The sequence below is a fragment of the Notamacropus eugenii genome, chromosome 7, assembly GCF_028372415.1.
Source record: "Notamacropus eugenii isolate mMacEug1 chromosome 7, mMacEug1.pri_v2, whole genome shotgun sequence".
NCBI classification, from domain to species: domain Eukaryota; kingdom Metazoa; phylum Chordata; class Mammalia; order Diprotodontia; family Macropodidae; genus Notamacropus; species Notamacropus eugenii.
Genome location: NC_092878.1, coordinates 128,673,082 through 128,739,489, shown reverse-complemented (window position 1 = coordinate 128,739,489; position 66,408 = coordinate 128,673,082). Strand labels below are relative to the sequence as shown.

Genomic DNA, 66,408 nt, shown 5'->3' with positions numbered 1-66,408 from the left:
AACATTCACTTCCACAAGAATTTGAATTCAAAATCTTCTCCCCATCTCTCTACCCTCCTGCCCCAGGAGAGTATGTACCCCATCCACCCCTTCTTCCAGTCTGTCTTCCCTTCTACCACCCACCCTTCTTCCATCCCCCTTCCCCTCTATTTTCCTGTAGGGCAAAACAGATTTCTATAGTCCATTGTCCGTATATCTTAATTTCCAGTTGCATACTAAAACAATTCTTAACATTCATTACCAAAACTTTGAGTTCCATATTCTCTCCCTTCTTCCCTCCCCACCCACACTCATTGAGAAAACAAGCAATTCAATATAGGTCATACATGTGTAACAATGCAAAGAACTTCCATAACAGTCATATTATAAAAGACTAATCACATTTCCCTCTGTCCTATCCTGTCCTCAATCTATTCCATTCTTTCCCCTGACCTGTTCTACCACAATAGTGCTTGCTTATGATTATCGCCTTCCCCAATTTGCTGTCCCTTGTATTATCTTCCCTCTCCTATCCCCTTCCCCCTTTCCTTCCTGCAGGGTAAAATAGATTTCCATATCTATTTGAGTGTGTGTTATTCCTCTAAGCCAAATCCTATGGGAGCAAGGCTCATTCATTTACTTTCATGTCTCCCCTTTTCCCCTCCATTGTAAAACTCCTTTCCTCTTCCATGTGAGATGATTCACTACATTCCACCTCTCCTTTTCTCCTATTCCCAGTATATTCCATTTAGTAAGTTTTGTTTTTTTTAGGTATTCTTCCTTCACATTCAGCTCACTCTGTGCCCTCTATCTATGTAGATACATACATACATATATATACACATATATACATATATGCATATACACACATATATATACCTACATATATAATATACACATACATACATACCTATACACACCTACATATATATATATTCCCAACCATCCTAATACTGTCTTGGACTGTAAATCTGTTTCGCTCTGTCATTTTGTGGCTTCCACTGCTCTGGAATTTGCTTAGTGTCATTTTTTACAAGTATTTTATGGGCTATGGGGGGAGAGCTAAAAGAGGTCTGTCCTTCTACTCCGCCATCTTGCTTCATCCCCCTACATGTGAATTTCAGTGAGCACAACTCACTGAGGGAAAAAAAGGTCATATGAGGGATGTTAAGTGTGGGCCAAAACCCTGAAAATTTTAATTACCTTAAGATTTTCTTTTCTATATGCATATGCTTTTTCCAGCCTGAATATTTGCAAAAAGCATAGGAAAACTTGGATTAAATTATTCCTCAGATTCACTGTGTGATTCTGGGCAAGTAATAGAACTCCTCTGAGCCTCAGCTCTTCATCTATAAAACGAGGAGATTGAACTAGAGAGTCCTTTTCAACTCCAAATCTGTGAGCCTGTGATTTTTTTGGAAATATGGTTTCATTCCTAATACATAAAGGCATAACTAAGATGTAATGTGGATAAATGGGCTAATGGGGAGGGTTGTCCTTGGGGAATACATAGATTTTCTTTGCTTGGGTCCATTCTAAGCAACCACTTGGAAGCCAAGGGTGAGTCTACTTCCAGTCATGATGACTCAGAACTTTGTATACTATGTGATGACTAAGAATTCTATAACTGGCTGTGGAACTGGAGGAACTGATGATTCCAGGGTTGTTGAGCTAGAACTGAATGTACACACAAAAGTCTCTCTCTCTCTCTTTCCCCTCTGTCTCTGTCTGTCTGTCTGTCTGTCTGTCTGTCTGTCTCCTTTCAAGAGGGAGGACATTCTTTGGAGGATATTACCTCCAAAGAACCAGGTTGGGGAAGATAGCTACTTAGTGTCTTATCCAGCTGAATGGTAGTCATAAGTACATGTCCTGCCTGTACTTGCCATAGAGGTCTATGTCTGGGATGGAGTTGTGTTCTTTTTTTATCTTGGATGAATGAGTATTCAGAGATGGGAGTGCCTAGATGATTTCATAAATTTGAAAGATTCAGAGGATGAGAACCAATAGTTACCAGAGGGAAGACAGCTCCAAGGAATAGGATGCCACATTAGCTTTCAAGCTGTGGATGCAGGAATGAACCCATGGAGACCAAGTTGGGCTGCCTATCTAGTATAGAGCTATAACTAAGGAGAACTAGGTGAAGATTGCATGAGGGGGGAAAGGGACTCTCAGTGTCAGGAACAGTGAAGATTCCTTTCCATTCTGTTTTCTACATGTGCATCTCTTTGTACATTAAATTTGACCTCACTCTCCATAGGAACCTTGTTTGTATAAGAAAAAAGCACACCACAGATTTGGGGGTAATGTTTAGAATCATCTCTTGCCAGTAACCCCCTTTTCAGAAAGTTAATGAAATCAAACGGTTGATTATTAATGAGGCACACAGGTGGGGTTTGGGGAGCTGTAATACAAGAAGTACAGCAATTAGGGTTATCTGCCCCTAGAACTCTGAGTGGTTGTAGTCAATTTCCCTCTGGGGGCCCCAAACTGAGAAAGCAAGTGCATGGTTAGGGGAATGGTTACAAATTCCTCTAAATTTACAAAAATGGTTACAAATTTAGTTAATGAATCAAAACTGTGTTCCACAAAACAATTATTTTGCTTTACATTTTTAAAGATGACCTCCAAATGACTGAATAGGCTTCATTAGCTTGGAAGATCTTTTTTACCCCATAGGTACAATTAATATAGTTTTATAGAAACATGGAATTTGAAAAGATTTTTCAGAGGTAATCCTAGCCTAACATTCTCCTTCTGGGACATACTTGCACAACATATGGCCCCCCAGGCCGCTAGCAGTCTGCCAAAGCAACCCATGGGTAGTATGTCGTGCAAGCCTGTTTTATATCTTTTGCATTTTTAGCAGGCTGCCCAAAATCCTTTTGCCAGCTGGCCAAACGTTATGCAGGCCTGTTCTAGCAGCTTCACCTAGACTAGTGCTTCTTAAACTTTCCATTCTTGACTCCTTCTCACCTGAGAAATTGTTACACAACCCCGGGTATATAGGTATATAAAATAGGTATGCAAATCAAACATTTACTGATAATAAATCATAAAGAAATTTATTTTAAAACAAATATTTGGTATACATATAATTTTGCCATTCATTAAAGATGAAAGCAAATTTGCATATTAATGAGACAGAAGTACTTGTTTATTTTTACATAAAGAATTAAATCTTGGCAAAATATTTAATACTGCAGAATGCAGCTCTTCAACATTTTTCAGAATTGATTGATACTTTGATTTTGTAATCGTCAGTGTTGAGAATGCCTCTTTGCATAAAAATATGTAGTACAAAATGGCAGAAGTATGTTTAGGGCCATTTCAGAAATTGTTGGAAATTCTGTCTTAATCTCAAGCAAAAATTTATTTAGCAATTTTTTTAGGAAACTCAAGTTTTAAACCTGTGTCACTTGATAACTCGGCAAATTCTTCTTGAACTTTTCATGGCAGATGACTGAGGTTTTTGATTTCAATTGAGTATGGCTTATGAACCCAATTTAGTTTTTTAAAATCAAAATCTGAAGGGAAATATTTCCGAAACTGTGTCTCCAGGCACTTTAGATGATCAGTTATAACTCTTACAATTAAATCTTTGGGAAGGTTATTTTCAATTACAAAATCTCTTGTAGCTATACGCATTTCTAAAGAACCATTTTTCTACCCTATCCTTCCATATGTTAACTTTTTTAGTAAAACTTTCAATTTTATCTTTTAACATAAATATGTTAATTTTTTCCTTAAAGCAACATGTTTAAATAATAGAGTTTTCAAAAATATCTGACAAATACAGTTTTGAAAGCCATGTCATTACGGAAAAAAATTAACAAAATCAGATTTCTACTCAGTCAAAAATATTAACAGCATCTTTCAATTTCAATAATCCATTTACACTTTGTCCTCTTGAGAGCCACATGATTTGACATATTTTCTTCTTCTTGTCAATTTAGGTGTACTATAACCAACTAGAGAAGACTCTGCCATGTTGTCATCAATATTTTTACCTCTTCTGTCTAAATTTAGCCACTTATCCCTAATCAAAAAATATTTTTGTCCTAAAATATAAATATTGCTAGCAATTTCTCAAATAAGTACTAGCTTTAGTTTATGAAATTACATTTGTTTGCGCTTAATTTAAAAAACTGACATTCACACTTACATATACCTACAGCACTGAGGGCAGAGAAACATTATTAAAGGGCTTTTGACTTGCTGAAATTAAACACTTAGGTTTCTATAAAAGAATGAGATAACGGCAATCTTAAAAATCAAACATTCTAATACAATATAATCCAAAGGTATATTAATTTGATACATACATGTTGAGGAATGACAGTAGGAAAATATTAAATCTTTATTTTATGTAAATAAACTGTTACGTTTCTGTAAGAGCAGAAAGCTTTGTACAGTAAAAACATGGCAATTAGTGTCAGATTTGAGCCAAGGTGTTTTTGGAAGCATTTGTTGGCATTCTGTGGCATGATGGCATGCACGGTGCAAAATGCACATATTATGTATTCAGAACCAAGGTTGCAGTAAAGTCCCGTGATGCAACATGGACAAATGCTACCAGAACACTCAGATTCATTACATATTTGTTTAAATTACTTTTTGGTCATTGTGTATTCGATACAGTTCACTGTTGCCAAATTTTTCACGACCCCCACATTCATTTATTTGACCACATACGAGGTTGCCACCCACAGTTTAAGAAGCACCAACCTAGACGACTCCACGTGGGTGGATTGCTTTAATGACTGTGAATGATTAAAACTGATCTTTTAAAATTTCAGAGTCCTAGATTTAGAGACCTTAGTGATCATCTGGTGCAATACCTTCATTTTAGAAAAGGAAACAGAGACAGAGAAAAGTTAAGTGAATTGTTCAAGGTCACAGTCGGTGAATAGCAGACAAGGAGTACAAACTCAAGTCCTTTGACTCCGAACCTTTCTTTCCACGAATTTATTAATATGTTTTTCTTGTTTGCAGATCTCATTTCTAATTACCTTAAGCACTAAAACTAGTTTCTCCACATTCCTAGTTTTGTTCCTAGTGTCAATTCCCTCTTTAAAGTTATAAATAGGATGATGTTAAATGTAGATCTTTATAAAGGAAGCCATAGCATAACCAGGGTGGAGCAGCTGGAGATTTGCTTCAGAGTGCTATGGTTAGAGACTAATGGCAGCATCTGCAATCCTTTAACAGTATAGAAACAACAGAGCTTAGCACCTAGTTAGAAACTACCAGATGGTGAGCAGGGGTGAACCTCCCCTATCTACAATCTTCCCCACCTTCAGTCTCCAGGCTTCCCCCCTACCTCACCCTGGTCTTAGGTGCCAATATCCTTGGCTTTTGTCTTTTCACCATGAAACTATGTTCAGGCTTCTACCCCCTCAGCTCACATAACAGTGAGCTTTGTGCCACAGGCCTCTTTAAATGCTAATTTAATGATCTTACTAAAATTATAAATACCTCTTCCTATCAAATTTTTATATAAATTTTTAAAAGAAATTTTATTCCTTTGGGAACTTGAATCACTGCTTCATGAATTGTTTTTAAAATATTAAAAAGATTCAACAGTTTCCTCATAGTTGGTTTGTGTACAGTAAAATTCTACCAAATTTTCTTCATGCTTGATACATACTTTCTCCATGAAATTTTTTCTATAATGTTCTTTTGCTCCCCCCCCACACACACATCTTAATCCTACTCTAGCCCAAGTTCCACTTCCTATGAGTCACTTTTGATTATTGTCTAATTGGATAAACACATTTATTACTTAGCATGCTAATATACCAACTCCTTACATGTCTGGTGGTTATTTCCAATTTATCCTGTCTACAGCTTACATGTACATAGTCATTCATATGTGTCTGTCCCATTAGATTACAAACTCCTTGAGATCAGGGACTTGTACCTCTCTTTGTATTCTTGGAACTTAGTTCTGTGTTTGGCAGGTAGTAAGTACTCAATAAGTATTTGCTGTTTTACTAATTGGAAACTACAAAATAATTTCACATTCATAGCACATGATTAATCAATTTTACATTTTACAAAGAAAATACGCAAGGACAGGGTCTCAAATTTTGGTAAGATTTCTGGTAGCAATTATCAACTTCAACCCTCTCAGTATTTTCTTTAGACATTTCCAAGTAGCCAGTAATTGGTGTGGCTTGGTCCTGCTTATGGGTTAGGTATGTTTTTCAGCAACTGCAAAAAATTAGTGGGTGGTGCTAACTGGGTGGAGGGTATACTCTGAAAGGCAGAGGAGATGTGAATGAAATTCAGTTTTTTGTTGTTGTTTTTTTACCTTGAGTACAACACTGGTTGAGAAAGGTGAGTCCAGAGGTTTACACGAGTTTCTGGACTTTTTTTTAATGTGTCATCTGAGTGGGACTGTAGGTCTAGCTAGTGTGATGGGGTCTGACGCATGCACAGAGTGCATGTTTCTCCACGTGGAGTGGCTAAAGAGCTAGATTCTGGGAGAATCAAGATGTAGAATGCAAGTGCCTTGGAAGAATGTGGGGTGGCATGTGCAGACAGTCTATAACTGGGGTTGTTCAGCCTAACCATGTGCTATGAGAGGAGGCTCTCTCCCGATTCCCTCTGTAAGCCCTCAGAACAGAATCAGTCCACCCCTAGGCCTGTCTTTCTCATTTAACTTCCTCAATATCATCTGAATACGCTGAAATTCTGAAGGGATATTTGTTTCTACTCCCACATTAGAATGTCTTCATTATAAACTTTTCAATTTGTTAAAAACAAAAAACTTACTTTTCCTCCACTCTTGTGTTTGTATTTCAAAGCTCCAGCCCAGCACTAGTTTTTTCATCAGAGATCCTTGAAAGTTCTCTTTCATTAGACCTCCGATCAATGCAATGACCAATCATGATTCCAGAAGACTCGTGATAAAAAAATGCTACCTACCTCCTAACAAAGTGGTGATTTACTTCGAGCGCTCATAGAGACATTTTTTAATATGACTCATGGGAGAGTATGTTTTGCTTGTTAAAGGGGTTTTGTTTTTCTTTCTTTCTAACTTGGGGGTGGGGAAAGGAGGTGAGGAGAGAAGTTGAATTTTCACTGATTAAAAAAAATTAAAAATAACACAGTGAGACCTTTATCACAGAAACTAGCTGCAAAGATTTTACCCCACTTAACTATTTTCTTTCTAATCTTAGCTGCACTGGATTTATCTGTTCAAAAACTTTTTATGTAATAAAAATTGTCCATTTTTGTTGTAGCCTCTGTATTTCTTGCTTGGTCATAAATTGGAATGATGACTTTTATTTTGTTTCTCTAATTTATGTGACCTTTCATATGCAGGTTATGTACCTTTTTGGAGTTTATCCTGAATTTTTTTAAAATTTAAAAAAAAAAACCAGATTGCTCTGCCAGATTGATTAGTTTTTCTAACAGTTTTTGTCAAATAGTGAATCATTTGAGGAGTTGAGGTCTTTGGGTTACTGAACACTAGACTTCTAGGTCTATTTTTTACTATATGAGGTATATTTAATCTGTTCCACTGATTGAACTGTTATTGTTTTAACCAGTATTAAAATGTTTGATTACTCCTTTGAATTATTGTTTGAGATGCAGTATTGTTAGGCCCTCTTCCTTCCTACTTTTTTTCATTATTTTCCTTAAGAGTCTTGACTTTTTGTTCCTCTAATTCTTTTTCTAGTTCTATAAAGTAATTCCTAGGTAGTTTGGCATACCACTAAATAAGTAAATTAATTCAGGTAGTATTGTCATTTTGATCGTATTGGTTTGACCTGCCTCTATTTAAGTCTGTCTTGTTGTGTAAAAAGTATTGCATAGCTGTCTTCATATAATTGCTATGTGCAGCTTGGTATCTTGTTATAATTTAAATGCAATTTCTCTTTCCTTCTTCCTGCTTCATTTTATTGGTAATATACCAAAATGCTGATGACTTATGGATTTTATACTCTGTAACTTTGCTAAACTTACTGTTTCAATTTAGGACTCTCTAGGGTTCTCTAAATATTACATTATATTATCTGTAAAAAGTGATAATTTTGTTTCTTTTTTGCCTATGCTTGTCCCTCAGTTTCTTTTTTATCTTATGGCTGTAGCTAAAAATTTACAGCATCAGATCAAAACGAAGTGGTAACAAAAGATATCTTTGCTTCATTCTGCATCTTATTAGGAAGTATTCTACTTTATCCCCTTTACATAATGCTGGCTCTTGGTTTAAGACATACACTATTTACCATGTTAAGGAAAGGTCCATTTAGTCCTTTGTTTTCCAATGTTCTTAATGGAAATGAATGGTGTTTTGTCAAAAGCTTTTTCTGACTATTAACATAATCATCTGAGTTTTTTTGTTCTTACCATCAATAAAGTCAATTATATTTTTGGTTTTTCAAATATTAAACCAACTGTACATTCCTCGTACAAGTCCAATTACATGATATTGTATAACTTTTGTTCTGTATGACTATGGATTCTTTGTTAATATTTTATTTAAAATTTTTTAATAAATGTTCATTAAGGATATTGGCCAATAGTGTTCTTACTTTGTTTTGACTCTCTTATGATTTAAGTATTAAGACCATATTTGTACTATATAATTTAGTAGGATCTTTTGCTATTTTTGCAAACATTGTATGTAACATGGGAATAATTATCCTTTGAATATTTCATAAAATTCACTTGTAATTCATCTGGTTCTGTATTTTAGTTCCTTGAGAGTTCATCTGCAGCTCGTGCACTTTCTTTTTCTAAGAATAAATTGTTAAAATTCCTTTAATTAATTTAATTAATTCTGGATATTTCTATTAATCTGAATATTTTATTGTGTAAATATGTACATTTCACTTAAATTGTTTTACTGGTATATAACTGAGCAAAAGTTTTTAATAATGTTGTCTCTTCATTTTTTATAAATTCTCCTTTTTCATTTTTGATACTGGTACACAGTATCTCCTGACTGAGCATTTTTCATTGGTTATCTCCCAGTCCTGGAAAGCTTTTTCTCCCACTCTCCTCTTCCTAGTTTATTTCAAGTCAAAAGTCTCCCCTTCTGCAAGAAGCCTTTCCCAGTCCTCCTTAATCCTAGTGCCTTCTCTGAGACTACTCTCAATTTACACTGTTCGTGTAACATAGATGTTTGGATGTTGTTTCCAACGTTAGACAGTGAGCATCTTGAGAGCAGCAATTTTTTTTTTTTTGTATCCTCAGCACTAAGGATAGTGCCTGCAAATTTAATGTTAATTTAAGGTTAATGGTTGGGTGAGGGGAAGAGTTAAAGATCTCCCCCACCCATTAATAGGCCCCAACACCTTTTGTTAATTTCTATTGAGGCCCTGGGTCAGAATGTCATGCCCTCAGGCTCTGAAAAGTATATAAATACTCTGAGGTGAGGTTTTACTTTAGGGCTTACTCATTGGAAGTGTTTGTTTGCAGCTAAGGAACCCCCTTATCCCCTGAAAACCCAGACGTAGGTGCTTCTCTCTCTGGTAACCATGTATGTAGGCAATGGTCAGACAGTTGGATCTGTCTGTTGATGTGTGATGTATGTATTGCTTATGGTCAGACAGTTGGAAGTCTTGTCTGTTGGTCTTTATTTTTCTGCTTGTATTTTCTCTGTTGGTATATGTTTTATTAAAGTGATTACTGACCCCTCAAAAGTTGCTTTCCTTTTAGAAAAGTCGATCTAAGAACCTGTACAGCAGGATCTCCTGTGTATGCTGGGGTCCTTGCAGTTAGTTATAGCATATTACAGGAACTTAATAAATGCCAGCTTACTGGTCATTTGGTTTTTCTTTCTTTTTTTTTTTTTTTTAAAGCAAATTAGCTAATGGTTTATCTATTTTATTTTTTAAATCTATTTTTTGTTATTTCAATGGGTTTTTTGCTTTCAATTTTTTAAATTTCTTCTTTGATCTTCAAGATTTCTATTTTGTTTTTTAATTACAATTTTAAATTTTTTTTGGCTTTCTAGGTTTTTTTAAGTCTTCAGAGTTAAAAATTTTATGATAATTTCAGAAGAAGCTTTAAGATCTTTATTAATTGATGACAAGTGAAATGAACAGAACTAGGGGAACAACTTACATAATAATAACAATCCTACAGAGAAAAGCAACTCTGGAAGACTTTACACCTCTGCTCAGTACAGTGATAAACTCTGAGTTCAACAGGTGATGAGTAGATTTTTATTTTCACTTTGCTTTGTTCCAACATGTCTGGGTAGTTTTCTCTCATGATTTCTTGAAATATATCTAGACTTTTTATCATGCTTTTCAGGTAGTTCAGTGATTCTTTTTGTTCAAAAAAAGGTTTTATTGATGCCTTTTCTTCAATATCATTATAATTTCCCCCAGTGTCTCTCCCTCTCCCTGAGACATATTCCATATAACAAATATTTTTAGAGTACAAAAAAAGAAAAAAATAAACATAATCTATACACTGAGAAAGTATGAAAATATATGCAATGTTTCACACTTATGGAGCTCCCATCTATGGGAAAGGATAGGGTGGAGTGTCTTCTCATGCTTTCCAGTCATGATCATTCTTTTTAACTTTGCAACATTAACTTCTGATTTCTTGGTATGTGGTTGTTCTTTCCATCTCCACTGTTGGAAGTTATTGGGTTTACTGTTTTCTTGGCTCTACTTACTTCATTCTATGTCAATTCATTTAGATCTTTTAATGCTTCTCTGTATTTATCACAGTCATTATTTCTTACAGCATCCTACTTTAGTAAATAGTAATTTACTATAATTTGTTTATTCATTCCCCAATTTATGAGCATCTATTTGCTTTTAATTCTTTGCTATCATAAAACATAATGCTATAAATATTTTGGTGAATATGGGTATTTATTTTTTTATCAATGAAATCTTTGGGTCAAAGGGTATGGACATTTTAGTCACTTTATTTTCATAATTCCAAAGTGTTTGCCAAAATGGTTGTACTAATTCACAGTTTCAACAACAGTGCACCAGTGTGCCTATCCAACCCACAACAGATAATATTGGCTATTCTTATCTTTTGTCATTGTTGATTTGCATGTCTTATATTTGCATATATTATTGCATTCTTTCATATGGTTGCTAATAGTCTAAAATTTTGACAACTGTTCATTCATATTCTTTTGATGACTTATCTATTGGAGAACTCAATGATTCTTAAATTCTCTCTCCTCGGTTTATTTTCTAGATCAGTTTTTAAATACAAGATAATGTTACATTTTCTTCTATTTTTTTAATCTTCCCCCTTTGTTTTGATACTTGTCACATTGAATCATTAATTTCTGTTTGATCCATTCTTATTTTCAGGGAGTCTGCTACTTGAGCAAGGTTTTACATGTTAATTCTCTTTCTTTCATAACTCTCACTTTTTTCCCAATTTTTTCCTCTATTACTTTCATTTAATTTATAATACTCTAAGTTCTTCAAAATAAATCTCAGATCTTTTTAAAAAAAGGAATCCTAAAGATGTGATCATAAGTATTTTGGGGTTACTCTTTTCTTCTAGCTTTATGCCTTGGGCATTCCTGGCATCATACTAGCTCTGGATCTTTTTTTGTTTACTCTACTTTCTGGACTGGGAGTTTATTTAAAGGCTAGGCTCTGTGTACTTCTGGTGGCAGTTTTTTGGCTTTCCTGTCTTATCTGTTGTCTTCCTGCTGGAGTTAGAGGAACAACACCAAGACCCCAGTACTCACATAAGTGCCAAATATCAGATCTTCTCTAGGTAATCAAGATCAGACCGACAACACTGAAGCCCTGTTGTTCATCTAGGGGCTGAGTCTAATGTTCCCCTCCTCCTACATTAGAGTAAATGAACTGTGGTCTTGTGGTCAGGAAGCTGAGATAAAATGCTTCCTCCTACTGTGGTACCCTGTCTGGTATATTTTGTTTTAATGTCTTCCATATATTCGTATAGTCCTTTTGGGTCAAGCCCTCCCTCCCTCAATTTGTACTTATTGTGGAATCACTTTTTTTTCTGGGTTTATTTCTTAGGTATCTCTTTACCCATAATATTTCTCCACAATATTTGGTATCTCTTATTTACGGTTATCTTCAGGTGATGGGCTTAAATTTGAGATACTGCATCAGGGCCAGACTGTACCCTTCAGTACTCTTGGATACACGTGATCAGGCCCTATTTGGTCCTGACCTTGATTTCGTGGGCTCTTGTCATTGGCTTTTACCTTTCCTGGTATGTTCATACTCATAGCCCTGGCCAGTTCCATGCCCCTTTTGCTCATTCTGCTTCACTATGGCCTTTTGGAGAGTCTCCAGTTAAGATTTCCGTGGATTTGACTCTGGTCTCCCTGAGGGGCTCCAAGGCCCATGCCCAAAGTCAGAGCACTGTGGTTTTCTAACCTTACAGTGGATCATTCTCATCAGAGTACTCAGGGCTTCCTACATCCTAGAAACTGAGTGCTGCAGGCTTCAGGTATAGAGCATCTCTGTTCAGAGCACTGATAGGCTTCTTGTTTGCTTACCTGACCTTTCACTGTATTCTCTGGTTGCATACCTTTGTCAATGCCTGTACGGTTCTGGCTATCTATTTATCTATCTATCTATCTATGAGTGCTGGGATAGCTGAAATAGCTTGCTATTGTTTTTCTTTGGATTTTTTGATCATTATTCAATCTGGTGTCCTTCTTAGATCTTTGCTGGAACATATACAGGAGAACTAAGCTTCTCTACAACCTTCCAAGCTATCATCTTAGCTGGAAGTCCTCCATAATGATATCTAAATGAGAAACCAATTCATTGAGTCTCACATCAAAAGGGGAAGATAAAATAGGTAAATACAATATGAAGCAAAAAGGAACCTTTCCTCCTCATATGGATTTTTCTACAATAGAACATATTCTTCCATTAAAGTTCATGCTTTGTATTGGCATGAAAGTGACCCCAGGCTCTAAAAGGTTAAACTCTTTAAGGCCTTATTAAGCTGGAAAGGTTTTGAGTATGGGCCCAGCAACAGACTCCATTTTTGCCCTCTGAGGACCAGCCAAAATACACTGGAATTCCACTCTATCAAGTTTATTTCAGTAGAAATTTTTCTAAGATCACGTCAGGCCTGGGGAACTTGGGAGAGAGGGGAATATGATATAATTTTTACTTCTTTATGTTTTAGGGGTTCCCACCAATGCTGGGCCAATATAAATATCATAGACAGTTTGGAATATATGCACATTTTAAGATGAGATTAGAGGGAAGAATAAGGAATAATGGCTAAAATCCCCCAAAATAGAAAAATGCTGTCAGTGAAATTTTCTGATGCATAAGACTATAGGTATCTTAACAACCTTGAGTCAATTGCCAGGAGCAGAGTGAGAGAAATGGAGTAGTGAAGACTCAGAAGCCACGTTTTGACACTGAAATGCAAGGCAGACTTTCCTCTCTACTGTCACTTAAGTCTAAAGGATAAGGTAATTAGAATCATGGAATCTGAAAGCTGGATGGACCTCAGGAGCAATTAAATCTAATCCACACACGAAAGGAATCTTCAGTCATCCAGCCTACCATTTCTCAAAGTAGCCCATTCTTCTGTTGAGCAGCTTTGTTAGGAAAGTTTCCCTGGCATCAAACCTAAATTCACCATAGCAATTCCATCTGTTGTTCCTGGTTCTGCCATTTGAAACCAAAAAGAACAAGTCTAATCCTTTCATGTGATATCCCTTGAAAAACTACCAATGGCTATCTTGAACATTTCCTTGGTATTTAAAGGAAATGGAGGGCTATAGTACTTGGTGTAGAGAATGTTTCTAACGTTTGATATTTCCTTTTTTCTTTCATTAAATGCTTTTAGTGATTATATACTGTTTGAAGGGTTCATTTTACCCTGACAACTACCAAGTAACTAGACCTAAGATGATTTTAGAGGTTCCCTGGTTTGATGAGGCAGTAGTTTAAGCCAAGTGAGGTATACTCATTAGAAGCTACTCCTCACAAATATGAACTAAAAACCCATTAGTGGTTAGTGCTATCAACTATACAGCAAAGAAGGACAAAGATGGAATCTAAGATAACTCTACTGGTGGTACATTAATAAAAAAAGGAAAGTTGGGAGAGCTCTCCTCAAGATGAAGCAGAAGCAAAAGACCCCAGTTCTTGAGAAAAAATAACTCTAGAAAAAACCAGACCCAAACTATAGGAAATGATAGCCCAAATCCAGGGGCCAAGAGGTACCAGAAGGGGTTCAGATAGAAAATTCCGGCTTCATTCTGTACCTCTATCCCATTACCTCTGTGCCAAGAGTTGGGAACATGATTCACCATTAGTCTTCTGGAGTCATGATTGGTCATAACTATTAAGTCTTTTTACCATTGTTTCCCTTTATGTAACAAGTATCATCCTTTAAAAATGTAACAGGTAGTTATGTCATGTAGCATACATGTAACAGGGTTACTGTAGTAGGGTTAACTCCATGTCTAACAAAGAATAGGGGAGGGGAAGGAAAGGAGAAGAATCCAGGAGTGTCTTTCTTAAAGGTAACCAGAGAAGAATACTACTTTATCTCTAAAGTCTTGGCTTTTGCCTCACCAATAACAACAGGTTAGGGAAAATTTATGGTTTCTGATTGTAAATCTATCTCTCTGCTTTTATTTTATGTCTCCTGCTCATCTACAAAGGGTTGGCTAAGGAATTTTATAACAGTGACTCTTAGGATATTTAGCAAGCAGGCACAGGAGCCTGAGAGTGACAGCACCTTCCAGACTCCTGGCTCTACTTCAAGCCTGGTCCTCAGAGCCATCATCTGGGGAAATAACTCCTATGAAGCAGTGTATAACTGCTATACACAGGGCAGACAAATCGGCCTAGATGAAGCAGCATATGCCAGGCAAGGGAAATCACCACCTTGACCACATTTTGCCCCTCAGACCTTGATGGAGACAGGCTAGAACCATGAACCCAGGAGACTTGGCAATAGCAATGATTCCAATGCAGTGTTTGTACCCATCATCTTGGGAAGCAACCCCTGTGGACATGCAGCCTAGCAACTACTCCTATAGGTGCTAAAGCCACTTCCTTTGAAGATCCCCAAAAGAAAGCTCTGCTATTCAAGTCCCTAGTGCTTAATTCAATCAGAAATGACTTTACTACTTCGAAGTTCTCTAAAGACCATGGGACCTTTCCATCTGACTTGTACATTCCATATTAGAATGTGAACTCCTTGAGAGGACAGAGTAATCTTTACTATTTGCATTCTGATAGTTTATTTAGTACAGTGCTTTTCACATAGCACGCACTTAATAAACCCTTTATTCACTCATTCATTTAGTATGACACTACCAGGCATGTAATTTCCTAGGGAAGAAATTGGATACCTCTCTGCCTCCTGCCTCACATTAGGTGTTGATGGGTGTACCTTCTGCTTCTCCAGTAGGTCCAATCCTGAACTCTCCACACAAGCACAAGAACATTAACAGTTATGAGCATACTTTATATAATACCAGAATAAACAGTAATAAAGGAATGGACAAAAATTATAGGGGGAAGTAGAACCAATGTGGGAATACACTGCTTGGCCACAGCCAGGGGTTGCAAGAATAAGAGCTTTTCTACACTTACTCCTTTGATCATGGAGCGGTGAGGAAAAACATTTGAGGAGTGGAGCAATTATGGGCACATTCCTTCTTCCTGGATCATAGCCATGAGAGGAAGAATCTGTCTTTCAGGGCAGCAAGGGTCATCTCACCCAGCACGGTCCCCTTGGCCCAATGCTCACCTCATCACAGCTGCCCTTATGCTAGGAGCTTCCTTCAGATCAGAGAAGTACTGAACCCGGCAAAAATCTGCATGGCCTCAATATAGAGGCAACCCCATCTTCTACCTGAGTTGTGGCTTTATTCCACTTTGAATTCTTTGTGAACCTCCCAAATACCACCCACAAGTTCATGACCTCAATGGCCTAAGGGCTCCAAGGAAAGTGTCTCTAGGCTTATTCCAATACAGGGTCTAAGGCAGGGTTACTTTCCAATGTCTAAGTAACTGGTTTGGCTCATTTTACTCCATATCATTTATACAAGTACTCTCAGTTTTCTCTGAATCTGATCCTTCTGTCATTCTTGTGGTGTAGTACTATTCCACTACATTCACATAACATAACTGTTCGCCCCTCCCTAAGTGGTGGGCACCAACCTTGTTTCTAGTTCTTTGCTTCTATAGCACCTTGCTCTTTCCTGCTTCCCCTCCTTTCTTATTGACTCATTGTCTTCCTCTCTTCTCTAACCCCTTCTCTTACTAAGAGAATATATGTGTGTGTATATATATATGTATGCATGTACGTGTGTATGTATATTCATATCTCCTCAAACACCCTGGCCTTCCAGTTCTCAACTCCCATGGTCTACATTTTTATTCCATCTCAGTTACAAAAATGTATAACTATACCATTGAAATCACCATCACACAAGACTTTTCTATTTACAATCACAGATTACAGGATCATAGATTCAACACTGGAAGGAACCTTAGAGGTTACTGAGTCCAACCCACTTATTTTAGAGATGAGGAAATTATTACCACCAAATCATCAGGACCAGTAAGTACTGGAGGCACAGTCTGAACTTGGGGTTCCTGATTCTCTATTTACTGTACTATCTGGCTGCTTCAAGGATTGAGAACTCTCCTCTGTCATGCTGACCTTTTACTCTTCTGAAAGTCTGTTCTGCGCCCTCACCCTCACTGGGACCTCGAGTCATTCCACTCTTTGTCACTCCAATCCATCTGCTCCGAGATGCAAAGACCGGTGGACCTGGAGTCAGGAAGACCTGAGTTTAAATTGAGCCTCACATATTTAACTTTTTAGCTGTGTGATGGAGGTAGAGGAAGAACACCAAGTAATTTAACCTCTCTGGGTCTTAATCTAATCTGTAAAATGGCAACAATCATAGCAACTACCTCCCAGGGTTAAGGGTTAACCAAGGATAAGATGAGTTGTTTATAACACAAGTTGCAACCTTAAAGCCCTATACAATTGATGGCTATTATTATTATCCATCAATCTGCACTGGCCTCCCTTTTCTTCAAGATCCTGACCTCTACAGTCAACTAGTTTATAAACTTTGTTGGGCCCTTGAATCCCCTAACCATCTCCTTCCCTTCTACGCATATGCTGCACAAGGAAAAACACAAGTCACACAACCACTACACATTTGTTATCTAATCTTTGAACAAATAACTGTCAGTACCATCAGAGCTGCAGGGCAGTCCTTTTATTCCTTGATTATTACAGTTTACACAACCGCAATTTCAAATCTTTTCTTTCCTCTCAACTCTCCCATATTACCCTTTCCCATCTCTCTCAGCAGAGAATCTCATTTTATAGTGAGAAAGTAGGACATCCGTCTTGAGGTTCTTCTCCTCCTCTTTTTTAATCCTAAAACCTTAAGAGCATTCACTGTTCTCTCATTCGCTCTGGGGCAGTTAGGTGGTGCAGTGGATAGAGCACCAGTGCAGGAGTCAGGAGGACCTGAGTTCAAATGTCACCTCAGACACTTGACACTCACTAGCTGTGTGACCTAGGGCAAGTCACTTAACCCCAATTACCTCATCGTGGGTCATCTCCAGTTATCCTGATGAATATCTGGTCACTGCATTCAGACAACTCTGGAGGAGAAGTGAGGCTGGTGACCTGCACAGCCTTCCCTCACTCAAAACAAAAGTGCAAGTCATGTCATTATTTCTCTGATGGCATGGTCTTCTTCGGCAATGAAGGATGAACACACACACTCGTTATAATCTCTGAAAAAGATGTGACCCTTCTTGCCAAGGCTAAACCCTCTACTTTTGCCCTGCTTTCAACCCTTCCCATCGTCCCCTCCACCCCCTGCTCTTTTGGTCATCCTCCCTCTCTATCTTTAATCTTAGTTTTTATAGACTCCCCTCTAGCCTACAAACATGCCCTTATACTCCCTTATCCTTAAAAAACAAAAAAACAGTAACAAAGATTTTCTCTTGCAGTTGCCATTCTCTGAAACTATTTTCCTTTAGCAGCTAAATTTCTAGAAATACTATCTACATTCATTGCCTTCACTGACTTTTTAAAAAAACTCTTTGTGAACTTGGCTTAAGATCCCACTAGTCAACTGATATTCCCTGCTAAATTTTATGATCTTTTCTCCTTCAAACAAAATGTATCAGTAAACTTTTTAAAGTAAGCAATACAAGTAAGTCTTTGGTCTTAATCAGGCAGGATTCTGAGTTCTAGGGCCACATGACAAATATAATTCCTAATTGTATGGGCTTTTGCTTGCTTGACAGCACACTGGGAACTGCCCACTACTGATCTCTATTGCATTATCTCAAAATGAATCCTTGCACACAGTATGTGCTTTTGATAGCAAACATAGCTTTTCCCACTACTCTTACCATAAACTCTCCCAATGCCTCCAGTGTCTATTTTTGGTGCCAGTTGTCCCAGTACAGGTTAGATTTTACTCCGTGTTTTTATCTTTATTACTATTATGAAGATGTAAGCATAAATATGCTTGTGTGCGAATTGTCACATGTCTCAGGGAAAAGAAAAAAATCACATTTCTAAATACTAGAAGAAGGCTTATGCTGTCTTAAGTATTAGTAAATGGATCGAATCAGATCAAATCATATTCTTTCATCCAGGATGACCATCGTTGAGCATATATCTATGCAGTACACTAGAATACTCATTAGTAGCATGGAGGGGGGTAGCAAAATTGGAAGCAAAGTCGGTCCCCATCAATTGAGCTTCCTGATACAAAGGGAACAGATTACACATGTGGAATGCTACATATGTTGTCAGTTTGCTTTGTTTAACTGTTTTTGTCTGGGAAGAAATGGAACAGGGATATTTAAAAATCACAGTGATTTTTTTAAAAAAAGAAAAAACCTCCAAAATCATCAAACTTTTTTTTTTTTATAAAAAGTATTGGATTGGTGGGTTGATGGGCTGATTTAAGATCTTTAAAGTTTACATTTAAAAATTTTTTTCAATTAACAAGCATTTATTCTGCCCCCATCCAAAAATGAAAAAAGGAAAAGAACACTCCTTTAATAAATATGTATAGTCAAGCAAAGCAAGTTCCCTCATTGGCCATGTCCAAAAGTATTTGTCTCTTTCAGTATTTTGTCTTATCACCTGTTAGAACATGAGAAATATACTTCATCTTCATTGCACTGGAATCATGTTTGATCACTGCAGTGGTCAGAGTTCTAAGTCTTTCAAAGTTGTTTTTATTTATAACATTATTGTATAACCTATTCTTCTGGTTCTGCTTTATTTGGATCAGGTCATATGTCTTCCCAGGTTTCTCTCCAACTATTCATCTTGTCATTTCTAATGGCACAATAATATCCCATTATATTCATAAACCATAATTTATTCAGCCATACCCTGATGAATACTCCCTCCATTTCCAGTTTTTTTCTACTACAAAATTAGTTGCTGTAAATATTTTTGTATACATAGGTCTTTTTCATCGTCCTTTGGTCTTTTTGGGGTATACAGCTAGTAGTGGTATTTCTGGGTCAAAAGGAACAGTTTGGTGACTTTTAGGGCATAGTTCCAATCTGCTTTCCAGAATGGCTGTACCAATTCACTGCTATATCGTCGGTGCATTTAACGAACATTTAAGTGCTCATATGCTAGGCACTGTGCTGAGTGTTCTGGTTACAAAATGTGCCTATTTTTCCATAGCAGCAGCTTCAGAATGTTCCTTTCTTTGTGTCAATCTAATGGGTATGAGGTAGAACCTCAAATTAATTTTTATATCCTTATTAGTGATTTGGAACAGCTCAAAATTCAAATCTAGGTACCACTGCCCAGGGACTGCCACTAAGAAAGTCATGATTTGGTGGCTTGAGGTACTGAATTTGCTCAGGAATCTCTTCCCTCCCCAGAAGCCCCTCCTATACCTTTCCAACAAGCCACTGTCTCCAGTCTTTTAAGACTGTAATGACAAACTACCTCCACAAAATATTTTTAGGTTAGCCCTAATTAGACTTCAACAACTCTAATGCACTTGGCAAGTCCTATATCCATAACACCTCAATCACTTAAGCATGACCATCAAAATAATTTATTAAACACCTTATGCAATGCACTCAGCTTATAGTTCAAGGAGTCATGATTTCATCAGCTGTAAACATTCCCTCCACTAATGCTGACTGCAGCTCCTCAATACCTTAGCTCTTTTCTTGGGTATGAGTTCATATTACTGTATCTGAAAAAATCACTACATCATGGACTTCCTTCAGGTCCCTCGACATTGCATGAATACTAATACAGCACATACGGTATCCATTTATTATCCCTAACTCTGGCATCTGGAGTCACCCATTCTGAATTCTCCTTTATGCTGCTTTTTGTATGGAATTAATTGCAATGGTAATAAGCTACAGTCTACTTATGCTGAACATTTGTTTCTTGATTGCCCTTTGGGTATTTCACAATTTTGCATACTTGAAGAATGCGGTAATGTTGTTTCAAGGAAAAATTTGGAGTCACTGAAAACGTGCAGTTTGTCAAATGCCATACAGCCTGTCCTCTTTCCTGCTCAATTCTGGGTCCTGTTCCGTTTTATCTACAATCCATCTGAGACATAAATATTGTGACAGCCTAATGGGCTTTCCATCAGAGAATGCTTTTCATTTCTCCTTGTATCCCCACTCCTCAATGTCTTACACATTAATTAATAAATGCTTGTTGTCAATGGACAAAAGACATACTTTATCTGCTTAGTTTTTCCTATGTGGATGGTCCAACTGAACTCTTCTGGGAGAGTAATTTATACCTCTGATGATATAAGAGACTTTGAAATGAGGAATTTGGAGAAACTTGGGAAGACTTACAGAAACTGATGGAGATTGGACAAAGCAGAAATAAGAGAATATACACTAATGATCACAGTGATATAATGCTTGAGGAATTGTAAAAGCAAGCAATCAACAGACACATCCAGGTTCTTAGATCTGCTTTTCTAAAAGGAAAGCAACTTCTGAGGGGTCAAAATCACTTTAATCAAGCACATATAACTCAGTTCAGGGGAAAAAGTCAGCACCCTGAACTTCAGAGAAAATACAAAAAATAATAATCAACAGGGCTTCCAGCTGCCTGACCATAAGCAATACATACACCACAGATCAGCAGACAGATCCAGCCGTCTGACCATACATACATAGTTACCTGAGAGAGAAGCACCAACATTTGGGTTTTCAAAGGTGGGGGAAGAACTTCTTAGAGGCAGCCCAGAGTCTCATCTGGCCAAACAAACACTTCCAATGAGTAAATTTTGAAGTAAAACCTCACCTCAGAGTTTTTATACATTTTTCAGACCCAAAGAGCATCACAACGCTTGAGAACCAGTGCCTCATTAGAAAATTAAGAAAATGTGTGGGCCTCCCCAATCAAGCTTCCCTTAATGGGCAGGCCCCTCAATGGATAGAGCAAGATCTTTAAGTCATTAGCATTACAGGAATTTCTGAACTATATGATCTGCAAACATCAGAATCTGGGAAACTCTACCATCTATGGGCCTCTATTTGGACTTTATGTTAGTTACATGACAGTAGCAAAGATCTATGACCAACATACACTTTACTATTTTGTATTTCTTGATATTAATAATAAACTACATTAATATTAATAATCAGAAAATAATTGAATAAACTTACTCTACTGAACAAACAGCTATTCTGTATAATTTCAACACATACACAGAAGACTTCTTGGTGAAGCCCACCCTATGAAAGCACAATTTTGCTCTACCAAATAAGATGATTTAAAAATAAAAGCAACTGTAAACCCTGCTTGACCTTTTATTCTCTGCATTTTTAACACAACTGTGGAACTATGAGGTGGTTTCCTGAAAAATATGGTTTGGGAAAGCCTGCTTATTACTTTCTCATTTCCTCAACTACATTTTTTAAGCTAGCTTCCTTCTCAACTAAAGTCCCACCTTCCCATCCTCAGAGGTTATCTCCAGTTTGTCCTCTATTTGTGTATTTGTACACAGAATTGTTTGCAGTCTTCCACTATTCGACTACGCACTCCTTGAGGACAGGGAGACTTTTGTCATGTCCAAATGAAGAGTGCTAGGCCCAAAGTCGCTAAGACCCAAGTTCAAATCCCACACTAGCTGAGGGGCTCCAGGCAAATCACTTAACCTCTCCTGGCCTCGGTTTCTCCATCTGTAAAATAGGGAGGATACCAGTGCCCACCTCGAGGTGAGTTTTGAGCATCAATCTTGAAATTCTAAATATGTAAAGTCCTTTGCAAAACGTTACAGCCCTTTAACGTCTGTACAACATCATTAGTTACATCTGTGCATGTAACTGATTACATGGTTACAATGTAACTTTGCACAATGCCTGGCACACACAGCATGCGCTTCAGCGCTTGTTAGCTGGACTTGGAGGAACTTTGGTGACGGGAAGCACTTTCTCAGCCAATGAGATGGAAACAAGAACTGTTAGCTCCCTCGTACCGCACCTGGGTGCGTGGGGGCAGGCAGAGGGGGTCGTGGGCGCGTAACCTTTGACGTCCCATGCGGGCAAGGGGGCAGCTCTGGACGCCTATCCACTCCTGTCCCTTGGAGAATGATGCCAAGCCGACCCCGGTCCGTCCACCTCTTTGCACACACGTGCCTACGTGCGCGCGTTTCCTCCAGCTTCCCTCTTGCCAGCCCTCCCCGGACGCCAGGGCCCCCGCTCTTCTTCCTCTACGTCATCCTCCGCACCGCCAATCAGCGCCCGGCAGGTCACCGCTCCCTCGCCGCGGGCCTAGCAGGGACCCGCCCCCTGAGATCCCCGAGCCGAGTTCAGCCGGGAGACGGAAAGCCAGCCGGCTCGCGGCGCGGGCGCAGGCGCAGTAGCGGTCAGGGGCCCGCTCCGAGAGCAGAAGGCAGACGGCCTGGAAACCGAGAATGGTGCTGGAAAGCGTGGCCCGCATCGTGAAGGTGCAGCTCCCTGCTTACCTCAAGCGGCTCCCGGTCCCGGAGAGCATTACCGGGTTCGCTCGGCTCACAGGTAAACAAACGGGGCGTGTGTGTGTGTGTGCATGCATATAGATGAGGGGGAGGGCAGAGATGGAGAAGCACCGGATTAACCCTTAACCTTAGACTTTTCACCCGACCTGCCCTCTACCGGTGGTGGGAGGGGCAAGAGGTAACGGAGCACGCTCGGGGGCGGGACTTCTCCGCGCTTGGTGCGTGTGACGTCGTCATCCGGTGTAGCGCGCTCTAGGAGGCGGAAGTGGGCGGGCGGAGTGGGGAAAGAGTCCCTTGTGCGCCTGCGTGCGTATGCCTGGTGCGTCCTCAGGCCGTATGCCTCTCTAGACTCTTGGTACCGCGAGCAGGCCTCCCTTTCGCCGAGGCACGGACGAAGCATTCACCGAGCGACCTGGGTGTGTGCCGGGCGCTGCCTGCTTGTCTGAAAAGGGGCGCGAGCCCAGCTCTCCCAGTGCTGGAGCTCGGGGCGCCCGCACTTCCCCGCACGTGGGCGGACCTGGCCGGCTTCCCGGGCCCGGCCTGCCCCTCCCCCAGCTCCCGCCCCGTCCCAAACTAGTTCAGCTAGGGTGACCCGCGCCCCACGTGGTGTGGGAGTGACCCCGAACCCGAGGGCAAGGTTGGAAGGGAAGATTCACGTGCTGGCAGGCTAGTGGAGGGGGTCGTGGACCTGCTTGGGTGGGGTGGTCTTAAGTACCTTAAAGATACTCTGGATTACCAAGGAAACCAATCCCGTTGAAACACAGTGAACACATTTTCCTTCCTGAAGCACAGACCCTGCCGTGTGAACCTCTGCCTGGTAGGCATGGTCTCCGCTTTGGTGAAAGTCCAGAAGACTGTCCGATTCCGTGGGTGGGAGGTTCTTTTAATATAAAGACTCCTAATACGTTTAATTCATCTCTGCCGTTCTGGTGAATCCTAGAGACATCAGAATAGTCTTTTTGAATGCATAAAATACTTGGGTTGAAAAGGAAACCAGTTGTGCTGGTTCAATTAGGTTCAAGTACGGTTATCGGAACATTATAAAACACATTCACAGACAAGCTTAGAAACCTTTTGCCATGAAACTCAAGGTCGCTTTGGTTGTTGATGAACAAATGCTATTTTTCTCTTAAATTAGATTCAGTTACTTCCTCTTTATAGTATACCATAGTGTGGAGGAGTGTCTTCTTTCACTGATAGTCTTAGTTTTTAAAAGCTGAAATTAAGGACTTGACTCGTGGTACGTTTACTTCAAAATCTTTGATTAAGTGGCAAAGTATTTCTTTGAGTGGGTCTACGTAGATTAATTTTCCTCATACCTAGATATTTTTTAAAATTGTGTTAAAACTTTTTCTGTCTTACATTGCCTTCATTTCTAAACATATCTGTCCTTAGCTACCCAGCAAGCCATCCTTTTAAACTCAAACATTTAAAAAGAAAACAAGAAAAAGCAGTTCAGATGAGCCCACACATCAACATGGTTTGACTGATGTGCAATGTTCCTGACAAATAGTGGCCAGCATTTCTGTGGTTAAGGTTTGCAAAGTACTTTCCATATCTTATCTCATATGATCCTCATAACAGTCTTTCCAGTTGGTGCTCACACCTATGCTGAGAGGAAAGTACACCGATGACTGTATTGATCAGGATATTCCATTGCTTGAAAATTTTCAATGACTGCCACCTACAAAATTCAGTCCAAACTGCCTGCGGTTCTAGGACCTCCACAAGCAGGTTCTAACTATTCTTGCATGCCTTAGTCCATGCTTCTCTCCTTCACATACTCTAAAAGGCCATATACTGTTCCCTTAAACATTCTATACTTTGCCTAGAATGCCCTTCTTTTATTTCTGCCTGTTCAAATCTTAATTTCCACAGAAACCTGACATCCCTCCTTCCTTAAAGCTCTCATAACTAACACTTTATATTTCTCATACATTTAATCATATTCTGTCTTTTAACACTTAAGTGTTTGAATTGTTCATTGGTTTAGTTCCCTGCGTTAGCTAGCCTTTGTTCTATGGACACTTTGATTTTGAAAAAATTTGAACTTTCTAACTGGACGAATTAAAATAATTTTGGTGAAAAGATTTTATGTATACATTAAATATACATTTTATACAATATCATCAAAGACTTAAAATCTGTATAGCTTCTGTGACGTCTTCATTTTGGACTTTACTTTGAAATATTTTTAATATTGAACTGTGGTATAAGTTTTGTGAATAAAGTGGATTGTTAGTCCAGCAACTTTTTTTCAGCATTGAATTCATTTTAAAATGTTCCAGAGACATAAATCCTGCTACATTTTCCGTATGTCCTTTCTTCTCATGTTAATTTTATACGGTATTTTTCCAGCCACATGTTCTTTCACCATGACGCTGCATTCCTAGTAAATATACTGGGATTCTTGATTACAGTGTGGTATTTAAGCACTTAGACAATGTTATCTGTATCCAGGAACAGCGAGAATGAGGCACTTTTGAAGTATGATAAGGTAGATTGAGAGTAGTCTTTGAAAGTTTGTTGCTTAGTAATATCTGCACTTAAACATTTTTTTTTTGCTGATGTCTAAATAGGTCTTTTAATACCACTTTTAAAAGTAAGTAATTTTAACTGAAACTAGAAAACCGTATAGTGCCAGATTTAAATTACAGTGGTTAAATTGAATATAGCTTCTTTGCAAAGATTAACTACTTTGTTGCCTTGAATTGCATAGTTTGGGAGATACTGTTTATGTTACTTTTACCTAGAGATAGAATAACAGACCCTAAAACCTTAATATTGTATGCCAGTTCCCTACACATTTTTCAGAAATGGTTATAGAGCTGACGCTGAGGCTATGAACTTTCATATTTTGATACTTTACTTATTTAGTATTGTACTAAATAAGAGTTTTATCCAGTAAAATTATGTAGTGCCAAATTATCTGACTGGCAGTAGTTAGATAGTTAGGTGCTTAAATGGATACTATTTCATCTATCGAGGTTCTTTCTTTGTTAGTGCATATTGTAACCCTTCTATAGGTTCTATGCAAGTCTATTCCATGTTTTTTTTTTCCTGGAAATCAAAGGATCACAGGATCATGGTATCATTAGAGCTAGAAGGTCATCAAGCCCAACCCCCTCATTTTACAGATGAAGAAACTGAGAGCCAAAGAGGTTAAATAACTTGTAGAACAACTAGTGTCAGGCAAAATACGAACCCAGATGTTCCTAACTTTTAAGTCTAGTGAGGCATTTTTCTGGTTCTTTAAATATATTGATACCATTGCAGTACTTGGGCAGCTGATCTGTTTTCTCAGTCAAGCATGTCCTTAATCTCTTTTGTGTTTCCTTTTTAACTTATTTATGGTGAAGAAAAGAGGCCCTTTTTCCTGTTAACTTGTAGTGAAACTGTCTCTAAATTAAGAAAATAACACCTGAAACCCACTCCCTTCACCCCCTTCTCTGTATTTTTGTGTTATTAAATTAAGTCAAGCATTTATGAAGTGTTTACTATGTGTTAGGCACTGTATTAAGTGTTGAGAATACAAATAGAAGCAGAAAGAAAAATATTCCTTACCCCTCCCCCCAGGCTTATATTCTGACTTACTTGTGTTAGGCACTGTATTAAGTATTAAGTGTTGAGAATACAAATAGAAGCAGAAACAACAGTCTTTACTCTCCAGGGGCTTGTATTCTAACTTGCTATTAGAATAGACAGATTGGAGCCATGACTGTAGAAAGCTGATGGTGAATCATGCTTCCCAACTCATGGCACAGAGATCATGGGGTAGAGGTGCAGAATGAAGCTGAGATTTTCTATCTGAACCCCTTCTGGTGCCTCTTGGCCTTGCACTTGAGCTGTCATTTCCTGTAGTTTGGGGTTTATTTTATTTCTTTAAGATTTCTTGAGCATTACTCAGTCTAGAGTTATTTTTTCCCCCTCATCCTTGCTGTAGTAGTTGTGAAAGAACGGGTATTCTGCTACTACTCCATCTTGAGGAGAGCTCCCCCAACTTTCCTTTTTTTTATTAATGGTACTACCAGTAGAGTTATCATAGATTCCATCTTTGCCCTTCTTCGTTGTATAGTTGATAGCACTAACCACTAATGAGTTTTGGTTCATATTTGTGAGGAGTACCTTCCAATGAGCACACCTCACGTGGCTTGGGCGCCTACCTGGCTCCAGTCTGTCTTTCCTGCTGTACTCCTCTGTCCAGCCAAAATGACCTTCCTGCTATTCCTCATGCAGGACTTTACATTTTCTGTCTGTGCTCAGCTTGTCCTCCATCACTCCCTCCTCACTTCCACCTGTTCTGCAAAGCCTTTGCTGAGGATCCCTGTAGCTTGTATCCTCCCACCCCCCACCAAAGATTGCATTTATTTATAGGTATATCTAGGTGTGCACATTCTTTCTTCCCTACAGAATATTTGCTTTTCAAGGGCAAGGACCGTTTTATTTATGTTTTGGTTGCCCCAGTGCTTAGCACAGTGCCTGGCGTTTAGTAGTCTGATAAATTCTTCTTTTCTTCTTCCCTCCCACGCATATATACACACAGTATAGAAGCTATTGCAGAATAGAATAAACATCGACATAAGAATTGCCACAAAATAGAGTGTAGGAGAAAGAATAGATATGCCATTTATCATTCTAGGAACCATATAAAGATGCTAATGTCTGTCCTTGGCCTGAGACTGGGACTTAGTACCCCACCCCCGTTCTTTGACAGTCTCCAAATTTTAAGACTGTCATACCTATTTTGATTTTTTTCTTCATCCTGTTTTCTGTATTTCATATTTCTTTTTGAACTGTCATCCCTAGGAGAAATATTTTAAATTAATTTTACTGCAACCTACAAATCTATAGGAATCATATGACATAAATTTTGAACTGAAAGGGACTCTGGGGCTATCCACTCCAACCTCTTTCCTCATTTTGCTGATGAGGTAATTGAATATAAGAGAGATTATGCCCAAGGATATTGTTTCTCATTACAGTAGTTATGTTATTAAATTGAAATTAAACTCTCTGAGTCTGCTGTTTTTTAATGTATCAGTCAACAAGCATTTATCAAATACCTTTTACTTATGTGCCAGGCACTACTACATGATAGAAGAGATAATGGTGTATCTCCCTATTGTATAATAGAAAGATTAATATTCAGTATTTTTGATGAAAATTAATTTTAAGCTTATCAGAAATTAAATACTTACCGAGTTAGTTTAATGAGTCATAATAATACCATTTGATCTTTCCTTACAGCATATTAAGTATGTAAGTCCATAGTAAGAGGTCCAGATTCTGTACTTGGTTTTTCAACCTGCTTTGTTTTGTTAACTTGGCAGGTCACTTAACTTTTTCATGACTCAATTTTTTTTATTTTGCAGATATGCTTAACAATGTTATAAATTAATGGTTATAAAGATTCCTAAGTGAAAAAAATCAAGATAAAAAAATCACTGTTTTATGAGTACATTTATTTTATTCTAAACTTAGTAACCATCAACAAATATAAGTACATGAATATATATGTTCATGCATAAAACCATGTGTTCCAAATTATAATTTATTTTAAAAATATGTTAACATTAACAAAATAATAAAGGACATCCTATTTGCTTCCATTTCTCTTCTGTTTTCTTGTATTTGAAAAAAAATTATTGCTTTTTTTTTTACACAGCTGTGGATAGTGTGTCTATTCTATTCTTTCACATTGCATTTCTTCATTTGTCTTCTTGTTTTTGTGTTAATCATATTTGTCATTTCTTCATTCCTGTACTAAGATTTAACCTATGATGGTTTCCATTTCTTTGCTGTTATAAATAAAACTTCCTTGAAGATTTTTGTATCGATAGTTGTTTTTTTAAAAAATACTGTATTTCAATTGTAAACCTAGTAGTGAGATCTTCTGGTATATTGCTGCATTTCTGTACAAAAGTATTATGTCTGTTAGTATGTGTATTATAATATTTCATAATGCTTTAAGAATATTGATTATGTATTTTGAAGTGTAACATTAAATAATATATTTTGTATTTCAAGAAATTGAAGTATAATGTAGCTTAGACTTAACCATCTATCAACTGGCTCCCTCAGTTAACTGCTGTTTTTCTCTGTCAGGGCCCATCTCATTTTCTAGTTCCAGGCAGGCAAATCTACAGTGTGCAATTTATTCATTTTAAACAATGTATTTTTGCATATGACTGACTCCTGTCTATTTCCTTCACAAGTCAAATCTTTTACAATACTACTGAGAAGTAATAATAATAAAAATTGCATATGTAATCTAGGGTATGAAGGTTTACATTCATTTTTTTATCCAACATAAAGCAGTTTATGGTCTATGTTGTGCTGTATTTTTTCTCATTTGATCCTCACAGTAGCCATATGAGATGAGTAATACAGATAAACTACCTCCATTTTACAGTTGAGGAAACTGAGGTACAATATAAAATTTTAAGTGACTTAACCAAGATCACACAGCTAGTAAGCAGCAGAACTTGCATTTGGAAACACCTTATTTGCCTCCAAATCCAGTGCCCTTTGCACCGTGTAGCTGCTTTCACGGTGTACCCTTAAGCCAGCGTGGTGGCACCCACCTGTAGAGACTACTGGGGAGGCTGCTACTGGCAAATTGCTTTAGGTGCTTGAGTGCTGAGCTGCAAGGACCTAAGCTGATCAGGTGGGCAGCAGTGTGATGTGTCTTTGGAAGCAGGGGCTACCAGGCTGCCTAAGGAAGAGCAAACCAGCTGATGTTGTCAATAGAGTGTATCAACACTGCCATGCTGATTCCAGTGGGATTGTGCTCCATGAGTGGCTGCTGTACTTCCAGCCTGTACAAGGCAGGACAATCTGTTCTCACGCATCCCCCTCCCCCCCAAGGAAGATTCACTGATTTGAATTGAAGTGAATGTGTATAGGTTTTGTTTATACTAGAGTGCTAGAGTGTAAGCTTCTCAAGGATAGGAACTGTTTTAGGCTTTGTGTCTCACTAACCACTGTACCCCCCCAAAAAATGCTATGCACATAGTGCTCAATGAACACAGGTGAAATAGAATTATATGCTACTTCATTATTGTTCTCTTGTTGGACTGTGTCTTCCATTTTTGCTTTTTCCATGGTGCCTAGCATGGAACTTGACATAGACACTAAAATGCTTATTGAATGAATGCTAAAGTGAGGAATGGTGTGTACCCCCTTTATTTTAATTCAAGAAACATTTAGTAAGTACCTACTCTGCAAAAAGTACTGTGCTGGGCTTTGAATCTAAAGTCTTCCTGTCCTGGTGTAGCTTACATTTTACTTGGCTGATACACTGTGTACACAGGTGGGCAATTATTACAGTGTGATGCAAGAATGAACAGAACACACATGCAGGGGACCAAGGAGGGCCTCTTAGTTGAGGTAGCACCTGACTTGAGCCTTAAAGAATATCAAGATGAGAACTGCAGGGATAAGCAACGTGTTGGGAGTGGGGTGGTGGGGAAGGCTAGCCAGTAGGCTGGTTTGATGAGAAGGTGCACTGTGTGAGGGCAGTTTTAAGAAATAAGAGCAGATTGGAACCAAATTATAGAGGATCTTAACTGTTAGACTCAGGAACTTATATTTAATTCTGAAAGCAGTAGTGATTTACTGAAGGTTTTTAAGCAGAGTAGTCGCATGATCAGGACTGGGCCTTCTGAAGATTATTTTAACATCTTTGTGGAGCACAGATTGGAGGAAAAAGAGAAAGGCAAAGTGACTAAGGCTACTGCAACTAGGGGGCTGAACTAGGTGGTGTTCATGTGAATGGAGAAAAGAAATGGGAAGAAATATTATGGGTATAAAAAAACACTTAAAACTGATTGGATATAGGGATAAAGGAGAGGAATACTGAGTCAAGTCTTTGAGGTTAGGAACCTGGGTTACTGAAAAGATGGTGGTTCCCTCAATAGAAATAGGGTTGCTTGGAGAAGGGATGGTTATGCTGGGAAGAAAATGCGTTGTTTTGGACAAGGTGAGTTTGAAATGGCAATGGGACATCCAGGTAGAGCTATCCAGTAGGCAATTGAAGATGCAGAAATGAAGTTCAGGAGAGAAATTAGAACGGGATGCATAGAGACCTGCATAGAAACAGAGATGATAAAGTGACTTGCCCAGACTCATACACAGTGTCTGAGGCCAAATCCGAACTTACGTCTTCTTTATTGCAGGTCCGGTGCTCTATACCATTAGAAAGTAAGAAAGAATCAAGGAGAATGAAAACTATGAAATGAATGAAAAACAGAGGTCTTAGAATTGAGTAGAATTACTTAGAATTGAAAACATTTGTAACCATTGAGAGACTAATTTCAGGAGAGAAAATAGATTGCAAGAGGTTAAGAAGTGAGTAAGGAAAAAGCATAGACAAGTGTAGATAGCTTTTATGAGGACTTGGGCAGAGATGTAGGATGGTAGCCTGAGGGAATCTGTAAGGGTGGGAAGGATCTCAACATATTCAAGTGGGTGGCAAGAGGTTAGATGAGAAGGATGGGGAGAATAAATGAGCAAAAAGAGTAAGCACTCAAAAGAAACCAAAGGTAACATAATACTTAGGAGATTTTCCTATTAGTTTTCATTCCTGGTTGCAATGGAAATTCTCAGATCTGTAACTAGGAGTTCTCGTGCCACAGGTTAAGTTCTAATTTGGGGGGGAAGAGGTAGAGTGAGGGGTGAGACATGATTTTATAAGCCAAACACAAATTGGGCCCACTCTCTAGCAGAAGATTTCATGATATAAATCCAAACAGCATAACAATTAATTCACTAATCAAACACTGGAAAAAGTACTATTCTGCTACTATCTCCAGCTAATGGGAAACCTACATACCAAACTATCCAACAGGTTAGATATATAGACTTGTCTGGGCATTTTATTTTTCTCTCCTCTCCCCTACCCCCAAGTTAAATTTACTTTGATGCAGTGATCAGGATGAGATTAAAGACAAGGAGACCATGGCAATAGGAATCTGGAAGTATCATCTTGGGGATGGCATGTGATCCTTGCCTGGATAATGACTCCCTTAGGCAAAGCGTAGGTTGTGTAACCTTTGTTGTAATTCTGGAAATTCTCCTAGAGGAAAGTTCTTAACCTGTGGTCAGTTTATGGATAGATTGCAGAGGGTCTGTAAACTTGAATGGGGGGATCACATAATTTTACTACTCTTTAACTGAATTTTTGTGGGCAGGTGGTGCACTGAATAGATCACCAGGCCTGGAGTCAGGAAAATCTGAGTTCAAATCCAGCCTCAGACACTTTCTAGCTCTGTGACCCTGGGCAAGTCACTTAACCCTTTTTTGCCTTAGTTCTTCATCTGTAAAACTCGCTGGAGAAAGAAATGATAAACTAGTATTTTTGCCAAGAAAACCTCATAGACAGAAGTCTGTAGGGTCACAGAGTCAGATATGACTGAACAATGACAAGCTGGATTTTAACATTTCCTTCTTTTATTTAAAAACATTTTTAAAAAGGGCGCAAAAGCTTCATGAAACTGTCAAAGAAATCCATGACAGAAAAAAAGGTTTAGAACCCCTGTCCAAGAGGTTAAAAAGATTCTCCACTTCATTTTTTCACTTTGGGGAAACTGCATTTAGGTATTGATGGGATAGTTGGCTACATGAAGGACTGAAGTAAGATTTACCTATCTTGCAATGGAAAAACCTGTTACCTAGCTGGGGTTGGGTAAAGACAGATGAAAATAGGACTTCTTTAGTGTCATGGGGAATCTTTGGAAAGAAAGCAAATAGGGACATGATATTCAGTGGTTGGCAGGTGATAGGAACCTAATGTGTCATCCTAAATAAGCCTGTAGTGAGATCAGCAGACCCAGACACTAATCTGAAAAATGCATAGAGGCCAGGAAAATCCAATAAAAGAAGCCAGAGAGAGAAATTATTGGTGGCCTCTCTTACCTCTACAGCACGGTTGTGTAGTAGTGGGCAGAGTAAACAAATTGGAGGAATACCTGTATTTGAAAATTAAAATTTATAAAAAATCTAAAATAGACTGATTATTTTATTACACTAAAGTCTTGCTTTCCTAAAAAATTCCTTTTAATTCCCTGACTTCATTATAAACTTCTTAAGGGCACAGACTATCAAATGAATGAATAAATGAATGAATCTAAATAGCATTTCCCCTAGTGCTTTTCAATTTTTAAAAACAGTTAAATTTTACACACAAACAGCAAAAGTGTCAGGCTTTACTGCCAATTAAATTGCACTTAAGATATGATATATTTTCCAAGTAAATGGAAGTATGTTATTTGAAAGGTCATCTTTGATTTATATAACTTTTCAAGAATATATTTTTTAAAACATAAAACAATTCAACAGAACATAGTACTTCCGTAGAACATCAATTTAGAAGTGACTTGTGGATGATAAAAAAAGGAAAGGTTTAACACCTTTTTTTAAAATAGTGAAAAATTTTGGTATATTCATTTTCACTTATTTTTCACAGTATAATGAATTGGTGCATACTGTATGGCACTAACAGACTTTTCACATAGAATGCAATTTTACATCGAGATGAGGATGTGTTTTAGTATTTGAAAGGTCATATAGCTTCCGAGTCATGAAGGTCTGGATGTTTTTCTGGTCCACAGGACCTTGCAGACGTGTTCAATATAGATAGTATACTCCAGAGATAAAGCAATTTCAGCTTTTAAACGAAAAAATACTTAACTCAATCTCACTTAGCACCCTGCCACTTCCACCTACCACTCCCTCAGCAGCAAGATTATACTTACCAACCTTACCCATGAGTCTGCAACAGAATGCAACTCCATATCCAGACCCCTTGTCCCTGTTTCCAATACTGTGGAGATTCATATCTCAAACTGTAGAAGTTTGCTGAGGCTATAAGCCAGCACAGTAGCATGGTTCTTTGTTGCCACAGGGATCTACCTGTAAGAGGGCAGAGGACCACAGAGAATGGGCAGACCACAGATCTAGATAAGGCTCAACTCTATACAGACTGCTGCCTCTTTTTAGCATCATAGAAATCCAAACTCCAAATGGCAGAAATTTGCCCAGACTGGGATAGCAGAAATGTGTTAGTGCTCTCTATTGCTGGGCTGGAGAACTGAGGAACAGAACTGGGCAGGATACTGTGCATGCACAAAAACATATGTAGAGGAGTTTATGGCACTCCCCTAAGCTTGAGAGAAAGAGGCCAGCATTTAGCTAGGGTCAGGCCTGTCCCTTTAAAAGTTACTTGGGGCAGAGACCTTTCAGATACAACCCTCAGGGAAAACCCCATCAGAGGGGAAGGAGAAGAAAAGTGAGCAATAGAGGAAATATGGGGGGAAGGGCTGAAATTACCAGAGTTTTCAGGAAGAAGAAAAATCAAAGACTTTAAACATAAGCAGATAAACCAACAGGAGAGACATGAACAACAGGAAATAATGGCCTCCAGATCTAGTAAATGAGTTTAGGCATCTATGAAAAAGTACTGCAAAACAGAGGAAAATGATTCAACATCAAATAAAGCAGAGGATCCTATGAATTGTGAGTAGAGCGTAGAACTATAATACAGTGTTCTTTAACGTTTTAAAAGAGAAATAAGAATTGTGAGAGCAGAGTGTATGGCCTGTACAGCAAAAATAATGGGCAGAATAGAAAAACTTGGATCCATGGTGGCACGTCTCACTAAAGAAACAAAAGAGGACAACTGATTAGGAATGCAGATAACACAAAAGTGAAAGACAGTCCAGAAGAAGAAAAGCAGAAATATCACACACATACACATACCTTCTGTATAGGCAAAATATAATTTCAAAGACTGGATACTTAGTGACAACTTAAGGATTTTGGGTCTCCCAGAAGAACCTATCATTTTTTTCAAATCAAAAAGTCTGAATACCTTGATGCAAGAAATAATACAAGAAAACTGCTGAATTGTGTTCAGAACTTCTCAACATATGAAACTAGTGTCTGTGATGAAGTCCTCATTTCTGAAATACGTAGAGAACTGAGTCAAATTTACAAGAATACAAGTCATTCCCCAATTGATAAATGGTCAAAGGATATGAACAGGCAGTTTTCAGAGGAAGCTATCTACAGTCATATGAAAAAATGCTCTAAATCACTATTGATTAGAGAGATGCAAATCAACAACTCTGAGGTACCACATTACACCTATTAGATTGGCTAACATGACAAAACAGGAAAATGATAAATGTGGGAGAAGATGTGGGAGAGTTGGAACACTAATTCATTGTTGGTGGAGTTGTGAGCTGATCCAACCATTCTAGAGAGTAATTTGGAACTATGCTCAAAGGGCTACAAAAATGTGCATACCCTTTGACCCACCGATATCACTTCTAGGACTGTATCTCCAAGAGGCCATAAAAATGGGAAAGGGTCCCACATGTACAAAAATATTTGTAGCAGCTCTCTTTGTGGTGTCCAAAAGCTGCAAATCAAGGGGATGCCCATCAATTGGATAATGACTGAATAAATTGTGTATATGAATGTAATGGGAATACTATAAGAAATGATGAACAGGAAGACTTCAGAGAGACATGGAAAGACTTATATGAACTGATGCTGAGTAAAAGGAACAGAACTAGGAGAACTTTGTACACAGCAGCAACCATAGTGTGCAAGGAATTTTTCTGGTAGACTTAGTCCTTCATAGCAAAGCAATGACCTAAAAAATTCCCAATGGACTTTTGAGGGAAAACGCCTTCCACATCTAGAGAAACAACTTTGGAATTGGATTGCAGAATGAAGCAGACCGTTTGCTTTTGTATTATGTTTTGTTTTGTTTTATGGTTTCTCCCATTCGTTTTAATCCTTCTATTCAACATGACTAAGGTGAAAATGTATTTAATAGGAATGTATATATAGAACCTATATAAAATGCATACTGTCTTGGGGAGGAAGTAGAGAGGAAGGGGAAAAAAATCTGAGATAAATGGAAGTGATTTTAGAACACTGAAAACAGATAAAATAATTTTAAAAACTTCTCAACACAGAAAACAAAATGCTAATTGAAAGAATTTCTAGATTGAGGGGGTGGGGTGGGGGAGTGGAATAATCCAAGGCAACAAACTCCAACTCACTTTGTAGTGGTTAGATTTAACAATTTAATTGAGAAACTATAAATTCTGCAAGTAGCCCAAAGAAATACCCTTAAATACAAAGGAAGGGGCATTCAAATAGCAGGAGACTTTTATACCTGCCAGAGATGGGAGGGAATGAAATGTAATGTGCTCCAAAAAGCACTGGATCTCCAGACACAGCCCAAGGTGACTCACCCTTCAAATCTTAGCTTGACAAAAAATGAAAAAAAAGATGAATGTTCAGTAATAACCATTCCTAGAAAGAAAATCAGTCCTGAAGTGATATTTCCTTTGTGAATACCCCAGAAAACAAAAATGCAGGAGGGGTGAATGAATGCAGTAGCCAAAGACAGCACATTAAGAGACTTCTTTCTCAAAGTATACAAAGAGATAGGAGTGAAAGAAGTCAGATGAAGGTTATGGTGGAGAGGCAGGCCTTGGACCATTATGGGCTGAATGTACCTCACAACATCCTGCTACAGGTGAATCAGTGGTTTTCTCAGAACTAAATTACAAAATGAGAGGGTCATTGGAAGGGGAGAAGGAAGGAGGATAGAAAAGAACGTGTGCCATGCTCAGGTCAAGGACGAGCTATGAAGTGAAAATGAGGCCTGGGGTCTCTCAGGAAGATGAGAGCCTGCAGAGGAGTAGTGGAGGAGAGCGGGGGGAGTGGGGGGTGGGAATAATAAAAGGGGATGGCATAGGAAGGTTTGAGAGGAAAGTCACTGATGAATAGTCTTGGGTGAAGAGAGGCATTCTGTGATGGGAAATGGGGATTTTGTACCAAAGATTGTGAGAATTTGATGCCTAGAGACACCACTTTTCCTGCCTAAGGAGGCATGGAGTCAGAACTCCTGGGGGCAACTGGTACCTGTGGGAAGGCCACAGGACGCACCCAGAGAAGAGGTTTTTAAACAAATAGAAAAGGAAGGTGACAGGGGAAAGGGCAAAAGTCAGTGGTGAGCTGCATAATTGGAGATGTGGGAGAGTCATTCCATAGGGAAATGTCTTCTCTATAATCTGAGGGAATTTTTCTGGGAGTGAAGCATAATGGGAAAAGCAAGCCCAGACAGGAAGCTCTAACAAGAAAGTGGCAGAAATTGCTTGGAAGGGAGAGCCCAGAATGGATAGCTCAGAAATTTTGATTCTGTAACAAATGCAGAGAATAGAATGGGACTGGATAAGTATAAGTGCCCAGAGTAGATAAGAGAGTTGGAGAGTGAAGAGTGAGGAAGAAAAAATCCTCTCTAGAAAAGGGACACAGAAAATGAAAGTTAAAAGCTAATGAAGAAGACTGGTTGAAAAGGAGAGGAAGAGGGATTCCATTTGACAGGGAAAAAAAGTGGAAGAATTAAATAACCAGATAAAAGTAGGAAAGAAGAAGGAACTGATAAGAAAAATTCCAAAGGGAAAGAGGTAACAAATGCGAAGGGGGCTGGGAATGAGAACAAGAGATCTGATGGGAATAGTGCTACCTTAAAAAAAAATAAGGTAACTAGAGAACCATAGTATTGTGTTTATAGTAGGAGAGGGAAAAAAGCATAACTTGAAAAAATCCAGTATCAGAGACAAATAGAAGTAAATATAAACTTGTCAAAACTTTAAATGTGAATGTTTTAAATAATCCAAAAGTAAAAAGAGTTACAGATTAGACAAGAAGACAGAACCCCACAAGAAGCACATTTCTTACACGAAACACTTTTAAAAGACAGAAACAAAAATCACATACAGAGTAAGACTGAGGGACTGGAAGAAAAATTATTATGCATCAAATGAATCCAAAAAAGCAGGAGTTGTAGTCATGCTGACAAAACGAAAATCAACATTCAAAAATTAAAAACAGATAAACAGGGGAACTACGTTATGCTGAAAGGAATCATGATAAACAAACCAGTATCAGCTTTAAATTTATATGCTCTGAATGCCTTAGCATCTAAATTCATAAAGGGAACTGAGCCACAAGAAGACACAGAGTAAAACAATAATGACAGTAGATTTCATTCTTTCTCTCTCAGTTTTGTATGAGACTAATAAAAAGATAATGGGAAAGTATGATCTGAAGAAATTGCTGGAGAAACTAGACCTAAAAGACTTATGTCATCTTCTAACGGGGAATGCAATACAATATGTATGTGTCTTTCTCAGTACCACATAGAGCTCTTACAAAAATTGACCATATATTAGGGCACAGAGATGTTGCAAACAAATGAAAAGAGACAGAAATTATGAGTCTATGCTTTATAGACCAGAACACAATAAAGAATCTTTAGTTTAGAGACCATAAACAAAAGACAGTTCAAATGGGAACTTAACAATGAAATCTTGACCTAAATAGTGAACGTGTCAAAGAGCAAATCATAGAAACAATAATTATGTGAAAAAATGATAATGATGAAAAAAATACCAAAATTTCTGGGATAAACTCAAAGCATTCCTTAGAGTGGGAAATCACATTTCTACATACATTAACAAAATAGAAAAAGAGAGGATTAAAGAACTAAGTGTGCATTTTAAAAAATTAGAAATGGGAGGACAGAGCCAAGATGGCAGAGTAGAAGGACAGATGTGCTCTAACTCTCCCCCTGTAGCCCATAAAATACCTATAAAAAATGACTCTAAACAAATTCTAGAGCAGCAGAAGCCACAAAACAACAGAGTGAAAGAGATTTCCAGCCCAAGACACCCTGGAAGGCTGACAGGAAAGGTCTATCACAGCAGGCTCAAAGTGGAGCGCAGCTCAGCCTTGGCTGTCCTCAGCATGGCAGGGACAGAACTTGAGCAAGTTTCAGGGCACGGAATCATGGGTAGCAGCTGTGGTTCCCAGATTTCTCAACCCAAAAATGCCAAAGACAGCCTGAAAGGTCTGTTAGAAAGCTCTTTCACCTGGGTGAGAAGGGAGCAGGGTCCAGCCCACACCCTAGTCCCAGAGCAGTGGCAGCCATTGTAGCATAGCATCCATTTTTGGAGCCCTTGGCATAAAGATCCTGGGGGAATTGAGCAGCTAATCTGAATCTCAGCCCTGAGTAGTCTCTTTCATCTTTCATGACATTATCAAGGAAAACTGCCCTGATATTCTAGAACCAGAGGGCAAAATAAATATTGAAAGAATCCACCACCAGTCACCTCCTGAAAGAGATCCAAAAAGAGAAACTCCTAGGAATATTGTAGCCAAATTACAGAGTTCCCAGATCAAGGAGAAAATATTGCAAGCAGCTAGAAAGAAACAACGCAAGTATTGTAGAAATACACAAGATCTAGAAGCTTCTACATTAAGAGATTGAATGGCATGGAATATGATATTCCAGAAGTCAGAGGAACTAGGATTAAAACCAAGAATCACCTACCCAGCAAAACTGAGCATAATACTTAAGCGGAAAAAATGGTCATTCAATGAAATAGAGGACTTTCAAGCATTCTTGATGAAAAGATCAGAGCTGAATAGAAAATCTGACTTTCAAACACAAGAATCAAGAGAAGCATGAAAAGGTAAACAGCAAAGAGAAGTCATAAGGGACTTACTAAAGTTCAACTGTTTACATTCCTCCATGGAAAGATAATATTTGTAACTCTTGAAACTTTTCTCAGTATTTGGTAAGAGAGATTATATACATATATATAGACAGAGGGCATAGGGTGAGTTGAACAGGAAGGGATGATATCTAAAAAATCAAATTAATGGGTGAGAGGAATATATTGGGAGGATAAAGGGAGAAATGGAATGGGACAAATTATCTCTCATAAATGAGGGAAGAAAAAGTTTTTTCAGTGGAGGGGAAAAGGGGGGAGATGAGAGGGAAAAAGTGAAGCTTACTCTCATCACATGTGGCTTAAGGAGGGAATAATGTGCACACTCAATTTGGTATGAAAATCTATCCTACACTAAAGGAAAGTAGTGGAGAAGGGGATAAGTGGGATATGGGGGCCTGATAAAAGGGAGGGCAAATGGGAGGACAGAATAATTAGAAGTAAACACTTTAGGGAGGGGCAGAGTTGAAAGAGAGAATAGAATAAATGGGATAGGATGGAGGGAAATATAGTTAGTTTTTCACAACATGACTATTATGGAAGTCTTTTGCATAGCTACACATGTATAACCTATTTTGAATTGCTTGCCTTTTCAGTGGGGATGAATGGGGAGAGGGAGGGAGGGAACTCAGAGTTTAAGAAACAGATGTTGAGAATTATCTTTGGATGCAACTGGGAAATAAGAAATACAGGTAATGGAGTATAGAAAACTATCTTGCCATACAAGAAAAGAGAGAAGATAGGGATAAGGGAAGGGAGGGCAGTTTGGGAGGAGTAATCAAAATGCCCAGTGTCTTGAGGTGGGGTGGAGGGGAGAGATGAGGTGCAAATTTGGAATTCAGTCGTGCGGAAATGAATGTTGAAAATGAAAAATAAATTTAAAAAAAGGATTTAACTCAGTAGTCTTGTGCTTCATAAATTGGAACACATAAATTACTTTAAAAAAGAGCTCCCTATTTAATTCAGACTGCTGAGAAAACTGAAAAGCAGTCTGGCAGATATTAAGCTTAAGCCAACACCAATCCATTCTAAATGGATATGAAACTATAATAGTAAATATCATAATATTTTTTTTTAAAAAAGAAGAGAAACATGGCTTCTCACAGCCTAGGCTAGGTGCTTTTGTTTGACCAAACGAGATAGGGGCAATTACAAAAGATAAAATAGATAATTTTGATTATGCAAAACAGAAAATCTTATGCACAGACAAAGTTAGTGCACTTAGAATAAGAAAAGAATTTGTTGAATGGAGGGGAAATCTTTGTATCAAATTTCTTTCAGGGTTAGGTGTCCAAGATATATAAAAAATTAACAAATATTTAAGATTAATAGCCATTAGCTAATAGATAAGTGGTCAAAGGATGTGCAGGAATAGTTCTCAGAGGAATTGCAAACTGTTGTATTTACAAACATTGGAAAGGAGGTTCCATATCATTAATAATAAGAAAAATGCAAATCAAAACAACCTTGAGGTTTCCCCTTACACCCTGCAAATTGGCAAAGATGACAAAAAATGGCAGTAGTCAATTTTAATGGGATTATGGAGTTATTGATATAGTAATGCCTTGTTGGTGGAGCTGTGAATCAATATAATCATTTTGGAGTGCAATTCAAAATTATGTAAAGTGATTAAAACGTCCATATACTTTGACTTAGAGATTCCATTACTGAACTTTTACCATAAAGGAAGCCATTGATAGGGAGAAAATTTCCATATATACCAACATATTTATTGTAGCACTTTTTGTAATAACAAAGAATTGGAAACAAAGTAGATGCCTATTGATTGGGGAATGGATGAACATATTCTGGCACATAAATATAAATGGAATATAGGCTGGAAGGAATGATTAATATGATGAATACAGAGAATAATGGGAACATCTACATGAACTAACGAAGAGGAAAGTAAGCAGAACCAAGAAAATAGTATGCACAATGACTATAAAATTTAAATGGAAAAGAAAATCTCACCCCAAGAAACAAAAGCCAGTGTAGCAAAATTATATAAAGCAAGCTTGACATAAATAAAAATATGAGAGGACATCCCCAATTCATCCCTTCATGGAAGTGAGAAGCCCAGAGATTGTTGCGTATTGCACCTGTTTTCAGACTTTTTTTGTATACTGTTTGGATGTGCTAGATTTTTCCTCTTTTCCTTTTTTTTCTTTTATAAAAAGCTGTTTGTTATATAGAGTGGTCCTCAGGGAGGGGAAGGAATACTGGAGAAAAGTATGATGATGTAAATAGTAAAAGACCAATAAGAACTCATTAAAAAAAAGAATGCATATGCTTTTGGATTGTAGTATCATACTGGTGATAAAAAAAAAATTCATTCTTTTATAGTCATATTCCATGGGCTTCTTTTTAACCTAAGCATTTCCGATACTGTTGACTACAAGTGACCTAGATTTTGACCTCAGTATGATGTAATTCATGATTAAATTCTTACGTTAGGTTCCAGTGATGATTGAATACCATGAGGCTCTAATTAACCCATTAAAATAAGATCCTAAGTGTGGGGAATATGGTTTTATTAATTTATGCAGCAGTTTATAATTGATTTTAAAAGATAGAACATTGCAAAGCTTAATAAATTTGTCTGTATTTAGTTTCAGAATGGCTTCGTTTGTTACCGTTCCTGGGTGTGCTCGCGCTGCTGGGCTACCTTGCAGTTCGTCCATTCCTCCCCAAGAAGAAGCAACAGAAAGATAGCTTGATTAATCTCAAGATTCAGAAGGAAAATCCAAAAGTAGTGAATGAAATTAATATTGAAGATTTGTGTCTTACTAAAGCTGCTTACTGCAGGTGTTGGCGTTCTAAGACGGTAAGATGTGTTGGCACTTTTACTTCCATAGATCACAGTTTAGATTTCTTCCACATATTAGAAGATTTCTTGTGATGTTTTAAAATTTCTGCATTTCTCAATATGTATATATTTGTGTTTTAAGAGATAGGTGTACTCTTGAAAGGGCCATTTTCAGTTAAAATTTGTCTAAATTGCTATATTTTGTTCAGGATCAAAATTTAAGCTGGTTTATCTTACAGTATCTAAAATAACATTTCCCCTAACTTAAAAGTATTTATATTTTTAAAATTTCATAAAAAAAAACAAAAAGAAAATGGTTTGAAGTCATCAACATTACTTCCAGTTGACAGTGACAATCAGTTGGCAGAAGCTTAATAAATGCCTTGTGATTAATTGGATCCAGATAACAGTATGAATATACTCTGAGGTAGTTTTTAATTTAAAGCTGCAGCATAAAATGGTTAGACATCTACCCTGACTTGCTGGAAGCCTGTCTTTGGCTGATGTGAACTTTCTAAGATCTAATACAATATTCAACAAACAATGGCTTAATTGTTATTAATTAATTTCTGGTTTGAGATTGTAAAAAGGAAAGAAGACTGTAAGTAGTATCAGAAATTTTTTTTTTATTGGCTCAAGTGCTAAATAAAATGAAACAATTTGGTCAGAAGTACTTGATATTCACTTTTCAAAATCAGATTGCCTTTTATTCACTTTAGTCAGTATTTAAACTTATTGAATCTTGTGTTTTGAATAACTTTTAATTTTTTCTTTTCTAGTTTCCTGCCTGTGATGGGTCACATAATAAACACAATGAATTAACAGGAGATAATGTGGGTCCACTAATATTGAAGAAAAAAGAAGTATAAGAGTATTGGACTAATTATTGTAATTTCTGTGGTACAAAATCATATTACATTGTTTTTTTCAATTATGTGTGTCTGTAAGTGCCTTGGAATGGCATAGAAAATATCTTTAGTAGTCTTAATTAATGTTGTTGATTTGATCATTATTTCTGCCATTTAGTTTTTTCTTACTACACTACTGTTTTGTATTTGATACTTTGTATATTCAGAAGAATCATATTTATGTAGAACTTTAAAACTGAACAAGCCTTTGTATTATGAAATAATTGGTTCCTTTTTGTTTCAGCAATAAAATCATACTCCTGATCTTGATTTTTTAACTGTGAGATTGTTAGTCTAAGGTTTCTGTATTATTCCTAAAACTATCTCTCTGTGATGACTTATATATGACCATGGTGTTTTCAATATCCACATAACTCCTTTTATTTTCTGCAGTATAAAAATATGTATTTTTCAAACACTTCTATACCTTAAAATTATTTTTCTTTGGCCTTATTATCTTTACATGAATAAGAAAATATGTTGTAGCCCAACATGTCTCAGTCCAGTGCTCCCATGACAGAAATGTGTTAGGTAACTGGGATAAAGATAGGTTCTTTGCTTTAAGAAGATTCTGGTGCAATATGGATCCCAACTGGAGAAAACTAGAAGAGCAGGCTTTTTAAAACTCCAAATAACTTAAGGAGTGGTTATTTGCATTACACTAAGGATTCTTTGGTTTACAAAAGAATTCCTCTGCAGGGGCTTCTTCGAATAAAAATTTTCCTGACAATCATGAACTACTCAGGCTAGTTAGGTTATTGGGCTGGGTACCCTTATTAAAACTTACTATTACCTTGATAAGGGTGGAAGAACTTTTGGCGATTTTCTGGTTTGGACCTTTGATTTTATGGGTAAACATAAACAAACCTAAAATTATAATGTAAGGCCACAGAAAAATGATTCAATTCTAAAGAAGCTGGTAAAGACAAGAAAGTGTTGAAAATAAATACTGAGGAAACTACAAAAAGGAACTATAACTTTATTAAATATAAGTTTTATTTCTATGTACTTTGGGTTACTTCTCATTTTAAAAGAGTATCTGGCAATAAATGGTGTTCAATACGTTCAATTCATTTAAGTTATATGTGAAGAAAATACTACTGACCAAACATAATTTTTTTTTCTGGAGTAGCAATAGATTTATGCTGAATCAGCCTCATTTGCTGTGACCAGTGGCATACACACACACACACACACACACTCAAGATACGTTTTTTGCAAGCAATTGTTATTTCTCCTTCCCATTCTACCCCCACAATTGAACATATATAAAAAGCAAAGAAAAGCAAAACCCTTATAATCAATATGCATAGTCCAAGGAAACAAATTTCCACAATGGCTGTGTTGTTTACTTCTGCATTTTAAATACATCCTTTTTCTAACAGGAGGGAGGCGAGGTGTTTCATGTTTGATCCTCTGGAATTATGGTTCATCATAGTGCTGTACTGAAGTCTTTCAAACCTGCTTTTCTTTGTGATGTTGTCTTTGTATGCATTGTTCTCCTCGTTGTGGTTACATCTTCCCAGTTTCCTCTGCAACTGTCAGTTTGTTTAATCATTCTATTTTTTGATTGGCATGATTGCCAGGTTTAATATAACTGTTATTCCCGTAACTGTAAAAATAGGAATGTGCTCCCGTCAAAATTGCACTGGAAAGTTTAAGCATCAAGTTTTTTGATGTAGTTCTAGAGAAAATGTTGACACCAACCGCATTTAAAAAACAGGTTTTGAGGCATCATAACACAAATACAAGGACAAATAATTTCTTAACGCATTTTAGAAGAGACTGAGAGTAGGATGCTAACAAATGCAAGCCATACGTGCTGTGTTCACATACAGATGAGCATAGAAGCATTCTTGCTGCAAGCCAATTGCATTCTCATGGGCACTTTCATTCCCCACCCTTCCAGAGCCCCTCTACACCCAATTTCAGGATCCACAACAACAAGATACATCAAGAAACAAGGAAAAGAGAGTTCGAAAGAGAGGGAAAACATCCTGCTTTTGCTGTTTATAACAGCACTTCTGCTCCTCTTTCCCACTAGATACTCCACCCCTGTCGCTCACCACCCCATTGGACTGGAACTCTTGCTCTAGGAATCACCACTAGTGGCTTAGAGCTGTAGAATTCAGGCAGTAAAGGGGAATTATCATTGCCAGGGATGTGGCTAATGAGGTATGTTTTTGCCACCAAACACGATTTGCCATAGACACGCTATTATAAATGGTGGTCAGATTCCATAGTTCAGCTACATTCTGGGTTAAATAGACTTCTGTTATCCAGCCTAAGAATTTAATCACTATTTACAACATTGTTTCTATATAAAAATGATTTCCTAGTTTCAAACCACTGACTTCCAATATCTTACAGCACAACCCGTTAGTTAAATTGGGTATTATCTCTCCCGGCTCATAGGAAAACAGCAAGCTTACCTTGGCTGTAAAGTACTTTTACCTCCTCAAGAGCTAAAATCTTTGACTAACAAATCCCACGTGCCAGTTCCCCCTATTTTGACAAATAAAAAGTGTTTAACAGCAGTTTCCTATAGGCCCTTAAACATTGAGGACAATGGGTGCATGTTAATACAAGGTGTCCATTTTGCTAAATATTTTAAGTAGAATAGTTAGATACCCATCGTGAAACCCACCACGATAATAACAGATATTCCAATATGAAAGGTATGGAATTGTAAAATACAGTGTTACTTAGTATGACTGAGGAACTTTTCCCTAAATGAATCGCAGGGACATAATTGGGTAGTTAAATGTGAATAGAATAGCTTTGAGAAAATTGTCGTCTCATTTCTACTTGAAAAACTCCTATTTTATCCACTGATATTAGATCTAATTAATTTCTAGTTCTAACATTTCCAGTTTCACTGGGCAGAAGATTGCAGAGATTCCCCCAAGATGAGGAGTCACTTATACAAGAGAATTTTCTCTTGCTTTTTAGCATCCTTAGGTAATTAAGGTGTTCAAAGTCACATGCAAGTTAGTGATTCAAAATCATCAGCAGTTTGTGAAGCTGGTATTTGGATAGCATTAAAAATGGCTCTTTGAATATTGTCCAAAATGTTTATTTTGAAGGACTAAAAGTTCTTAGTGATTTTTCTCTCCCCCCCATCAACTGATTACAGTTAGAAAAAAAAAGTCCAAGAAAAAATATGAATAACCAAAATATCAGAAAGAAATTGGATAGGTTAATAAGGCCTTTAAAAAAAGACTGGAAGGCCCCACTTCCTCCCTTTAGAAAAGAATTGTGGTTTGTGAAAGTAGTATGTTCACCCCACAGGTGAGCTTCAGAGGCATTTGAGGCTTATGAGAATGGCAAGGAAAAGTGATTCACTTCAAAAATCAGTTAATAAAGAGATCCAATTTACTCTCTTATGTAAGGCAGGCCTTTTGATCTAAGATCAGGCCAAGACCTTTTGGAAGACAGAACGATGCCCCTGGAAGATTTGGGTGCAAAAATCGACCATTAAATACAGACCTACAAACGAGAAAAGGAAAATTGGTTTGATGGATAAGAACTTGCAGGAGGTCAAATCAAGTCCCATACCCCTCTCAAGTTGCAACTTTAGTGAGTTTTTCCCTGGCTTTTGTGGGAAGGTGGTCAAAAAGCCTCATACAATGTTTGCGGAACAATACATTATAGAGGCAAACTTGAAAGGACATAAACAGATTTAACACCCATTTTATCAACTATTAGTAGTACCCCCAGAAAAGGTAAAGGTCCTGTATCATTGCTCTGTAAGGGCAGTTAGCTAAATGATCTATCACCTTTTCAAAACACAAGTTGTATCCCTTTACCAGACAAAGGACGGGGAGCATTCCTTGGGCAACTGTCCAACCATCATCAAGGTGGGTTTTTATTCCCCTAGGGACACTGCTAATGGCTACTGCTGCGGAACTATCCCTCGATGTACATTGGCCCACCAAAACACAGATGTTTCTAGTACCCATGAAGATCCTACTCTTTCTCCATTTTCACTCCATCAGTGCTTCTCTATATTTGGAATTAATTCTTGTATGCAAAACTGGAGAATTCCTTATTGCTCCCATAAGATTTGTTTTCTCTATTTCCTGAAAGGTTCTGTGTCCCCTGGTCTTGTGTATCCTTAGCTGTTTCTAGAAGACAAGTTTGAACAGCAAACTACATAAAAATCTTCATATAAATCATCCACCCCACCACACCTCAACTTGAACTAATTAGAACCCATAAACCTTGACACCCTAACAGAAGAATTTCTAGTCTGAAGATGCTGGTTTTAGTTTCCTTTAGAGCAAAAGATGCTGGATTTGTCACCTGGTGGTAACACCTGATGAGGGCTTTGTTGTGTAAGCGAAGACTGGGGCTGAACCAGGGCTTCTGGTTGTCAATCTTGAGTTTAGACTCATTTTCCTTGTCTCACCCCTCCTTTCCTTTGTCACATCTCTCATCATGGTGTTCTCTTGAAGATTGTGTGTTCTCTGTAACTCTGAATTGCAATTTTGTGCCCTCACCTTCACATGAGACAATATGATTCTCTTGGGCTTATTTGGGTGTTCTATAAGGGTGCAGTAATGGTGACTGGAGACCCAGAGATGTCACTGGTCTTCCCACCAAGGGGATTCAAATGATATGTAGCCTGCACAGGAGAAGGCTTTTCAAAGATGCCACTTTGCTTCCTGGAGGATTTGACCTTTTGAATGTATTCTGAGGTTCCTCCGTTGCTCCAAAGATATTTGATGCCATTCTGTTTGGTCTATTTGAAGGAATAACTTCTGGAATTCCAAAGACATTGCTTGAGTCTCCTTCAGGGGGTTCATTACCCAGGCTTGGCTTAGTGCCCTTGTTCTCCCACCTCTGGAACAGGACAACTGTGGCTGCGACAGTGGTCGTGGTTGTGGCAGCCAAAGTGGCAGGGGCAGTGGGAATTACTCTTGCACGGCTTTATTTAATCATTCTTATGGTGTAATAATATTCCATGACATTCACATATCACAATTTAGGCAGTGACATATTTTTGAGAAAAGGTTAGAAACATAGTCTGGTTGGAATCTACAGCCAGGTGATTTAGTATCAATGGGTAATTTGCCATTATAAAGGAAACTAATTATCTGAGGACAGCCTTTTTCCCTAGTCAGAGCATCTTTGTATACTAGAGCTTGGGATCAGGCTTTTCCTGATAGTATTCTGTAATTTAAAATAGACATATACAGAAAATGGAATCAAGGAGTGGTAACAGGTAATAAATAGGAAACATGGCATTGGCCTATATGAGATCGGTGTCAGAAGTACTAAAACTCAGAATGACCTGAGCCTAGAAAGGAAATCTAAAGCCAATTTAAAAAAATGTCTTTTGTTTGGTTCTTTAGCTCATTTGGTGGAAAGAGAGGAACCTCAACGTTACTTCTGTTTTCTCTGACAAGAATGGTCTTTGGTCTGAAAATGACAGAACATAAATGGCCAATAGGGAATTGATAACGAAGATAGTAAAAGAAACTGAGAGAACTTACCTATCATTGAAGACTTCAAGTCACCAGGTCCAATTGGAATATATCCTTGTTTACTGAAGGAATTAGCATAAGTGATTGGTAAGCCATTGTTAGTATATTGGAAAGATCATAGAAAATGGAAACGAAGCTATAAAATTAGGGAATGGGAGGTTATCCTGATTTATTTTCTTAATTTTTTGTATTTAAATTTATTTATTTAAGTTTTCAACATTCATTTCCACAAAAATCTGATTTATTTTTTTAAGGGAAGAGGATGGATACTGTCAAGTATAGTCCAGAGAGCATGACTTCAATCTTTCTAAAGTCTAGAATATTTTATTAAATGTATTACCTAGTAATTGTAGAAAAGGAAGTGATCACAAGATCCCTCATGGTTTCATCAAGTACAGGATGTGCAGATTAACTTTATTTCTTTTTTGACAAGTGGCTACACTAGTAGATCAGGAATATGCTATAGAGTGAGTCTAGTTAGATTTTATCAACACATTTGTCTTTCGTCCTTTTTTTGTGTAAAAGATGGGAGGGTTGTGGGATAATGAATTTGGGGTGAATTTTGACCTGTTTGAATCCAGAACCAAAGAGGTGCCATGTTTTGCTGTCAATTTGTAAGGAAATTTCCAGTGGAACAACGTGCAGATTTAACAATTGGCCTTGTGCATTTTCACCAATGACTTGTATAAAGGCATTCTTAGAAAATCTGAAGATAACATGGATTTAAGGATAACTAACCCTAGATGAATGAGTTAAATGTCAATAAAGTACATAGGTTAATAATAAAATAAAAGGGTTTGTGTTCTGTGAAGTTTGAATTCAGTTAAAGGGCTGCACTTGAAGACCTAGAGGGCCATATATGGTGTCAAGGCTGGTTAGATACAGTTCAAATCTGACCTCAGACACTTATTAACTGTGTGACCTTGGGCAAGTCACTTAACCATGTTTGCCTCAATTCCTGATCTGACAAAGAGCTAGAGAAGGAAATGGCAAACCACTCCAGTATCTTTGCTAAAAAACAAACAAACAAACAAAAAACCCAAATGGGGTCATGAAAAGGCAGACTAGACTGAAGTGATCAAACAAGAAAATATGGGCTAGAACAGTGGGCTAAATCTAACAAGATGAACTTTAATAGGAATAAATGGATCCAAAAACTCACCTTCCTCAGTACAAGATAAGGGAGGTATAATATAGCTAAAAGGCAATTTTTCTGAAAAAAGATTTGGGAATTTTAGAGGAATGCAAACTTCCATGATTTGTTAAGACTGCAGGAAAACAGATGTCATCTTGGGCTGTATTGAGAGACAGGGCCATCCAGCAAGAAGTCCACAGTTGCGCTGTACTTGGCCCTCATCAGATGCCATGTGAGCATTGTTTTCAGTTACTATATTTTAGCAAGGGCGCTGATAAGCTGGAGACTTAGAGAAGGGTACTCAGGATGGTGAAGGGCGCGTATGAGTGTCAGCTGATGGAACTGGCCAAAGCAATAGGATAGCACTGCTGAGGCTTTCTGCCTAGAGAGGAAGCAGTCTATTTGGTAGCTTTCTATTACAACTCATTCATTTCAAAAACTCTTTTTTTTCAATCCAAGAAATCTGATTACTCGGGTGGGGTATGGAGTGGCATCCCTTGAATAAATATTTATTTTAGAGGAGGGAGATGACAGAGTTTTAAACCAATCCCCTCAAAACCCTTAGATTATCATGTTAGAACTAGAATGATTATCATGTTAGAACTAGAATAACCCAATTTACAAAGGAGGAAACTAAGGCCCAGAGGGAGCTGAGGTACCTTACTTAAGCTCATGGAACTGCCACTGAAATTAGGACTAAGTTGAGAGGGAGTGTATATGTACTCCAATCTCATAGATACACAGTCAAAACTAGAAAGATCCTTAGAGACCATGTTTTCTACCACTACCAGCCCCATTCTACAGAAGAGAAAAGAGATCCAGTTAGTGTCAGAACAAGGACTCATTCCCTACCTAATGCAACGTTCTTTCAGCCAGGTTAACATTTGTTGTCTCTTGTGGAAGCAAACTTTTCCAGAGTAGTAGGTCTTGGTTTCCTGACTCTGCACCAGCTATTTAGTAGAGAATGTCCTTCCATGTACATTCTGGCTCCAAATTCCCCCAGAGTTCCCTTAGGTAGGATGGAAGGAAATTAAAGGAACCTAAATTAGGGAAAACAAGTTCCTCCAGGAGAGGCTAAAGGACTGTATTCTTGGGCTTTGCTTTCCTTGAAATGCCCACTGTCTCCCTGAGCAAAAGGGAGGCAGCCCCTGATCTTCTACAGGTTGATAGCAAATGGGGAGGGATTGGTTCCAGCCTCTTCTCTCCTGGGTAAAATATTCTGCAGAATGGTCCCTTAAAGGCCATGACAGGACTGGTTAGCCAGGGGACAAGACCAGGATCACAGTGAGATATAACATAAAGAGCACTGACTCCAAAGTCAGAGGACCTTGTTTGAGATCTCACATCTGCCACTTATCACCTGGGTAACCTTGGGCCATCACTCCCCCCTCTCAGGTTCCTCACCTCTAACATGTCTTCCACTCTGAAGCTGTGATCCTTTGATGATCCCTCTCCAGTGCTAGACCATAATGATGCTCATGGCATTCACTTGTCTTCTCTTGCCTGACGAGCCCTTCAAGATGGCACTGGTCATAGTTAAGCTGCTTCATCCTTGAATCAACTCTGATTCCCTCAGCACTCTGAGGCTCTGCCCTCCCACAGGCCTCACCCCTGTTTTCTTGACAAGAAATTAAGTGCTGTCAGCCACTCTTTAAATGTTCTCTGTTGACATAAGGCATACATCACCCTGTCCTAGTTTTGACTGCAATCGTTCCTAAAGGCCACTTCAGATATTACTTAAATTATTTTTTAAATTATAAATGAGAAAATCATTAACAAACATGCAAACTTCCATCAATAAAAGGTCAGATAATGATGTATGTATGAAATGAATTTATTACAACTTATTAATTAAACTATAAATTTAACATAGTAGTACCAACATTGCCCTGATTATTTGTGTATTCTGAACGTCCATCTGTTTTGCATATTTTTAAAGTGTTTTGTTAGGATGCTACTTCTAAAAGGAGGTTGAGAATCATCTCATCAGACTTTAAGACCATATTATACTTAATGTCTTTATTATAGAGCCATATAGAAATGTGGGATCTGGTAGGATCCCCTTAGTAGTTTCATATTTCTTTGAGGAGCATCTGGATTCTTATCAACTATCTGGCCATCTTAGTTCTACCTAATCTTTCTAATAAACTACCTGTGTCGACCTTCGGCTTAGTTGAGTGCCTCAGACCTATCAGGAAGTGGTAGTGTAAGGATTCTTTCTGACTTTAAATGTATTGCCGGCCATATTTCATACTGGTGTGTTAACTTTAGGAAGCAAAGTCAACCTGAATGTGGTCAACAGCCTAGGAGAAACAGCAAATGTCACAGTAAACTGACACTAAAATTTAATATTTTTTTTTACCAGCTTTTTGCCCACATTTTCCCTACTTTTACCTACATTCACTCCCATAGCAAACTGTTCATTTCAGAGCACCAATCTTAAAGTCAAAAGATTTCAGTTTTAGTCCTGATTATTGTTTACTCACTTCTAGGGTAGCGCTGAGCAAGTCACTTAACGCTGCTGAGTCTCAATTTCCAGATCTTTAAAATCTTTAAAATAATGCTTTGCTCTATTTGCTCCATGGGGTTATTGTGAATAAAATGCTTTGTAAACCTTAAAGGACTATAGGAATGTGAGTTATGATAATGCTGCTTATTTTCATTTCAATTCTATCTCCTCCTCCCCTAGCTATGTCCTTTTGGAGTTACCTTTGTCATAATTCTGTGTGAATCTTTCCTAAAACAAGGGATTCTCAAATAAGCCTGATCTAAATTGATCATAGAATGGAAGATGCTTTGGCCAGGAAAAACTACTGTCCCGTGTTACTAAGAAACTCCACCCTGCCCTTGATCTATTGTCATGTAATTACTGGCTTCCAGAATTATCTCTCTGAGGTGCTAACCCAAGGAATTACTTTTTGCCTTACTCAGTGAATGAGCATGACCATTACATAAATACCAGGTAAATAAATTGTTTGGAGGGGTTTCCAGGTGTGAGGATTCAGATGAGTAATTAACCAGGTTGCATTACAAAAGGGGCATTACAATTCAGCTTGGAGTCTATTTCTCAGATGATGACTCATTCAAGTGCCTCTACATTTTGTAACTTAATTTGTTAATAACTTTGTGGGAAGCTAATTAAACCAGCTGTTAATCTGTATCCTTCCCTCCCTGTGATTGTAGTAGGTGGTGTAGTAGATAGAGTGTTGGCCTGGAGTTAGAAAGACCTGAGTTCAAATCCAGCCTCAGATACTTACTAGCTATATAACTCTGGGCAAGTCATTTTAACCCTTTTTTGCCTCAATTTCCTTATCTATAAAATGATCTGGAGAAGGAAATGGCAAACCACTCCAGTATCTTTGCCAAGAAAACCTGAAATGGGATCATGAAGAGTCAGACAGATCCAAACAAACAACAGAAGAAATATAGAATTGTTGTTGTCACACTTCTTTAAAGTAAAAAAAAGCAACTGTAGCAATCATGATCTCAGACAAAGCAAAAACAAACAAACAAAAGATCTAATTAAAAGATAAACAGGAAAACCATATTTTACTAAAAGGTATCATAGATTGATATCAATTCTGAACACATGCACCAAATAGCATCTAAATTCAAAAAGGAAACGTTATATGAGTTGAGAGGAAACAGCTAATAAAACTAGCAGTGGAGGAACCTCAATTTACTGCTCTCAGACCTGGATAAATCTAATCATAAAATAAGCAAATAAGAAGTTAAGATGATCTACAGAATTTTGGAAATGTTAGATATGATAGATCTGCGGAGAATATTGAATGGGAATAGAAAGAGGTGTATACCTCTTTCTCAGCTGTGCATGCCACTTTCACAAAGATAGATCATGTATTAGGGCATAAAAATCTCACAAACCAATGAAGAAAAGTAGAAATATTAAATGTAGTTTTATGACTATAATGCAATAAAAATTATGTTTGATAAAAGGCCTTTGAAGCATAGATTAAAAATTAATTGGACTAAAGAACTTGGCCCTAAAAAATGGGTGGGTTAAAGAACAAATCATAGAAACAATCAACTGACTGACTTTTCATGATCCCATTTCAGGTTCTCTTGGCAAAGATACTGGAGTGGTTTGCCATTTCCTTCTCCAGATCATTTTATAGATAAGGAAATTGAGGCAAAAAAGGGTTAAAATGACTTGCCCAGAGTTATATAGCTAGTAAGTGTCTGAGGTTGAATTTGAACCCAGGTCTTTCCATCTAACGCCAGGCCAACACTCCACTGCCATTGAAGGTAATGCCAATATGCTAAAATTTATGAAATACAGCCAAAGCAGTACTTAGGGGAAAATCTTTACCTCTAAATGAGAGCAGATCAATGAATTAGACATGCAACTAAAAGAACTAGAAAACCAACAAATTAAAAATCCCCAATTAAACACCAAAATAGAAATCTTGAAAATCCAAGGAGAAAATAACAAAAGTGAAAGTTAAAAAAACCAAAAATGAAACCTTGAACTAATAAACCAGGAGCTGGTTAAAAAAAAAATGGATTAAACCATTGGTTAGTTTGATTTAAAAGAACAGAACCAAATGACCAGCATCAAAAACAAAAAAGATAAAATAAAAGCAATTATTCAGAGCTATTTCACCCAAATGTATGCCAATAAAACTGACAATATTAATGAAAGGGATGAATATCCACAAAAATATAAATTGTCCGGACTAACAGAACAGGATATAGAATACTTAAATAACCTTATCTTAGAAAAAGAAATTGAACAAGCCATAAATGAGCTCTTTGAAGAAAAAAATTTCCAGAGCAGAACAAGAGGGAAGCATACATATCCTATACAGGGTTTCACACAGCCTTAGGGCAGTCAGCAAAAGGAACATTTAAGGTATACCTTCACCTTCCTTATTTGGAAGGTTAAGTAATACAGAGAGATGTGACATGCTGGGGACAGGGGGAATGTCTTAAATTTGGTGTTGTGACCTGTTACCTTTGGTTTTGTAGTTTGTTAACTTTGGTGTTTCCTGTAGTTAAATTCATAAACTCATCAGACCACTTGGTGGGGAGGGAGGTATTGAGATAGAAAAAGAATAAAAAACACAAGAGTCTGTATTTACACAAACCTGCCAGCCTGATTTTTTGACCTGTAAAGTGGTGAATAAGTAGGACTCCTAGAGTATTCAGATTCATCTATTTCTTCTACTATAGTAATGTTATTGGCATGGTCATGGGCAATGAATATTCTTCCAGCTATTTTAGCTGTCTTTTGTTTCTTCAAGGAATACTTTGTAATTAAATCCATATAAATCTTTTTTTTTTTGTATTTAGGTAAGGAATGAGATTTCTCTTTCTATTATTGCTTTTCAAATTTTTTATTAATATACAAAAATGCTATTGATTTTTTGAGGGTAATTTTGTAGCCCAAAACTTTACTGAAGGTGTTCATTATCTCAACTAGCATCATTGCTGATTCCCTAGAATTTTCCAAGTGTATTATCATGTCATCAGCAAAAAGACATCATTTTATTTCCTCTTTACTTATCTTTATGCCTTTAATTTCTTTCTTTTGTTTTATTGCTGTTAGTAGCATTTAATAGTGGGGAGAGTGGACATCCTTGCTTCATCCACATGTGCTTTGGGAAAGATTCTTGTGTATCCTCATCACATTTGATGCTTATTTTTGCTTTTAGATACTTTTTAGTGATATTTTTAAAAGGTTCCTCCATGCCAATACTTTGTAAGATTTTTTTAAAAAGCATAAATGTGTATTGTACCTTATTGAAGCCTTTTTTCTGAACCAGTTGAGATAATTATGTAGCTTTGGTTATTTGGGGTTTTAATATGATTATGTTGTTTGTTTTCCTAATATTGAACTATCCTTGTATTGCTGGTGGTAAATCCCGTTTGATCATAATTAGGACTGGATTTGTTTCATAAAAGGATTCTGTTAAGCTGGTTTCTTTCTCAGTTTTTGAGAATGATTTGTGAAGGATGACTATTAATGTTTTTTTTTTTCAATTTTGATAGTATTCTTCTGGGAATCCTTTAGGATCAGATTTATTTTTCTTTTGTTATTCCTTTACAACTTGATTTATTTCCTTTTCTGAGATTGGGTTATCTAAAATCTCTATCTGGATTTCTGATAAATACTTCATATTTTTGAAGGTATTCCTCTATTTCTTTTGTATTTTTAATTTTGTTAGCACATAACTGTGCATAAAATGTTCTGATTATTCTTTTTCATTTTTCTTCTCTCTATTAGTCATTACAGATGATATGATAGTGAGATTTGATATCACAGGTTCACAATTTTCTATTCTGTCCAATGTTTTGCTATGCAGCATATAAATTTGCTCTCATAATTCTCATTTTTCTTTTAAACCACTTAGGTAGTTCCATATTATGGTTCCATATTTTCCTCAAAGTCCACAGGATCTTCTCTCTTCTCAACGTCTCTGGCGGTGGTTTCCTTTGGGGCTGGATCTCAAAGTATTTCAGCTTCCTCCCATTGGGCAATTCAAGGTTCACCAACTTAGGTTTCTACCCCAAGTGATCTTTGGAGGGACTCATCTACATGCTAAACTCTTTCCCTTCAGGCATAGTGGAGTTCTGTAGAGTTCAGATATACACACATGGTGTCCTGTCTTGATATCCTGTTCACTCCCTCTCTTGCTCACTTCTCCAGCCTGGGACCAGAAGTTAAAAGTGTTGTATGGTGGTATGGGGTTGATTCCTCTAGTTTGGGTCCTTGAGACTCTGGGAGGATAGGAGTGTGGTGTGTGGGATTGAGCTCTAGTTCAAGCCCATACATATATCCTATTCCTTTCCTTGTCTTCTGCTGTCCCAAAGAGATCTTTTGTAGCACAAAATGCTGCCCCCACAGCACTATCATTCTGTCACAACTCAAGTAAATATCTGAAGTCTAAAGTCCAGATCTTCTGGGCACTGAGAAAAAAGAGGGGGGACTGGAGTGTGCAGTTGGATTTTGTTGTAAGCCCATTTTGTTAGGTCCTTTGGTCAGGTAGTGCAGCCTCACTGCTGGTAGCCTGTGGGTTGGTGGGTCAGGGGTACTGAGTAAGGTTAGGGTAGGTGTCAGTGGAGGAGGGAAGGGGTTGTTTTATTTTTTACCTTCTATTGGATTCTAGTTATTCTAGCTGAAATAGCTTTATCTTTGGCACATAATTTCTGTTTTGGAGAGGTCTGAATAGTTATGGGGATCAGAGAAAATGTCTAATCTGCTGCCATCTTGTTAGTCATGTGACCCAGAAGTCCTCTATTTGCATGGTTTTCATTATATATATTGTTTTTATGGCACTGTTTACTTCACTCTGCACTAGTTTATCAGTTTCCCCATGCTTTTCTGTATCTTTAATATTCACAATTTTAAAATAACATAGTATTCCATTACTTTCATTTTTCACAACTTGTTACTCATTCCTTAATCAATGAGGTTCTACTTTGTTTCCTGTTATTTATTATGACAAAAATGCTGCTATAAATTTTTTCATGTAACCCAGTATAGCTGTGTTGCAACAATCAACATTTCATTGCTGGCACATAGGCAGATAGGCAACATTTCTCTACCTAAGTGTTAAAGGTTATTTCTTGGAAGTATTTGGCTCACAGGGAATCTAAAGAGCTTCTCAGGAGACCAGAGGTGATATATATGAAGATCATGTAGAAGGACAGATTAATTAAACTCATATATTAAGACATTCATGTGCTAAGTACTAAAAATAAAAGGGTCTTCCTGTCCCCCATCAAAAAAAAAGGGAAAGGAAAAAAGTTCTTTGCGTATATTCTACTCAGTGGATTCAGCATTTACATATAAGTAAATATAAGTAGGTAAATAAGAGATAATCTGAGGAGGGAAGGGAGAAAGAAAATGTAAGGGGGTGGTGTGGTTAGGGAGAGCTCAACAAAAATTTGTGTTACCTCTGAGCTGATTCTAAAGGATGTCACTAACTGAGGTGACTCTGCAGTTCTTTTGTTTGATTTCACATGTGACTCTAAGTTCCCAGCAAAAGCAACTCTTTGGGCAATGATTATGATAACAGCACTATTGGTTCTTTCATTGTCCAAAAAGAAAAACAGTCAAAGTAATGATCAGCCCTAATGATACCAGGTTACCTACCAGGCTTAATTCCCACTATTTTGAAGCTAAAGTATTTCAAAGACTAAACAGAAGTGAGAAAAAGAATGTACAAAAAATATTTGTAGCAGCTCTCTTTGTGGTGGCCAAAAACTGGAAGTCAAGGGGATGCCCACACATTGGGGAATGGCTGAACAAGCTGTGATATATGAATGTAATGGAATACTATTGTGCTATGAGAAATGATGAACAGGAAGACTTCAGAGAGGCCTGGAAGGACTTATATGAACTGATGCTGAGTGAAAGGAGCAGAACCAGGAGAACTTTGTACACAGCAACAATCATAGTGTGCAAGGAATTTTTCTGGTAGACTTAGTACTTCATTGAAAGGCATGGATTTAAAAAATTTCCAATGGACTCTTGAGGCAAAATGCCTTCCACATCCAGAGAAAGAACTATGGAGTTGGATCGTGGTTAGAAACAGACCATTTTCTTTTTATTATGTTTTGTTTTATGGTTTCTCCCATTCATTTTAATTCTTCTATGCCACATGCATTTAATAGGAATGTATGTGTAGAATCTATATAAGATTGTACTCCATCTCAGGGAGGGAGTGGGGAATGAGGGAGAGTGAGGGGGAAGGAATGGAAGAAAATCTAAGATATATGGAAGTGATTGTCGAACACTGAAACAAAATAATTCAATTAAAAACAAACAAACAAACAATAAATGTGTTATGAAGCACTTGATGACTCAGCACCCCTTCAGTCTTGAAATTCCATGTAAAATTTTTTGTCCACCTGTTGTACCAGAGAAATCTGAAATTTTTCTTTTTCTTTTGTAGAATGTTTACAGTACCTTTTCATAAAATTGGGGTTAAGTATTTGGTCATAGGTTATATATATATAGGCCAATGTTAAGTAAATATAGTATTGATGTGGATAGAAACAGTGCCCTAAGACTTAAAAATAAGATTGTGTTGACCTGAAAACTTGTTAAGAAAAGGCAACAAGCTAAATGCATACATTTTATGATTTAATTAATTAATTAATCAATTCCCTATTAAAGACAACAGTAACATAATGCATTATGGAGCCAGAAATGTTCTGGCTACCCAGTACAGAAATCTTCTGGCTTATATACATTTTGCCGTGAGAAAGGAGTTCTCTTAGATAAACACACTGAAAACAAAGTAGCATCAGTTGGGTTTTATGATCCCAAGCTCTGGGCATCTTCTTTCCCTAGCATGCCTTTGAAGTTGTTTATCTTAACAGAGTTGACAAAGCTGAAGTTACAACCCAAGGTATCTGTGTTTTTCTCTTATCACTAGGATACTAGAAGAAGGGTCTGGTAAGGAAGTCCCATTTGCTTGACATCAAAAGGCATCCTCTAAGTTAAACAAAGGGGACTATTAGGTTCAGGCTCTTCTTAATTCAAACTTTGAACCTTATTAAAGTCTAAAATTTATATTAAATATTATCAATTGGTTGACTTTGTGAAGCCCTTCAAAGTCTCCCCTTACCACAAAGCTTCCCCTTATCCTGGACCATATAATTCCTTGTTCTCACCCTTCATCCAGGGGAATGGAATTTCCTTATCTGGTGTCATTCATACTCCTCACTCTATGCCTTTGTCTTGGAAGATTTCTTTATCTTGCAAGACTTACCCTAGATCTCCAACCCACACAAGGAAACCCTAAAATCATCCTATATGTTTGTCCCTTTTCCTATATCACTGCCTTTGTTTAGCTCCTTGCTAAATCTCAGGCCTGCTGCTTTTGTGTCAGTAAAGCTTCCAGTGTCTACAGAGAAGGTCTAAGTGAATTCATTCGCATTTTGAACCAGCTCTTTTATATCTCTCTCTTTTAACAGTATACCTACATTTTATGCATTTCTGAGCTTCTAACTTTTTTAATATCATCTGCTGGCCCTTGTATGTCATCCATGGCTTCCACAAAACTCCCCCCAAATTCCAATTTTTTTAAGCCAACACATGATGTACTGAAAACATGATGGGGAAAGTTGTGATGTGGAAAGGATAACTATATTGTATATACTTAAGTTTTATATGTTATCTCCCATAGTAAAATTAAAGTTACTTGAAGGCAAGAAATTCTCTCTTCACACACACACACACACACACACACACACACACACACACACACACACACACCTTGTGTATGTGTCTAAATATATCTGTATATATATATGTATGTGTATACATATGTATCTGTATATGTAGATATGTATATATGTGTGAATACACACACATACCCCACCCACCCCCACCATATTTAGCACAGTAATATCTGGTAAATGTTTAATGTGCATGTTGATTGATAGTATATTCCTTTTCCATCTTTTTTTTTTCTCCCTGAAAACCAACAAAACAGGAAAAAAAAGTCCTGTGTTTGTCTCACTTAATTCTCTGTGTGACCCTTGAAAACAATAGTTTTCTGCCAGGGTTATGGTTTCCTTTTTCCATTAGAATGTAAGCACTTTACCATTATTTAGCACCTCCTAATTACTTGAATGTACAGGAGGTTTCATAAGTCTTAGTGAACTTTTAAGCTATCCTTAAAATTATACTAAGAATTTTGAAACATCCTGTATCTGTCTTTATCTCTATTTTTTGGATTCTTTTGTGTTTGTATTTCAAAGATTTCCTTTATTCTTGGTCTTTTCATCAGGAATGCTTGAAAGTCTTCTATTAATGATCCATTTTTTCTCCTCTCTGTGGTTTTGCAAAGGGTTTTTGATTATGTTTTGTCTTTTGCTTTGTTGGAATATATTATTTCAAAATATTTTCTCCTTTATAGTAATTTCTGCATGTGATCTGGACTAAGGTTCCTTTCTGTTCTTTTGTCTCCTTGCATTAATTTTTATTTTGATTTGAAAGGTCTAATTTTTGGCTATAACATTCCTGAGTGATTTCAGCTTGGGGTTTATTTCAGGAAGTGATCAGTGGATTCTTTCTATTTTTACTTTGTCCCCTGTTTCTAATCATTTGGACAATTGCTGAAATATAGTGTTCAGGTTTTTGACTTGGGTATGGTTTTCAGGGAGTCTGGTGATTCTTAATCATTTTTTAAAATCCGGTTTCCTGGTCAGCTGTTTAGGATAAGAGATACCTTGTTATTTTTTATATTTTTGTATATAATTACCCATTTTGTTTGTCCTTGGTTTTGCTAGCATATAATTGTGGGAAGTAAGAAAGTTATGTTGTCCACATTCCTAGGTGATAAGGGTTGTGACCTCACATGGACAGGTTAGAGGTCAGAAACTAATGCACAGGCCTAAGGAGCTGTGTGAGGAAGGGCCTGTCAGAGAAGAGAACAGAAGTCACATGATCAGGGGACAGTATCACAGGAGATCCAAAGTTAGGAAAACAGTATAAGAAACCCCATCTTTCTGCACGTGTTGTAGTTGTCCTGTAACCTTTCTGGGGAGACTACCTGTCCATTCAGGGGAATGTACTTAAACATTAATAAAGGCTTTCCTGATTTCACAACAGGTATTGTTCTTTATTTAAGGTAAGCATGTTTCTCACTGTTAGGGGCTTGTTAGAAGGGCTCACTTCTAACAATTCTTGGGGGCTGGTCTGGGATCTTTAGCATCAGAAAGATTAGGATGGAATCTTGCTTGTGGGGAATGGGAGCGAGCCATTGATTTTTCAGTGGTCCAAAAACTCAGAGGCCCAGTTCCCCTCTTCTGACTGCTAACTTCTCTGGGAATGTTTGGAATTGTTGTGAACTCAGGAACGCAAGTAAAACAATGGAATGAATGGCCGAGGCAGCGTAAATCAGGGAAGCAAAGGCAGGAAAATCTGTGGCAAAGTACTGCTTTGTCTGCCTCAGGATCTTAGGCATGACCAGTCCTTCAGGGACTTCAGAGTATAAGCCCTAACGTGGGGAGTGAGCACTCTTAAGATAATGACACCAGGGAGGGGATGAATAATCCTCTGGGTATTCCTTTGGAAGTCCGTTTAAAGGAATGCTGGCTATATTCCTTCCCCTGTCTACTCTGGAGAGAGAGCAGAGAGGAAGAGGGGGGAGGGAGAATCTAGATTCTGGGAAGGATTCTTTTGAAATTGACTTGGAATCAGAGTAAATTGACATGAATAGTTGAATTTTGACTGGTCTAATTTAAAATCAGTCTATTTTCGAAAAAGAGAGAATCTATATTGCTCTGTCTGTTCTGTGTTTGTGTATTTGTGAAGTGTTTTAATAACTTGTAAATGCAGCTAGCCAGAGTAGCCAGGGCAGTAGCTGGACTTTTGCTTGGAATTCTACTATCTCTTAATCTCCCCCTCTTCTCTCCCTGATTACAGCAGTTGCAGAGGAATGAGTGGGTTGGAGAGGAGAGAGAGAGAGAGAGAGAGAGAGAGAGAGAGAGAGAGAGAGAGAGAATGTTTTACTGTTTTGCTTGATCTGTTCCCCGAAATGTGTCAATAAAGAGTTTGAAAATTTTTTGAAAGTTGTTAAAAAAAAGAAACTTTCTGCATTCTCTGACCCTGGTCATGTTTTTGAAGATGAAAAGAAAGATAATGGAAAATGAACCTCAGGCATTCTGCAGGGAAAAGTTGAGTTTTGATTTGATGAGATCTCAAAGCTAAAATCTGTACTTTAGGTTTGAACTGGGTCAATGTATCTGATACCGGACAGTGTGTTTAAAATTGCAAGTTCACTTTGAAATTTCAGTGATTTCTTTCGGAAGCATTGACTCTCTCCAGATTCTGAAGGATGAAGACAAGGAGGGTGTGTATGGAAGTTCCTCAAGAATCTGCCTGGATCTTGCGCTAACCTGAGGAGAGCAGGTGGGATTTCAACTCTTTCTAGAGCCTGAAATTCCCAAGGCAGAAGGATATGGATGAGAATGCAGTATCCATGTGTCTAGACTATGTGTTCAGGGGAGGTTACCCCCTCTCCCTCCCAGTCAGAGTTAATTGGGAAAGCTCCTGGTCTGATGGGCCTTGGAGAGGGGAGGGGAGCTGGAAGATGGTGTTTCAACTCTTTAAGGAAGTAGAGTAAAAAGAGATTATGGGAAGTTATAAATAAAGTTTTCTTTCAGTAGCAAAAGTATTTGAAAAAAAAGGAGGGCTAAAATATTTATCATTAGTCATTACAAATCCAGGTTTGATATGATTGCAAGTGAAAATCTGTCCTGAAAGAATACAGAGAAGCCTCTGAGAATGTTCTTCCTATCAGGATTAAGCAGAAAACATTGTTATTTGGCATTTCTGATTGTAAAGCGCTTAACATAAGGATAGGTATATGTTAGATGCAACATTAAACTAATATAATTGTTACACAATTTTTAAATTTGGAGTTTGTCATATATGGATTGGGGTTTTAAAAGGATATGCTAGAAATCTGATAATTTGAAGCTTATATTTGGTTATAAACAAGCAGTGAATATGCTGATGTTTGCTATATGATGGCATATTTAAGCTGGAAAGGGATTTCAGTGCAGGCAATTATAGTTAAGATGTGGAAGAACTAGATAATCTGAGTAATGGGACTGAGAGACTTGGAAAGATGAATAAGGTTTGAATAGTCAGTTGATGGGTCAGTTTTAGAAGGTTTCAGTAAGTAGTGAGGGTGTGAGGAAGTATTTTAAGAAGAGAGAAAAAAATCATGTAACTTGATTTGATAATTAGTAGCTCATTCAAATTTGAGATGACTCTCTCTGAAAGGATATCAGGTGACAGAGTGTGCTCACATGGTGGTAAGGACATGAATTACTGTGCATGGTGATATGAAAATCCATTCACCTGAATGAGTAATGACTTATTTTAAATTTTAAATAAGCTTAAGTAGTTTTAAATTTTTAAGTAAATCTAAATGTTGTTATATTAGAAAATGCATTGTTAAATTAATGATGAATTATTTTTAAACAGCTGTTATGAATTCTGTGTAAGAATTTCTGTGTTGTAGAATTCCTATTGAGAAAATGAGAATCTTTGAAAAAAATACATATATATTTTTTTATATGAGTGTGATTTTCAAGGCTGTTCCATCTAAGGATGTATTAAGTATATCAAAACGTTTATTTCTGCTGTTAAGAAGGAAGTTTTAACTAAAATTGTTTTTTGCAATGAATCAAGCATTTACAAAAGTATGTTTGTAAAAGGAAGCTTATGGCCAAATGTGAAAAGGCCTTAGTTTTAGAACTTGTAATTTTTATCAGTTAGGTTCATGAGGATTTTGTGATAAATTGCAAATTGTTTTTTAAAAGAGGAAGATATTTGTTGCATGAAGAAATGTTTTGTAAAATCTTTTATATGATTTTTGAAAGACCTACCTACCAAATTTATATTTGTAAGCTAATTTGTTATAATAGCTTCGGGTTTTGCGGGGGGTTGGAAGATAAGGGACAAGATAAGGGAAACCAAGAATTTTATGGCTCCAGGAAGCTCTGTGATAATTTTAAGACAAAAACTTCCTGGCTCCATCCATCTTTCCTTTTAAAGTCCAGTCATTACAGAAGGACTTCTTAAGATCTAACCTGAATTGGAGAAGCTCAGAGAAGAGATGTTAACTCTTTCTATTGTCGAAGGAGAGGAGTAACATCAGCCCCACTTAGGGGCTAAAGAGTCTAAAATGATCACCCAAGTGGTGTGGCCCTTCACTTTGTTAAAGTTGTGATCTCTATGTAAAGTGTAAACTGCATATGGAGTTCCTAAACGAGGAATTTGTTTAGGTGAAAAATAATCTCTAGTGATTGGTTTTGAGGGCAAATTTAAGATGTGAGCCCTGGTAAAATTTTTGATTAGTGAAACCTGCCATATAATGTATAAGTTGCTGGGACCATACTCAGGGAGGAATGTGACTTACAGGCAGAAATATGCCTCAGAGGACAATCCTGTCCTCAGCCTGGGGTGGGATCCTTGGGAGTCAGTTTCCCTGTTGTGTTCCTCTGAAAAGGAATGTTTTGCCACTTGACTATTTCTGAGTCTGACTATAAAGTGGAGGTGATATCTAATTAGGTTCTTACTTTTGGTTTACATGACATGTTTCTATAATCAAAGCAGATAGTTTAAAATGTAAGCACAATGGAAGTAGAATCTTGCTGTTTTCAGTTAATTGGGTAAATGAATACTCTGGTATGATCTTGTGAAAGATAAAATCCCTGAAATAGAGCATTTTTCTGAATGTTATGGGAATAATTAGATGAAGGAAAGGAAACTGTAGTATAAATGTGATGTTGTATCATTGTTCTATAGAACAAGATTGAAACTTAAAGTTAATTGCAATTGTATGGAATTGTTGAGGTTTAGCGGTACTTGAGATCCCCAAACAGTAATTTGCTGGGTCCTACTCAAATGAATTCAACCCAAGGCTTCTTTCAGCTAAAGAAGGTCAAAGTTTGTTATCTTATCTACAGAGGGACTGAGGAAGGAGTCCTTGACTGAGGAAGGGTGATCCCAGGTGGTCTGGAGGTTCCAGGAATGGTCTTGATGGGAGTGACCAGTAACCTGGAGAATTGGATTAATAGTGCATAGTGATATGACTCTATAGGCCTCTAGAGAACCAGTTCACATGGGACAAGGTGAGGTTTTCCAGGGTCCTTTTAGACAAATGAGACTAAAGCTCTTTTGGGGTAATGGACAAAGGAATAAGGAATAAGATCTTTACATGTTACAAAATGATATCAAAGCATTGGGGTAAATATAATAGACTGAATTAATTACTGAGACTAAATCAGAGATATCTTTAGTTTGGAGAAAAGAATTTCGGTCTAAGTTTCTTACAGGCAGGTTACCTCTGGTAATATTTGGCATTGATGGAAAAGTTAAACGTTTCTGTTTTGACTTGAATTCATTTCATGAACATAAGTTGAAGTTAGTGTTTGAACTTATTAATGTAGTTCATTCTTTTAGACTGAGTATGGTTAGAAAGGGACAGAGTAGTTTGGGAAACATGTAAATCTATTAGAGCAATAACTTATGATGACTATTATTTAATCAGGAGCTAGAAAAAGTATAGAAAGGCATGTAAGCTACTTAAGACTTGCTTCAAAAGATGTTTCTTAGGAAATGTGAAATTATAGTCAGATCTGAAACTAATTATTAGAGCTTGCTATTTTAAGATTTTATGGGACTATTAGCTGACTGTTCGGAGTCTAACTCCAGGTGTGGATAGTAAGAAAAGCAGTCTGAATCACTGATCCGTGATTCCAGCAAGCTTGTGATATGCTGGTATGAACTGCAAAAAGGTGATCTCATGGGAAGGTTGGGAGAGCGGCTGTTCAGCCTGGGCTGAGGTAGGATTCTCCTGACTCAATTTCCCCACTGACACCTGGTAGACTTTAAGCCTGTTTGAATGCCAGTTGACAACCTACTCCTGCCTGAAATTGACATGAAGTTAGGAAGATGTTTCCCTGCAGTGTCCCTATTCTTAGTGGCAATTTCCTATAATCTAAAATTTTGTAAGCTTAATACCAGATCTATTAAAT

At 37.5% G+C, this 66,408-nt stretch overlaps 1 protein-coding gene, 1 long non-coding RNA gene and 1 pseudogene across 2 annotated transcripts; 1 reads left to right on the top strand and 2 right to left on the bottom strand.

Annotated features, from left to right (window-relative positions):
- Nucleotides 1-22,474: 22,474 nt before the first annotated feature.
- Nucleotides 22,475-43,535, top strand: CISD2 (CDGSH iron sulfur domain 2). The gene is made up of 3 exons (XM_072624259.1): nucleotides 22,475-22,976; nucleotides 42,147-42,361; nucleotides 43,123-43,535. Exons 1-3 carry the CDS (start codon nucleotides 22,874-22,876, stop codon nucleotides 43,210-43,212), a joined length of 408 nt encoding a protein of 135 aa, XP_072480360.1. The 5' UTR covers nucleotides 22,475-22,873; the 3' UTR covers nucleotides 43,213-43,535.
- Nucleotides 43,536-44,781: 1,246 nt separating this feature from the next.
- LOC140514166 (uncharacterized) lies at nucleotides 44,782-51,362 on the bottom strand. Its single transcript, XR_011970453.1, has 3 exons — nucleotides 51,280-51,362; nucleotides 48,750-48,802; nucleotides 44,782-44,863 (listed from the first exon to the last, which is right to left on the bottom strand). It is a non-coding gene; the product is annotated as an uncharacterized lncRNA (long non-coding RNA).
- Nucleotides 47,354-48,693, bottom strand: LOC140513929 (uncharacterized; annotated as a pseudogene).
- Nucleotides 51,363-66,408: the final 15,046 nt, after the last annotated feature.

Excerpts from the sequence above, each read along its gene's own strand:
- CISD2 (XM_072624259.1), top strand. The coding sequence starts at position 22,874 with ATGGTGCTGGAAAGCGTGGCCCGCATCGTGAAGGTGCAGCTCCCTGCT. Across the intron at positions 22,977-42,146 it reads CGGGTTCGCTCGGCTCACAG|TTTCAGAATGGCTTCGTTTG; the intron begins GTAAACAAACGG and ends GTCTGTATTTAG. Across the intron at positions 42,362-43,122 it reads GGTGTTGGCGTTCTAAGACG|TTTCCTGCCTGTGATGGGTC; the intron begins GTAAGATGTGTT and ends TTTCTTTTCTAG.